Raw genomic sequence first — 72,089 nt, 5'->3', positions numbered from 1 at the left:
TACAATTGGTGAACAGTTCCAACAGTTGGGAGAATGAACCTGGCGTAACTTTGCAATTAATCAAAGAGAGATTATCTTCAACAGCATGTTTGATTTCCTCGCCCATGTCCAGAACTGGTATAGCCCCCTGATCTTTTGTACTGTTTTATTCCAGTTCAGGACCCTGGCATCCAATAACACACACCCCCTCTAAAATGCTAGCATCTGTCAGGTTCTCCGGGCTTTTCATTACACATGCATTTAATGGACGAGAGTGTCTTCATTACGTACTCGTACCTGCCTGGGGGAAAAGTCTGTTCTTTTCTGACCTGCTGCTGGAGTAATATTCTGCAACTGAAGTTTTTTAGTGCAGTAGCAAAATGTTTACTGATTCCACTGGATGTTTGTTTCTGTCTTTGCCCCTTCTGCGATCCTAGATCTGTACAAATAGTGCCCACCAACATGTCCTTTGCACTCTATTGCGGTTGCAGGTGGTTCAAAGACAGAGACGCTTGTATTTTTGAGACCACATCCTTCTCTATGCAGGACCTCAAAGACATCCGCTTATCATGTAGAGTGTGCGAGTCTATGGATAGGACTTTATTGACAATCAATTGTTGTTTATTTCTTGTCAAAGCAGGAGACATATTGCCAGTTTCTTAGGAATTTTGTGAGGTTTGAATGAGGTGAGTCAAGTCTTAAAGACTTTCTGAGAATAGTCCTCACTATATGTCAGATGTATCTTGTCTCACAGTCTAAAAAAGAAAGGCCGACTAGAGGACATTCAGGTATCCAAACACACAAGTTTCTTTACAACAAACAACCCAGTGAACCGATTTACACGTGTCACAGTCACCCTCTAAAGAAACCGTTGACAGAACAATAGGATGAAGAAAATAACCCAATGAGCACATTTGCATGCGACCCAATTATACTCTTAAAGAGAGTTCAAATACCTGAGGTCCGCAGTCACTCTCTCAGAAATCCGTTGACAAAGTGATAGGCTAAAGAAAGAGCTCAAAGGCACAGAGAGCCCGCAGTCACTCCATCCATAGATTTAGATTTTTGTTTTCCATAATTTGAGTGCAATGTCCACATTAACAAATGCGTATCTCAAAAAATGCTTAGAGCACTCAACTGTTACATTCAACAATATTGACTGGCAGTAATCAATTGTTGCAATTGTGACAACAACAGCTCAAAGATCTTGAGGTTCTCGGTCACTCTTTAATTTTCTCCAATTATGCATGAATGTAACTTATTATAGAGTGCAAAGGAGTTGTAACCACGTTCACTGTCCAGTTTAAACAATTATCTAACATCCTCTGATCATCAGTACCCAAAGAAATGGATTAATACCGCATTAAATATTCTCATTGATGCTGATATTCCCCTTGATACTCTGATCCATAATCCAAACCGGGCTAAAATAAAATTGTACCAAAGAGATTGGATATATACTCTGGACAAATGCTATCATCTTAAAGATTGGCATATAGCTCAGTTTGGCCAAAAGAGGTTCAGAGCCACTGAATTATATATTATTAAATATCCATCTCCTAAATTTAGAGACGATTATATGCGCTTTCGCCTTAATCTATGGCATACCAATGATATATTAGTCAGACGGAAATTATTAGACATCAATGAGAATGTTTGCCGATTTTGCAAAGACTGTACCTCTATTGAAACACTGAAGCATGTCATCGCTTTTTGTCCAGCATTGTCTACTATGCGCTGTAAATAATTCCTGCATTGTTTTAAAGAGCAGACCATTACTGATCCTGAGGAATTATGGCTAAACATTTTTGGTGCAAGACGAATGACAATCAGACTAGCAACAACTGGCTTTTTAAATGAATTGTTCTAAAAAGCAATGGACCAGATAGTTACTAATGCACAATTGCTCCTTTTATTATTGCCTGTGATGAATTTTTGAAATTTTGTAAAAAAGTGTAATTCAAATGTATTTTTATAAATGTATTATGTGTTTATTGAAAGCTTGCTTTAATACAGCCATACAATAAAATAAAAAAAAATGTTATTAAATCAACATGTGAGCATAATTATTCCTCCGTGACAAGATGCCCCAGTTGCTCCCAAATGAGAAAAGCAGAAGCACGTCCTCCTTTGTGATAGAGTCCCGCAATCCACTACTTCAGGATACAGCGCCCACAAACAGAAGTGTTTTTGTCACAAGGCACACTGGTCCAGGTTGAACAGTATATACTACTTTGTTAATGCAGGATACCCCTCAACCGATTACTTGTAACCCCTTAGTTTTGGGAGAAACACCCACGATTGTTTACACAGGAGATGTTTGATGTTGTTTCTCACCAGCTCAAAACAGGATGCCAGAGGGCAGTGTACCGGCTACCAGTAACCGAACACACCTTGCCCCACACTTTGCGCCCGCGCTTCAGGCGGGCTGGGGATTAAGTAGTGTGACTCCGCCTATGCCTCCTCCAAGCTTGCTAAAGGGCCAACAGCTACGACAACAGCAGCAGCAGTAGAGGGCTTTCAAAGTCCTTTAGTTTTAATTTGTCAGGATACACAGGAGCGCAAGAAAAACACCTCCAGACACCAAACACACTTTGTCCCACACTTTGCTTAATACTTTTGCTTCCTAATTGACCTCATGCCAAAGAAAATTATCTTTAGGGTTGGTGATCTAGCACTGCCGGAAAAAAAAAAATTTAATTCACATTGATAAAAAGCATTGGCAATGCCAACATTTTGGGCTTTTGTGTAGGTATGGGAAAGGCACTTGCCAGGCACTGCTGTGGTGTTATTAACCATTTTGCACCTGCAGGCACTTTGAGTGAAAAGTTTGATGGTAAGGCTTGTTTAAAGCGAGCTCACAGACTTCCAAGGAGGCAGTGTTTTGGGCACAGAGGGGCGGGAATTGGGTAGGAATGGCCATAGAGTTTATGACATGATATGGCATGTATAACACACCTATACACAAGTGTTTCACGGCACAAGTTTATTATGGCCATGTGCAGGCAATGGGTGGCAAATAGCCAACCAACACCTACAAGCTGTGTCCCTGCTCATATGCCATTTGTCCCTATCTGTACTCTAATGCAATAGTTTCAGCTTACATGTATCGCAGGTGTTCTGTTGCTTCCCGAAACTAGGTCTGCACTCAATAAATACCCTAATAATGATACAAATAATAATAATAAAAGCGACACCTAATAGCCCAAACTAAACATATTGTAGAATGAAATAGAAGTTCGCTGGTTAGCTCTGCTGTATAGTCAAATTCCAGTTGATCAGAGCACTGACATTGACGACTGGGAGGGCTAACTAGAAATCAGCATCCTGTTCAATCAAGGATATGATTCAGAATGTATAATAGTGCGTCTAGTTCTCTTCATTAACATTTTGGATCACCTTTAACCTTCCACCCCCACACCCCAGTCGTTTGAACGTAATTTAATTCAGAACTTCAGCATTCTGGCAAGATTTGTTTCAAGGTTTGTTTGCAAATGTGCCATATGCTGCACTAAGAAAAAGCCTGCTAATTGCTAAAAGAAGACTGCACCTGGAAGAAACATGAATCCGACAACCCGACTCAGCAGTCCAACTCACCATGTGCAATCATTGTGCCATGGGAATAAACTCTTGCTCAAGCTATGCACTGAAAATGCTTTCAGTGCCCAACATGACAATAAACAAAACTACCACGTAGCTTTTAATGATTATCAACATAAGCATAATCAGTAGTTATGACAGTGAACTTTATAGTGAGGAAGGGGCCTAAATGTCTGAAAAACAGAAGCAGCAAAAGGCAAGGAAATATGGAGAATATTGCCTTTGACTGTCGTCCTTCTGTTTTTTGGATTTTCCCTAGGCATGTCTGTTATCTATTTGCATGCATGTTTATGGAAACGATTATTTGAGTTTATAGAGGTTGGTGTTAATGTATTTGGCTCTTAGCGCTTTACGGGGCGGACATGTCCAGAATGCGTAGCACCCATTGCCAGCGCAAGTGATACAGTGCATCTCTGCATGAACAGGTCTGGTCCTGGCACAGCAAAAGGCTGGTGTGGTTAACTGGCACGCGCGTTATATTGCTACCGACAAGAAGTATGAAGAAAATAGGCTGCATCAAATGTACTTTGCGCATGCGCGAATTCCGTTTACACATTCACTCACAAAATTGCCACTGCTCCAGGCATAATGCCAAGGGGCTATGTATCCTGTAGTTAATGCACTAATGGTAATGCAATTGCGAATGTAGGCATGCTGTTTGCGCAGCACAAGAAAACTGCATTTGATGCCAGCAATTGTTTTGGCAATCTGCCCCTCCATGATGATGCAGGTTGGACCTGATCCGGCAGCTGTTAGTGGTGCTGGTTAGTTCAAGGTTAAACCGTGAGGGCGTCATGCATGTGCGGGGACGGTGGCATGCACGTGGGGAGGGTGGCATGCATGTGGCGAGGGTGGCACGCACGTGGGGATGGAGTCAGAACAGGAGAGTTTTGAGAGCAGCAAGCAAGAACACGAGGGGTTCAATAAAATTAGGAGGGGGCGGGGGGTCGGTGGTGGTAGGAGAGGATAGATCCAGTTTACCAATCTTTTTAAGTGTATCGCTAAAATCTGTTTCCTTTATTCTACATTCCCTGGACCAGATCTTAGAAGAGAACCGCGTTGCCCAGAAAGCGTTGTACTTGTAGTATTCGTTACACTAGTAAACTGCCACTCACTTTGCATACGACCCCTGTTCACATGTGGAAATGGCTGCCAGACGGTTTATGTTGGAGCTACTTGAGTAAGTAACGCCCACAAAAAGTTGTCTAAATCTTATTTTAGAATTATTATTTTTCCAACCAGAGACTCGGAGGATTATTCCCCTTCGAATGCTCAGACATATTATTTAGGTCACAGAAATGCGACTCTTGAAGAAAGTCTGCAGCAGCTCGGCTGATCTGTGTTTCCTGCTGAGCTGCCATCTGCTCCCCTTTGTGCGTGTCTTTACCTCTTCAGATGCTTTCAGAGTGCAGCTTTCCATATGCCAGCCCCGAGACATAATTCCAAATTACTATCTTACTATGGCAGCTTAGTCGTTAGTAATACAAACTGTGCACTGTTCAATAGCTGCAAATTCATCGGTGTTTGTTTTCCTGAATCGTGTTGTTCTTTCTGATAGTGGGGCTGCACCGACCTACCTGCATTCCTTCAGCCCTGCCGTGTGTGTGTGTGTGTGTGTTTGTGTGTGTGTGTTTTGTATAGAATACCGGGATGATGAATTAACCATGCCCAAATCGAGCACTTTACATATTGTGGGGCCTATCACTCCGCAAAGTGTGAAGCTTTGAAACTGCAACTCTTCCAAACTGCTTGCTTTTGCATGGAGGACATTTCCTCCACACACAAGCAGAAGCAGTTGTGATATTACCGCTTGCGGTAATTCCGCATGTGGACATTTGGTATTTCCAAAACTGAGTCCCGTGGGACTTCAACATGGGGAACAACTGAAGGGTGCAAATGACTCCCAATCATGCAGGCCCTTCATGTTACTGCAATCTCACCACATGAGGAAAAGGTATTTGAATTTGGCAGCTTTTCCAAAGGAGATACCGACACATTCATAAAGATGCCCTTAATATAGCAAAAGCCTGCGGTTGCTGCAGAAAATCTTTCGGATTGTGTTATTCTTCTCTACAGGGTGTCATGAGCCTCATTAGAATTTTGCCGGTCCGGAAACAAGGGTGCTGATCAGCTCACCGGCACCCTTGTTTCTGGATCGGCAAACTCTAAGTCCGTGCCCGACAGGTCTGACCCTGCTGGGCACGGCGGCCACAGTAGACAGACCGGTCACCGAATCACCTTTAGCAACAGTGCCAGTGCTTCCGTGTCCCCACTCCCATAGAGTCCTATGCAACTCTATGGGAATGGGGACCTACATTTTACTGGCCCCTGACTTCCCGGCCGCCAGGCTTGTAATCTCCCAGTGGTACCGGGAAGTCAGGTGCCAGTAAAATATTACGTGCCCGACAGCAACCTGCCAGTAGCGCCGGCAGGGTTACCGCCAGACCCGCAATGAGGCCCAGGATCGCTTGAACTCCATTCTTGGCAGGATTACCTTCCTTTTACTGGTATCTTCCAGCCGACTGCTGATTTTAGACCTTATAACAGCATCATACATTCACCATACATGCATTAGTTTCTTAAACACATTTAGGCATTGTGGTACATTTATTGGTTGACATAAAGGTCAGATTTCATGATTTCACCACAGATTAGGGCCTTAATGGGAAACAAAAATGCACATGTGTGTATGTTTATATCACTGGTAGAATAGCGCATTGGACTATTGTTATCAGACAAACATGTGTGTGTATCTATGTTATGAGTTTGATGTTTACAGATGACTCTTTGGGTGTGGTGTGCACAAACCAGTTCCCTTGTAGGTATTTAGGCATATAAAACAGAGATACAATGTGCAAAATGAATACTAATAGGTATGAAGATTATATGCAAGAGAAGAGTACAATCCATGGACTATGAAGTATGCTCTGCCGCAGAAACAGTGGATATCTCTCTGCCAAGCTCACAAAATGTACCCAGGCATATTTTTCTCAACCTTGGGTCGGATGACATTTCTTTTGCACATGCACAACATACTGCATTCCCAACCCTGGCACCAGTGTCAATACCAGCAACACGTACAGCTCACTCTATATTACGTACAACCACATGCACACCAACACAGTGGCATCAATATGCACAACCATGTGGGCTCCAAAATAGGGATTGCACACCCTTCGCATACCAGTGAAATAAAAACAGTGTGAGATTCACTGGCTCCACCACCCCACCAGGATCATATTCAAAACTGCATGTATCACCAAAAAGCAGTCTAGAACCCCATGTTGAATCAATAGACTGGGTAGATGTGGGGATGAGCTGTCACCGCCCATTATTCTATCCCAGAACAAACTAAATCAATAGACTGGGTAGATGTGGGGATGAGCTATCGCTGCCCACATTCACGCCAGAATCCAGGAGAACTGCGCAGTTTGCACACACCAAAATGGTCACCTAATCTGCCACCCACCAGTGCAAAGAAAGGTGGTTCTGTTCAAAATCCGTTTTTTTATGTCAAAAAGTTGCTAAAATCATGGGCACAAGACCACTCTAAAGATACAACCTTCTTGTGGGTGTTCCACATCACCACTCTACTGTAAGGATGCCATCAAAACAATGTTAAGCAAGGGTCCTATACTATCAAGCAAAAGACCACTCTATTGAAATGCATTAATTCAAGACAGATCCCAAAAATGGGTGCAGTACCAGCTTTGTCCACAAACCGGCGCTAGCGGTCTAAACTCTGACAGTAGGACTGTATCTCAGGAGTGCAAGAGGATCCAGCCTAACTGGGACTTCAAAGCCTGTTGGTTAATTAAAAATCTTAGCCACCTGCTGTTCCCAGAGGCCAAGAGGCTGAGAACTCTTAACACACCAGAGACTCACAACAGGAGGCAGGATATCACATGGCCCTTCTGAGTGAGAGGGAGGGGGTTTCCCCTTCAGCCTGGAGGAGAGAGACAATAGCCCCTTTCAGTTGAATGGGGTATGTTAATTTTGAATGTTGACTGTAAACAGAGCTCTGCCTGGGAGCAGAGACATGTGATCCCAGACCCACCCAGCTTCAAGGGGCGGGCCAGACTTGAGTGTGGATTCCTATTGCAGCAAATATATATTTTATAGAAACTTTGATAACTTATTGTAACCAAATGACAGGAATGTACAACTTTGAGATTCTTAGTATGAAAAATGCCCTTACGATTTGAGTCCAAACTCCAATTTCTACGGTGTTCTAGGACAAAACCCCGCTATTTACTGATATTATAGACACCGGGTTTATGCTAGAAACCTAGTAAATAGCTGGAATGTGTGTAGAAGGAGGGTGTACATTTGTGTAATTTTTTATGAAAATCCAATATTGCAAAACCAGTCAAAAAGCGCAAAATGTTGTCATTTTTGAATGCAAGCCCCCAGGAAGATCAGAGTCGGACAAGCATGGGCCATAAGGAATCTGTAATATGTACATGTAATTTCAACAAATTGTGTATCTAGGAAATATGTATTTGGATCAGAAATAGATTTGTGTGCACATTGACAAGGGGAGTGTCTTTCTGTAAGCCATAAAGATGACACACAACCCAGCTCCCCAATCAAGGGAGAGGGGAGAACTGGGCCAATGACAAGTGAGAGGGGCAGGCTTAGCTAGGCCCAGGCACACACCAATTTTCAAAACACATAAAAAGTGCCACTGGAACCCAGAAAGGGACATTCAATTTCCATTTATGCGGAGCACGCTGACGGACGAATTCACATCCAGAACTTCAGAGATCTAGACTGACTCCCGCTAGACAGAGACTACAGAACTTTGTACCTAGAAGGCCCACTGCAAGCAAAAGTATCTTCAGCAGGCCTCAAAATCTTTTGCAACTGAACTCTTCAACAGCCGGGCTGTGCTGTTTGATTCTGGCTAGAACCCTGGGCCAGAACCCAGAAAGCAGTGCTGCATCCAGAGAGGCCAGACCGCCGTGCAGTGCCAAGAACTTTTGCCAGAACCAATAGCCAACCCAGAAAGCAGTGCTGTATCCAGAGAAAGCAGAACCAGGCAGAGACCGTCTGTGGCAAGGGAACCGCAGTCCAAACCTGACCAGATCCGTGACAAAGTCGCATTCCTGTCCAAAAGATAGTGTGAGTACTCTAGGACTATGCCAGACTAATGTCTTAGTTTAAAATAATCTAATTAAAACTATATTAACCTATTTAGAACTACCTCATAGGAATCGTGTGTGTCATTCTGTCCTTTTTAAAGCTGAAAACTGTCACCTGTCATTTTGAACTTTTAAACTTCAAATCCGAAAAACTACCTTCACAAAATCGTCCATATCTCCAGGACCGTTTGTGCTAGGAGCTACTCCTTATAGGGCCTCTGTAATTACGCTCGATGCACGCTATTAAATTTGCCGCGATTTGACATTTTGCACAATTTCAGCCACGTGTAAAAATCAGCAGCTCCTTGCTTTCCTTTGCTAAACTTCGTTTTAACCTGCTAGTTACTCATAGAGCATTGCTAAAGTGAGCCTGAACTAATATAAACTAGATATCACCCACCCTGAACCTCTAGAGGGAATTAGAAGCATTTTTAGCACATTTCTCACTTCATTGTCATCACATTCAAAGCATTTTGGGCCTGTGTTTCAAACTTCTACCTGTTTTCCTCTAAGCTTGCTGGGCTAAGCTGCTGGGGGGAACTGAATTTCGTATTGTATTTGATTGCATTCCTGAGAACTGTGTGCTCTACTTTCCATCTCCTTATATTGCATAAGGGGGGGGGGTGAATTGCTACCAAGGGGAAAAGTGATTGCATTGTTTTGGTTGAAATCATATCAAGTTTATTTTCTGTACTGCATTTTCATTCATCATTGCATTGTCCTTGAAGCCATAAAAGCATTCTCAGCTACTTTATCCTCTCTATATCAACTTCTAAGCCATTAAAAAGAGTGTACCACTATAACATTATCCATTGTTGATCAACATCATATTCTCAAGTGTGATATCAAATATTAATTTACTATAAAAGTGTGATAGATATATATTGTTTAATTTTCAAATAAACCTTTTAAATTTGCAAAACAAACCTACTTCTTGGCTCAGCGGGGTCGGGGGGATTCTGAGAGAGGGGTGTTATATAAGGGTTGTCATCCAGAGTAAATGAACTGGACATAAAAATACATCAATAAGGGCTTGCATCAGCATCCCAGACTAGGCATTGACTTAGCTGTAGTGTTGAATTGAAGTCGCTTACAAAGTGGGGGCTCGTGCCGGGAAATTCTGGGTTAGTTTTACCACTTGTGCAGCTTAATACAGTGTGCTAACTGACGGGATACATACATCCAGTCGGATCACCACGCTGTGGTACACTGTAAAGCACACCGCAAAGAGACGCTCTAAGGAGAAGGTCTGTTTTGCAAAATAAAATACAAACTTCGGTAAGTCAGAAAGGAACTCAAATCTCCAGAATGACGACACTGGTAGACATCAAAATAGCCAGGGAGCACTTCTTACATAAGCTATTTGTGAGAGGTGCGTGGACTCATCAGGACCAAACGGTCTGGTTGCAGGCAATCGCGCAACAGGTCACTGAAACAGGGTCAGATATATGGAGAGATCAGGGTCCATTACATGTGGCCCTGAGTGAATTATATATGGCCCCTAAAGCCAAAGATGAACACAATAAGATTGTTAGGATAGCGGCATATTTGTATCTATATATGGGAGCCATGCAGGATAAATGTGCTGAAGGCCAAGATCTGGCAAATAGGCGACAGATTGCGTTAGACAAGGCCCAATCTGATCTGGACTCTTCTGAGCAGAGGCTGCTCAGGAGCCAGGAGTCAGAAAATGACAGCAGACAGCACATCACTAAAATAAAGGAGGACATGGATATGCTGCAACAGCAAAAGGCTGACCAGGATACCAGATTTCTGGCTTTGCAGAAGGAGTACCAAGAAGGTTTGGACTTCCTACTGCAGAGCCAGAAAAAGCTGGAGCAACAACTGGACTTCAACAGGGCATGCACAGAGCAGGTAGCCACCCTGCAAATTCGATTACACAGAGAAAGAGGAAAGCAATAAATTGATTCTGAAAGACCTGGATACCAGAGTTTGGTCTGCCAGAGTTTGATCAGGAGCGCCAGAAAGCTGGTGCCTTCCAAAGGCAAAGGGACGACCTGGCGGCACAGATGCAGACTCTTAGTCAGGAAAGGGACACCTTAGGCTAGGAAGTCTGCCATTTAAAAAGAAAAACTGCAGAAAATCACGTGGCCCTCCAGGGGCTGGGTGACCTCCAAAAAGAGCATCAGAACTTGTTAGAGCACGCCAGGAGGGTGAAAGAGGCTCTGGCAAGAAAGGAGCAGGCCAGTAGGGATGGGACTCAGGAGGTAACCCTCAAGCAGCAAAGACTGGCCCAGTACTCCAGGACCAATCAGGAGGCACAGAGAGAGAATGAGGCTCTAGGCCAGCACAATGATAGGCTCCAGCAACAGGTAGCGATGCAGGAGAGACTGATAGAGTCTAGTAAAGCCTTAACTGAGGAAGTGAAGGCGCAGGCTCTTGCATTGCAAAAGGGAGCAGGGGCTGACAGAGATGAAGTTCGTTGGGAAAGGGAAACGCCTGACCATAACCTCAGGAGCCCTAGTACCGGAGGCCTTCATCTCTCTCAGTCCCTGGACTCTGCCAACCCCATGTCCCCTGGCGCACATGAGCACAGGGCCACAGGAATGGCAGATTACTATCCAGCCAAAAGTATGGGGCTCATAGGCCAGTACCACCAAGGAATGGAGGGGCGGGCATCCGGGTATGGGCACCCAAGCACAGTGCAATTTAGTGGGGAACCCCAGGAGAGTAGGCCCATTAAGGGCATCCTGAAAACCTCTGCCCAGTTAGGTCAGTGGGGGGTTACCCATCAAATCCTGGCAGCAAGGAGGGATCTGAAGACTCCCCTGAGCGTTACAGGACACAGGAGACCAGGTCCCCACATTCTGCCAGCCATTCCCAGGCTCGCAGAATCCGGGAAAACCTGGAAGATCAGACGGGCACCTCTGGGAGCAGTGCTTCTGAGTCAGAGGATGAATGAACCAGGGTTACCCGAACCAAAAATTCCAATAAGGCAAAAAGGGCCTTGCTTAAGGACCCATTGAAACAAATAAAGGCAATAAGGAGTGTCATCACGCCTTATCATAAGAACGCCAAGTATTCTGTTTGGGAACACCTGGAGTTCTATGAGCAAATGATGGAGATTTTCATTTTGAAGGACAGCAGTAGCTGCATCCAGTACGTCAAATGGACATTCTCCCCAGAATACTCCAGTTTCTTTGCAGGGCTGGAGGACCAAAACCATTTAAGATGGTCAGCATATAGGGTGGCCATCTTGAAACATTTTTCTGTTCATAGAAATCCTCAAGAGGCTCGCAAGGCAGCCTACAGTTTGCAATGTGGGGAGGATCAGGCCCCAGAAGAATTTGTGCAAGAATTGAAGCGTGCCTTTGCGCAGACCACCAGAAGGGTGCGCACGGAAAGCAGAGAATTTGTCAATACTTTTTTCCATGCCTTGCCCAAATACATCATGACCCAGCTAGTGAGAGATTTTCACGAGAAGAGGTCACTAGACTGGGTCATTGAACAGGCTACCCGGATCTATGAGGTGCAGAAGCCCATAGAAAATAAAAGTAATGTGCAGAAAAACCCAAAAACCAACAGCACCCCTGCTGCTGCCAAGGTGGCGGAGGTAAAGGTTGCCCCCGTTTTAGATTTGGAGATGGGGGGGCCTAAAAACCTGCCTGTGCCAAATAATTCACAGCCCAGAAGGCCCTCGGGCCAGTCACAGACAGGGAGTCGAGGAGGTAGTCCCACAAATGGGGTCCCTTGCTCCCCTGATTATGTAAGTCCCCGCTACAAGGGAAACCGAGCCATCCTGGGTTATGTGTGGACTCCTCCAGCCCAAGGGGGAGAATCCAGCCAAGCGCCTAACCCGGGGAACTTCCCTCCTAACTTCCCCCAGGAGGGCAGAAATTCACCAAATCCAGGGCAGAACTTTTTCCCCAGGTATCCACCCAATTTCCAACCCCAAAGCCATCCATCCTTCTTTCCCCAATTCCCTGAGCCCAGACAACCTAATCCGGGAGAGGGGAGGCCAAGGGTGGAGGGGTACCCAAATCTTCCCAATCCGGGGTATTACCAGAGAAGGGATAGCTACCCTTCCCGGGATCAGCCCAGGGGAGAAAATAGACCCCGTATCAGCCTGAGCGGGTTTCAGAACTTGAGCGCCAGGTCCAAAATATGGCACGGGATCTGGGTCACATACTGAGGGCTCAACAGAACCCTCAGATGAGCATGCCACCGTGGAATGCCCCAAACTCTGGGCCTGGTGCTCCAGAACAATGACGGGGCAGCACCCGATAACCCACTGGTTCCCAGGAAGGAGGCACAAGGGGAAGTGGGAGTAAAGCCTTGGAGGAAGCTTCCTTCCCAACTTGTAAACAGCCCCTCGAAAACCAGGAACCAGAAACAAAATCTCCTGCCCCTGAAAGCCTGCCTCCCAAGGAGCAGAGGGGGGGTAGGAGAAACAAAGGACCCAAACAGACCCACTTTGTGGAGGAGGTACCGGTCTTCCAATTTGAGGGAGAGGGATCCTCAGAGGATCCTGGGAAAAGGATCTTCTCCTTCAGAGATGGGGGAACCCCTCCCAAGGAAAAATGGGTCCCAAGAGATTCCAATCCAGACTGGTAGATGTGGGGATTGAGCTGTCGCCGCCCATCATCCTATCCCAGAACCAACAAAACCAAAAACCCCTGGTTCAAACCCATCCTGGTGACTGCCTCCCAAAAGGCAGGGGCGGCCCAGAACCGGAACCAGGGGAACCTAAAACCAAATCAATAGACTGGGTAGATGTGGGGATTGAGCTGTCGCCGCCCATCATTCTATCCCAGAACCAACAATACCAAAATCCCATGGGTCAAACCCATCCTGAAGACTGCTTCCAAAAAGGGGGGGGCAGCCCAGAACCCGAAACCATTTCCAGTTGCCAACTTTTTCTTTCAGATTCCCCAGGCTCTCCACAGAATTCTGTCCAAATCTCTTCTCTCGCCATGTCCAAAACCAGAAAGTTAGCCCACCAGTTGTCCAAAAATGTGCATTATCTGTGCCCCCTTGAGGAGAAGGAGGGAAGATACTATGCCCCGGTACAAGTACAGGGGCAGGGTACAATTTTGGCACTGGTGGACACTGGATCCCAAGCTACCCTTCTGTCCAAAAGGGCCTTTGATGAACTAAATGCAGGAATTACCGAATTCCTCTCACCTCTCTTCCTGGACAACTGCAGAACTTTGACTGGAAGGAAATTCCCGTCGAGGGGACTGCAGACTTGGACATTAAAATTGGGCGACACAAGGTGAAACACCCGGTCATAGTAGTGACTCCAGAGGGCACCCCTTGTTTACTAGGGAATGACCTCCTGAGAAGGTTGTCACCCCTAATAGATTGTGTAAACAAGGTCCTCGAGACCCAGACCAGCCGACCAATAAAATTAAAACAGAGTGTCAACCATGTTAGTTTAAGCGGCACCTGCCACATGGTTGAACAAAAATCCGACCAAGTAGAATTTCACTTCCAGAACAACCAAATTCCAGACGTGACAGTAATAGCAGTAGGACAACAGACTGGTGATGGGGGGTCCTCTCTATTTCTGAAAATCAACCTTCCCTCCAGTTTAAGGTGGTATTCCACACTGGAAGGAAACACTCTGAAAATTTTTACTAATCCACAATCAGACATTCCCACTCTGATAGTCCAGAAAGATGTGAAATCAGCTCAGAGCCTGGCTGATATTCAGCAAATTGGAGAGCAGTTGTTCATCCCTGTTCAGTTAAATGATGGGAAGGACTCTGTTCTCGCCCGAGTGTGTGTGAACAACGGTAAGAGCTTCATCAGCGAAGCCATGTTCCGCCAACTACCAAAAGATCCAGCCATTCCCACATTCAAACTGATAGACAAATGGGAAATGGACCTGGAAGCATCCAATTCCAAACATCTCCTGCGAAGCAGATGTATGCTCAAAATCTCCATTGGCAACAAGAGCATAGTCCATAATTGTTGGGTCGCGCGAGACGTCACTGCCGCCTTTTACTTAGGCAGTGATATTCTCAATCGCTTTGCCATTAGCTTGGACCTAATAAACTCCAAAGCTTGGTCCCGATTAGCGGATAATCCCATGGGCTTTGATGATCCAGCAAAAGCATTTAGGTCAGCTCAATTGCTACCTTATGCAGTTGAAATTCAGGTTAAAGAGGAAGTCACCATCCCAGAAAGGACCCGACAATTCTCCCTGGAAGTGAAAGTTAAAAGAGGACAAAAATTGAAAAACCCTGATGCTTATATTCTTATAAATGCTTTCCTCCAACAGCAAGGGTTAGGGGTAAACCCAACACCATTAGTCAACATAGAACATGCCACCATTTCTCCAGTGATTTAGGAAATGAACTGTTAGGACCAATCCCCAAGGACTGTTTTGACAGTGACAGTGATGACAATGCAACACCAGACAGGATTTTCAACTGGCATGGGGGGAACTTCCTGGTGTACACTTCTTGCCCTTATGGTAAGGAAGATGTGACTTGTGGCTTCAGGAGGGATGAGGTGATTTTCCAGGTCCATGAGGGCTGCCTTTCCCACCTGAAGCCTCCAGTCCAAATCAGCACTCTGACCAGGGACTTCTCCACCCAGCTGGGGGAGGCCGCTGAGATAGCCAAACCAGAAGTCTTTCCAGGCTTCAGGCAGATGGTGGAAGAGAGAGTCAACCTAGCTGATGCCTGTGTGACTCTGGAACAGAAGCAAAAGTTGAAACAAGTTTTCTTGGATTTCCAAGATCTCTTTGCGGTAGACTCATATGACTGTGGTCGCACCGACATCCACACCACAACAATTCCCATGGACCCTGGAATGACTCCAGTGTTTGTGAAGCAATATCGTTTGCCTCTTGCATCCATGGAGTCCCTTACTGAAATAATTAAGAACCTTGAGTCCCGGGGAATAATCCATCCAGTACACAGCACCTTCAATAATCCGGTGCTGGGAATATTAAAGCCAAACGGTCAGTGGAGACTCTGCGCCGACCTTAGGGAGCTCAATAAACGGGTCCATATTCCCGATGGCCTCCCGATGGCCTCTGCCCTACATTGACCAAGGGCTGGCCCAGATTCAGGGGTCACAGGTATTCACAGCAATAGACCTGACCAATGGATACTGGACCGTGCCTCTCAGTAGGGAGGACCAATACAAACTGGCTTTTACCTTTGGGGGCCAGCAGTACACATGGACCCGGACTCCCTTCGGATACCTCAACTCCGGCAATGAATTCAACATTTTCCTACATAAGGCCATGCCGACCTGGGTGCGAGGGGTAACCTGGCTTATGTAGATGATGTCCTCATCAAAAGTTCATCTGTGGAGGAACACATAGCAGAGATTCGTTATGTTCTGACACAGTTGAGGGCCGCAGGAGCAAAACTTTCCTTTCAGAAAGCACAGTGGTGTGGTGTTTCTTGGGGCATGAGATTACTCCTCTGGGTCTCTGTCCGCAAGAAAAGAAAGTGGAAGCACTCCAGAAACTGAAGGATCCCACAACTCTGCGGGAACTAAGGAGCCTCCTTGGACTGACTAAGTACAGCAGAAAGTTCATTGAGGGCTACGCAGAGATCACTAGACCCCTCATTCATTTCCTGAAGGGGGGGGTCAAGTGGGAATGGGGTCCAGAACAATCCGAGGCAGTAAGACATCTAAAGAGAAGCCTCTCACAAGCGCCTTGCCTAGCTTACCCTGTCAGAAACAAGGAGTTCTTCCTGGAGACAGGGTTCTCTAATACGTGCTTGACGGCAGTATTATACCAAAAGCATGACAAGGTCAATAAAGTAATCTCCTATGCGAGCAAAACTTTATCCTCTGTGGAGGAAAAATTCAACGATTGTGAGAAGGCACTCCTGGCAACGGTGTGGGTTTTGAAGAATTACCGCCCGTTTATCCAGGGGGAACACATCATAGCGGAAACTCCACACCAGCCTCTGCAATATCTCCAAAGTGACAGAATCCGGGCCGGAAATGTGAGTAATTCCCGAATTACTTCCTGGATTCTGTCAATGCAAGGCTTTCCTGTGGAGAAAATATATGGCCAAAACAAGAAGAGTCCCCTCGCGCAAGGTCTGGCTGACTTGCATGATTGTGCCAGAGAAAACTGTCTCGAGGACGAAAGTCTAAAAATCAAGGACAACATGGAAGCATACCTTAATTCCCCACACAAAGTTTTTGAAGTAGACAAGTGTGAGGGAATGCCCACTGTCTATGTGGATGGATGCTCGTACCATGTTGACAACAACGGGGAGAAAGAACTGGTGGCCGGCGTAGGGAATTCATGGGTGAAGGAGTTTCCAGAACCCTCCGCTGGATACAAAATTGGTCCCCGAAGTAGTCAGGTGGCAGACTTGATGGCTGTGCATCAGGCCATCCTCACTGCTGTCCAACATCAACTCCATGAACTGGTCATAATCACAGATTCGGATTATGTACGGAACGGGTTCGTGGAGACCTGGTTAATTGGAAAACCAGAGGCATGTTATGTGCTAATAACAAACCCTTGAAACATGGGAAGTTAATCCAAAACATTGATGATCTGGTCACCTCGAATGGGATAACCATCTACTGGAAAAAGATCAAGGGTCGTTCCAAAGTAGAGGGACCAGACAAACTGGAAATGACTTAGCTGATCAGCTGGCCAAAACCGGGGCCATCCAAGTGGAACTAATAGAAATAGAGTCCCTGTTGGGGGAAATCCAGGTCACTGCTATCACTAGGTCCCAGACAAGCGCTCACAATGATCTTTCAACTGCACAATGGAGTAAGGAGACCCCGGAGGCTGATTTGATTACAGCTCAGAAAGGGGATCCAATAATTGGTAAATTTTACCAACACATTGAGGACCCTGAGAACTTTCCCCTGACGGATACCGATTACATTGGGAAAGAGGACCTAAGAGTGTTGATGAAATGTCCAAAAAGGTTCCGAATCCAAGACAGTTTGTCGGTAAGGAAATCCCAAGCTAGCCATGATCAGTAGTGGTTCCTACCTCATTCCGAAGCCTGATGTTAAGTCACGCCCATGATGCGGCCACCGCCGGTCATAGGGGGTTTCACACAACACTTGAGATCTTAAGAGAGATTGCATACTGGCCACACATGGGGCAGGACCTCGACTAATACTTGAAGGGGTGTCTTGTGTGTGCACAATTTCAGCCATCATCCCTCACGCACCGTGCACCTCTCCAAAAGAGGGGGATGACACTGACCTGGTCAGATTTGCAAATCAACTTCGTAGGCCCTGTAATTCGCTCGTATAGAGGAAACAAGTACATGTTAACCGTCACATGCTTGTTTACCAAGTGGGTGGAATGTCTCCCGGCCCCAAACTGCAAGGCAGAAACAGCAGCTGCCCTGATGATTAACCACATCTTTTCCCGATGTTAAGCCTGATGTTAAGTCACGCCCATGATGCGGCCACCGCCGGTCATAGGGGGTTTCACACAACACTTGAGATCTTAAGAGAGATTGCATACTGGCCACACATGGGGCAGGACCTCGACCAATACTTGAAGGGGTGTCTTGTGTGTGCACAATTTCAGCCATCATCCCTCACGCACCGTGCACCTCTCCAAAAGAGGGGGATGACACTGACCTGGTCAGATTTGCAAATCAACTTCGTAGGCCCTGTAATTAGCTCGTATAGAGGAAACAAATACATGTTAACCGTCACATGCTTGTTTACCAAGTGGGTGGAATGTCTCCCGGCCCCAAACTGCAAGGCAGAAACAGCAGCTGCCCTGATGATTAACCACATCTTTTCCCGTTTTGGTCTACCTCATAGGATTGAGTCAGACAGAGGTAGCCACTTCACCAGTGAAGTAATGACAAAGATGTGGGAGATACTGGGGGTTAAAAGGAAGCTACACATTGCTTACAGGCCAGCTTCTTCTGGAGCAGTAGAGAGATACAACCGAACCATTGTGAGCATATTAAAAAAGTTTTTGGCAGATTCTGGCCAAGTTGAGATATGCGACTACCTCTGGTCCTAATGGCCATCAGATATACCCCTTCATTTGCAACTAAAATGTCACCATTTGAGTTGATGACTGGACGCAAGATGGTGCTTCCCCAGCATTTGCTCTACAGAACCCAAGAGCAAACATTGATAAATGCCTAACCAACTCATGAGTATGTGGGGAATTTAAGGAAACACCTCCAACATGCTTTCGCCTATGCTCTGCGGAATCTAGAAAGAACAGCTGATAGCATGAAGACCCACTATGACCTGAAAACCACCAGGAAAGTATACGAGGTGGGGGACCGGGTCTATCTATACAATTTCCAAAGAAACCAGGCCAAACAGCAAAAATGTTTGCCTACGTGGAAGGGACTGTTTGAAATTATAGACAAAATCTCCCCTGTAGCCTATAAGATCCGCATCCCCAAAGGTAGTCTGGCGGAAGGGGAAGACAAGTGGGTCCATATTAATCAGCTAAAGTGTTGCCATCCCAGGCACACTCTGCAACAACTGGAGGAGTCCTCTGCAATACCAGAGGGGGCTGCTCCAGATTAATTCAGTTCCCATCCTAAAATATCCCACATATAGTCTCTAAAATATTATGATTGGAAAAAAAAAATGTTTCATGTTATATCTTGTTTTAAAATAAGACTGAAAAATGTATCCTGATGTATAAAATGTATATGCCGCCCTACTATATCAATAGTGGTGGAAAAATGTCTATGAATAGGTATTGCCGCTTTTGCTTTATCATCCTAGGAGAGGTGAAACCATGGAGACTGACCAAGGGGAACGATCCGGGGACCGGGAGCAAAGATCTGAGGGGCCTGGGGTACCGCCCAATCCTCCCATCAGGACTGGCAAGGAGAACTGATTGATCGACTGGAGGGAGGAAAAGATGCTGAACTGTGCCATCTACGGAATCGGAAGAAGATGATGCGGACATCCCAGCGTATGGATCAAAACATCCTTTGCACCCGACTCCCCTTGACTCGAAATCAAAGCGCAGTCGGGCAGGGGGTGCTTGTCAAGGGTTTTGACCCATGTTGAATCAATAGACTGGGTAGATGTGGGGATGAGCTGTCGCCGCCCATTATTCTATCCCAGAACAAACTAAATCAATAGACTGGGTAGATGTGGGGATGAGCTGTCGCTGCCCACATTCACGCCAGAATCCAGGAGAACTGCGCAGTTTGCGCACACCAAAATGGTCACCTAATCTGCCAACCACCAGTGCAAAGAAAGGTGGTTCTGTTCAAAATCCGTTTTTTTATGTCAAAAAGTTGCTAAAATCATGGGCACAAGACCACTCTAAAGATACAACCTTCATGTTGGGGGTTCCACATCACCACTCTACTGTAAGGATGCCATCAAAACAATGTTAAGCAAGGGTCCTATACTATCAAGCAAAAGACCACTCTATTGAAATGCATTAATTCAAGACAGATCCCAAAAATGGGTGCAGTACCAGCTTTTTCCACAAACCGGCGCTAGCGGTCTGAACTCTGACAGTAGGACTGTATCTCAGGAGTGCAAGAGGATCCAGCCTAACTGGGACTTCAAAGCCTGTTGGTTAATTAAAAATCTTAGCCACCTGCTGTTCCCAGAGGCCAAGAGGCTGAGAACTCTTAACACCCCAGAGACTCACAACAGGAGGCAGGATATCACATGACCCTTCTGAGTGAGAGGGAGGGGGTTTCCCCTTCAGCCTGGAGGAGAGAGACAATAGCCCCTTTCAGTTGAATGGGGTATGTTAATTTTGAATTTTGACTGTAAACAGAGCTCTGCCTGGGAGCAGAAACATGTGATCCCTGACCCACCCAGCTTCAAGGGGCGGGCCAGACTTGAGTGTGGATTCCTATTGCAGCAAATATATATTTTATAGAAACATTTATAACTTATTGTAACCAAATGACAGGAATGTACATCTTTGAGATTCTTAGTATGAAAAATGCCCTCACGATTTGAGTCCAAACTCCAATTTCTACGGTGTTCTAGGACCAAACCCTGCTATTTATTGATATTACAGATACCGGGTTTATGCTAGAAACCTAGTAAATAGCTGGAATGTGTGTAGAAGGAGGGTGTACATTTGTGTAATTTTTGATGAAAATCCAATATTGCAAACCAATCAAAAAGCGCAAAATGTTGTCATTTTTTAATGCAAGCCCCCAGGAAGATCAGAGTCGGACAAGCATGGACCATAAGGAATTTGTAATATGTACATGTAATTTCAACAAATTGTGTATCTAGGAAATATGTATTTGGATCAGAAATAGATTTGTGTGCACATTGACAAGGGGAGTGTCTTTCTGTAAGCCATAAAGATGACACACAACCCAGCTCCCCAATCAAGGGTGAGGGGAGAACTGGGCCATTGACAAGTGAGAGGCCCAGGCTTAGCTAGGCCCGGGCACACACCCATTTTCAAAACACATAAAAAGTGCCACTGGAACCCAGACAGGGACATTCAATTTCCATTTATGTGGAGCACGCTGACGGTTCGAATTCACATCCAGAACTCCAGAGATCTAGACTGACTCCCGCTAGACAGAGACTACAGAACTTTGAACCTAGAAGGCCCACTGCAAGCAAAAGTATCTTCAGCAGGCATCAAAATCTTTTGCAACTGAACTCTTCAACAGCCGGGCTGTGCTGTTTGATTCTGGCTAGAACCCTAGGCCAGAACCCAGAAAGCAGTGCTGCATCCAGAGAGACCAGACCGCCGTGCAGTGCCAAGAACGTTTGCCAGAACCAATAGCCGTCCCAGAAAGCAGTGCTGTATCCAGAGAAAGCAGAACCAGGCAGAGACCGTCCGTGGCAAGGGAACCGCAGTCCAAACCTAACCAGATCCGTGACGAAGTGGCATTCCTGTCCAAAAGATAGTGTGAGTACTCTAGGACTGTGCCAGACTAATCTCTTAGTTTAAAATAATCTAATTAAAACTATTTTAACCTATTTAGAACTACCTCATAGGAATCGTGTGTGTCATTCTGTCCTTTTTAAAGCTGAAAACTGTCACCTGTCATTTTGAACTTTTAAACTTCAAACCCAAAAAACTACCTTCACAAAATCGTCTGTATCTCCGGAACCGTTTGTGCTAGGAGCGTAATTTATCTTTTATCTTAAAGCTAAGATTCTAGGCTTTCCAACGAACCTAGAACCGACTTACTACTCCTTATACGGCCTCTGTAATTACGCTCGACGCACATGATTAAATTTGCTGCGATTTGACATTTTGCACAATTTCAGCCACGTGTAAGAATCAGCAGCTCCTTGCTTTCCTATGCTAAAATTCATTTTAACCTGCTAGTTACTCATAGAGCATTGCTAAAGTGAGCCTGAACTAATATAAACTAGATATCACCCACCCTGAACCTCTAGAGGGAATTAAAAGCATTTTTAGCACATTTCTCACTTCATTGTCATCACATTCAAAGCATTTTGGGCCTGTGTTTCAAACTTCTACCTGTTTTTCTCTAAGCTTGCTGGGGGGAACTCAATTTTGTATTCTATTTGATTGCATTCCTGAGAACTGTGTGCTCTTCTTTCCATCTCCTTATATTGCATAAAGGGGGGGGGTGTGAATTGCTACCAGGGGGAAAAGTGATTGCATTGTTTTGGTTGAAATCATATCAAGTTTATTTTCTGTACTGCATTTTCATTCATCATTGCATTGTCCTTGAAGCCATAAAAGCATTCTCAGCTACTTTATCCTCTCTATATCAACTTCTAAGCCATTAAAAAGAGTGTACCACTATAACATTATCCATTGTTGATCAACATCATATTCTCAAGTGTGATATCAAATATTAATTTACTATAAAAGTGTGATAGATATATATTGTTTAATTTTCAAATAAACCTTTTAAATTTGCAAAACAAACCTACTTCTTGGTTCAGCAGGGTGCGGGGGGGATTCTGGGAGAGGGGTGTTATATAAGGGTTGTCACCCAGAGTAAATGAACTGGACATAAAAATACATCAATAAGGGCTTCCATCAGCATCCCAGACCAGGCATTGAGTTAGCTGTAGTGTTGAATTGAAGTCGCTTACACACCAACATACTTGGTGGCTAAACTCCACACCTCTGGAGGCTCCGATGCCTCACATTGCAAACACATCAAAAGGTTGGCATATAAGATAGCCTGTAAAGAGCAGACTCCCAAACAAAAAAGCCCTTCTCATGCCATGCCCCGACTATCTGGATCCCAATCCCGGCAGAGGCTCGAAATGCCCCTACAATCCTCTAATTACATAAAACAATACAAGTGTTGCTCTTTCAACAATACCAGCTGGTTGAATAAAAATCCCACTCTCCCTCTGCCAACAGTACACTGCTAGTGTACAAAATGTCAAGCCCAATACTGGCACTCACCCTTGTAAAGAGCTGCTCTCACGCTAGGTTTGTTCACTGCATGCTAAGTCATCTAGGTTTCCCCACATGGCTTGTTACACCCAGTTGTGCAGAATACACATGAGATGATTTGCATTACGTCCTATGCACTGCAAATCAAAATAAAGAAGGTTTAGAGTTAAAAAGCACAGCAGTACCCTTTTCTCTATATTCAGTAAATGTTTCACTTAACTGCCAAGACTGGTTTACTGCCATGTAAAATTTCATCAGCAACATAAATTGGCCTATACTTTGGGGAGAAGACTACTTTTGGAGAAAAGAATGGCAATCTAGCAGATCACCACACATTTACATGCTTTTGTGTATACAAAATGCTCCGAAATTTGACCATGACAGTGATGAGACTGTCAACTGTCTTACAATTTAATTAAAAAAATACATTACCTGTAACATCCCTACAAAAGACATAAATAATGACCTACAAAGTCAAATCTTGAGTTTTTAACAACATAAGTGTGGCAATGTATGAAGGCAAACACTAAACCAAATGTTGTTTTGAATTTGTAGAGTAACCCGTCAATGCTCACACCAGAGAAACTATAACCCACTAGGTAAAAAGGCCCAGCACACCTATTGCAAGGAGAACAAAGTTTATTCTCATAAAAATACAAATGTGTGCCAGCAAAGAACTCTGATGCCACGAAGCGCTCTGCCAAAAACAGCATAAGCAATGGGTTATAAAGGTACACAGCGGCACAAGTGACGTGCATCTCATAGGTTATAAATCCAGGTAGCTGGGTTGGTGTGACCCTATACACAAATAGCCTGCTCCATATGGGATGCCAGGCGATTGGTCCCTGCATCTTCTGTCCATCTTCTTCCACGTGGGGATCTTTGTCGTCCGTCTTCGGGTACAAAGACATTTATTGGCAATTTAGTTACACAATCCATTATTTCATAGCTTCTACAGCGCACCTTGTACCAAGGACACGAGCAAGGCGGAAACTTTGGAGATCGCAGTAACTCCTCAGAACTCTGTGAACCCCCACTCCTTCCCCAAGCACGTCAGCGCCTCAACAACTTTCCCACCCGTAGCAGAAATTTGCTACCTTCTCCCCTGGCACCTCGCAGCACAAATCACATGAACCAATGGTGGGGGCAGCCTGTCCCTGCTCTCTGATCTTCAAGATCAATTGGTAATTTTACAGTTTTATGGCCAGGGGTCTTGGGATGGGCAGTGTAGCCAAATGTTCCTATCATGGGCTTGGGGTCCTCAGGCCACTATAACTTATAGATCTGGATGGTGAAGGACTAAAGCCCTCAGCCCCCTTTCTCGTGGGATAACTCTTCAAAGACCCATTACGGCTCTCTCTTGGCCTTGCAGTGCACATTCCTTCTGGTTTGCATGCACTACTGACAAGAAGACACAATAAAAAATGTGTGTAAAAGAAATTGACCTTCTGCAAAGCTTCCAGGGCTCTGAACAAAGGACACACGCATGCTCTTCTAACCCTTAGGACTGGATGCAAGTGTACTGGCATAGCTATGGCACTCGGCCTCAATTTCAAGATGGCGTTTTATTTCTAAAATGGAGTTTCCTTACACACAGGATACTACTGCTGAAATCCACTACATCTCCCCTTTAATTCAGCTTTTATGGTTGTGACCCCACCCCCTTCCATTCTCCTGGCTCCCCTACAGCGCCTCCTTCTACAATTGCCTCGTCCTAAAGTGCAGAGGGGCCTGGGACTTCCCCCCTGTTCCCCAACATTCCACCTTTCATTAATTCTGTTAATGAACTCCCTTACCACTATTTCAGCCTCTTCATATAACCATGTTCCTTTCTTGGGTACCCACACTCTGCATACAGAGCGCAAACTTTCTCTCGCTTGAGCGTATGGTTTCCGGGATACAAATAAGATATATACAGCCTCCATCTCCTTCTAAGTTAACCCAGTGCTCCTCATAGTTTTCAGGATCTGGTGGGACTGTAGTAACGGTTTCGGGGGGGGGGATAATTTGTTGCTCGATTCTCACCATGCAGGGTTTATTTGGATCTTCTCTTTGTATCTGCCCATTTTTTGTACCGCAAGGTGCACTGTTTACCCCAATTGAAACCATCATCATCACAGTATTAGGGACTACTTTAACACAACACTGAAGTCCCAGCTGGCACGTGCAGAAGATCACCACTGGCACTAGTATCTTCACAAATGCTCCCATCCATGACAGTGACCACGAGACAAGGTCATCGAACTAGTTGCTCTGATGAATCCGTTTCCATCTGCATATGCTCTCCAAGGGTGTGCACGGCCTCTATTATTTGTGTTTGAGGCCCATTCGCATCATCATTTGGGGGATCTGAGTGCAGCAAGACTCTCCTATTACAAACACCCACTTCCATTGCTGTAGGCAGACCAAGCAAATACCGTTTCGGCAGCGTCATTATCCGGATGGCTCTCAGTTCAACCTTCATCACGTACAATCCTTGTTCAGTGTCATTTGCCAGCTGTATCAGTTCCCATGTAACAATTTGCAGCCATTTTGCATTAGCCAATGCTTGTATTCCTGGCACTAGCAGAGAAGCAAAACATTTCCCTTCTTTATTTTTTATTATACAGTCTGTATTGATCAGGTATATCATGAGGCAATTGAGTTGAGTTTTTTGACTGATAGTTAGATCTCTTTTTCATTTTCAAAAGTATGTTCTCCTTTTTTCCCGGCATGATTCATAAGACAGGGGCTGTAATGGGGATACAGAGGTGGTAGGCCCTGGTGGTGTGTGTGGGGGTAACCATGCTCCCTGGTGTCATGTTTAGATGTGCTTCAGGGACCATGGTAAGCGGGCATACTGTAAAGACTGGAGGGGGGGTCTGTACTTCTGCTCTCTATATGGTAGAAGAGAGGCACAGAGAACCCCAGCCAAGATTCTCTATAAGGTAGCAATGGACGAGCAATCAAGGCCTAGCTTCTCAGGAGGTGATGCAGGCTGGTACTTAAGTACAGTGTAGTCCAGAAGCCCCCAGAAAGGAATGTCCACACACTGTATTATTTAAAACACGGTCTTTATATAATTAATATTCAAGGTTATGTACACTATCACAATAACTCACTTTGTGCTCAGAAAATCTACAATGGCAAATATATACAGTTCTAAAGTGGTACCACAATTATTATCAGATCTCATTAAAGTGCATCAACTATACTCTGGTCAAATGTCACACAGATCAAGGAATAAAAGTAACCAATAATAGATATAGGAGAAAAGCAGTTGGTTAGAACAATTGGCAGAATATTGACCTCTACCAACTAGGCACAATTCTCTGTGGAGGTCCCCTCACCTGGGCAACTTGTAAATAAAGATATATCGTACAAGCCCAGTCCATATATTGTTCAAAAGAGTCTTATTTCCTTCTAAAATAGTTCTACAACCCCAATGTACCTGGAATAGCAGAGTTTGTCATCGGGTCATCGACGGATCCTTCTTCAGCAGCTCCCTTCAAGGCAGGAGCCACGGATCATCGAGATCCCACGAGGAAAAAGGGGTGAACGATGACGGCGAGGCGGAAGCTTCATTCCTAGCGGTGCTCGGCAACGATGGTGCGTTGGCATCCTGCAAGGAAGAGGCGTGCGGGGCACTTCGATGACGATAGTTCAGGACCACAAAGAGATTGTGAAGAACTGTGGCCCAGCAAGGGCGTCGAGTCGTCCGGCGTCTGTGCAGTCGTCAGGTGGTGGGAAACCCACCGGCGGATGCTCCTCGGCGCATCGGCGGCCTTGACTTTCTCCGGCGGGAAAAAGCGGTCGATGGTGCAGGCGAGAGCGTCCTTGGATCAAATGTTACTTAGGCAAAGGGAGCACAGCGGCTCCGGTCGGCCACGGCAGTCATCGACGATGATGGACAACAGTGTCCGGGCGATTCTCCTTGTGATTCTGCGGCGGTCCCCGTCTCCGGTCGGCAGCCTGTCGTAGGTCAGTCTACTAGGGAGCTTTGGCAAAGATCAGCTGGCGCACAATGGTCTCTCGTAGCTCGGGACGAGGGCGCCTTACCAAGGTCCTCTCTGGGTCAGTCCTTGGAGACACAGCAGCTTTCAGATTGATGAAGTAGAGCAGCATCAAGACTTCCCTTCCAGCAGGCCTTCAAGGTTAAGCTTAAGTTTCAACTTCAGTTTCTCTTCATCTTCTAAACACGAATTCTAGCAGTGAGAGGCCCCCAGATATATTAGTTGATCTCCCATTCATTCTGCTGGGTCACACTCAGGCAACCAATCGGTCAGAAGGGCATTCATGCAGGCAGGCAGCCAATCAGGTGCATAGTGCATTCAGGCCATTCACTTCTCTCCAGACACTCACAACAAGTTATGTGTATTGGGACAAGTACCCAGCCATTCAACACTCCACACTGCATTCATACCAGTTTTGGGCAGGGCTGTCTCAGTCATTGTGTCAAACACCAGATACTAGAAACCCACATCACAGAATGCGTATTTGTCACACACTCCATTCACCCAGGTCCCACCCACAGGTTGTACCCACAAAATACAGTCACTGGGAAGGCTCCAGCCAGTCTGGCCTGCACTTCACAACAACACCATATATGGAACTTCCACCCAACAGCCGGTCAGGAGGAAGGGACATAGTCAGGGCTTCCCAGGACTTTGGGAAAACAAGGTAACAGGCAATAGAAAGCAAGAGGCCACAGGGGCCATCTTGTTTCCTATGAGGAATCAACTAATTCCAATGGCAGGGCCTGGGTATCCCAAAATGGAGGATACTCGGAGCACCTGTCAAATTCAGCATGGAGCTGCCACCAGCCCATACCCTGCTCTGTGGGCCACACACAGGTGCCCAAAAACATACACTAGGGGCACAGGGTAGTACCCCCCACCCATGGGTGCCACCAAACCAAAAGAGAGAGCTGCACCGCCAGGAGTCCCACATGAACTCCTGCGGCGAAAACACGACAGAACACACAATAAAAAGCAGTAAAGGACAAGGATACAGAGGTCTTGTCCTTCCGCTGCATTTCCAGCATCACACATACTCCCCTCCATGATGGTTGGAGGTGCAGAAATGCCTGCTGGCCACAGACCCAGTACATATACATCACTGCTGCTGTTACTTCCTTGAGGTTTGGAATGTTTATGGTTACATTGCATTTGTCATTAGTACCCACAGAGACATTGCCTCCATTATAGAAGCACAGCTGATATTCTTCTTGTTTCTGCGCCATCACAGGCTTCTCCTTTGCTTCAATCCATATTCGATTTGCCACGTGCTTCCCCCAGTACTCTTGACATAATTTGTTTACCCTCTGGATCACCTAATTTCTGTGTCCTATGAGTCCTCCTGCAATATGGAGTATCATAGTCTCTTCCCACTGATTGGCCACGAAGCTCACTCCTTCTAGCTGCATGGTCTTTGTAAGCACTGCAGGCTTCTGGCAATACGAGCACACTGTTGTTCATCTGGATCAATCATCACAAGGAGTATGCTGTCCACTTAGAACGTGCTTCAAAACCTACATAGTGCTAGAGGAACAAGACATTGAGCATCCAAGAATGAAACCTCTTGTGGTATTAGTACCTTGTGGGCTCCCAACACGTGTGGTATTTAGGAGACAATATAACAACTCCTGTTTACCCTCTGTTTCCCCACTGGGCTCATGTACGTGTACCAGCTATTACTGAACTCTAGGTGGTGCACATCCTCAATCATATCAATACCTAAATCTCTATATTCATCGTATTTGTTCCTAGTTTGTATTTTAAAACACTTTAATATGCTTGCATATGGCACACATGACTTTACATCTGATAATGCATTTATATTTATTTTCTGTGTCATTGCATTCCCATTCTTATTTGTTGGTGTATTAGTGTAGATTGGGTGTGCGCAGTGTGTTTTGGAAGGTGTAGGAGAGCAGTATTACTTCACTTTGGATCCCGCAATTTTGCCTGGAAGTCTTTCCTTGCGGTCTGCTACCTGATGCAGGAGGAGGGGCAGCACTTTAAAAGCCCATTTCCTCACAGAGACAGCAGTGGGCGCATTGTGTTTTGGAAGGTGCAGGAGAACAGTATTACTTCACTTTGGATCCCGCGATTTTGCCTGGAAGCCTTTCCTTGCAGTCTTCTACCTGCTGCAGGAGGAAGGGCAGGGTTTTAATAAGTCAATTTCCTCACAGTGTGTTCCTCCTCAACAGCAGAGTTTTTTTGCGAGAACTAGCTGTCATTGGGGGTGCTACATAGAGTGTTGTTTCCTGAAACCTTGCCCTGTCAGTGCAAGGCTGCGAGATTGCGGTAACTGTCTCTTTCCTCGTGGTTTACTGTTGGATGCATGCAGTGTCCTAAGGAAGCCCGGCCCATCTCTAAACAACTTTCTACTGCCCAACTGACTCCAGCCCACCCGCCCAGGAAATTCTACAAATCGCAGCACATATAGCGCTGTTTTCTGTTTGAGGTGAGGCAGTGATGATGGGTGATTTGTGAAATGTTTGACTATTTGTTGCCCTTTCCTGATTTATTGCAATGTCATATGCATATACTTTGAAGTCGTGAATGCCTAAAGGAGTGGGCCTTCAAAACCTGCTGACCCCTCAACCTGTTAAAAATAAGAATGCCTCGCCTTTATCTCTCCCACTGGGTTTGGCTCAACGATCTCAGCCGACGTATATACAAACCTATCTCTCAGTTCCTAAACGGACTGTGGGACCGGTGTCAGAGTCAGTTGTTAATGACTCTTCTCATGTGGCGGTACCTAGTCGGCAGACCGAGGACCCAGTTGATTTATTGATTGTATTTGATGACATCACAGACCTGGTGGAGGAAGTCATGGCAACTGAAGGATCCAGTCTAGTCCCTGGATCAACATTCCGAAGACCTCCACTCTTTGAGGAATTCCGAGATGAACCCAATGGTGTTGGAAGATGGGCTATCCACTCCCCCGAAGCCTTCTCTTTTTGTGCCCAGACATATATCTACGTTGGAAAATCACACAATTTTGGGGATAAAACATAATGCTATTAAAACGGGCAAGGTTACTAAAAGGTCCTTCTCCGGGCCCCAAGGATTGTGCTGAGGATATGACTTCTAATGAAGTTATTCTGGATACCATGCAGCCCCTTGATGATCCTTCATCGTTACCAATGGGGCCGGCTACATGTAGAGGTTTTGGTAGTGTAGGGGCACTTAGATCTGGTAACTTGAACCTCTCAGGTTCCCCAGATCTGTATGTGGACTCCCCAGGTTCTTCATCAAATTCCTCAGTTTCTTACGTGTGGTCGGCCCAGCACCAGTTGTGTGGGGTACTGTCTGTAGTTAGACCTACGACAGAGATATTGCTTGCAGCCAAGAACACAACTCTGCTTACATTAGTAAAATTGCATGAATCTTTGCATGGAGAATGTATACTGTACCACTGTTAACTAGCTTGACTGCTAAAGTAGCATTTGTAGAAGGATAACTTACATCTATAGATCATTCAGTAAGAACTGGTTTTGGGGCGGGGTGTCACAGGAGCTCTTTCCGGTACTACAGACGGCAGTAGTTAGTAGTTATAAATGAGCCATTGGCTCATCAGTATGCAAGTCCATTGGGGCAACCTTTGGACTCCGGGGAGCTTGTTTCCCCTCCAGTGAAAGAACTACTGCCAGAAATGGTGGATGACCTGACATCTCAGGTTTCTGATTTGGTGGTCGATCCTGAGCACCTAGTTTTCACGATATTTGGTAAAAGCAAGGGGGGGTTAAAGGTGGTCCCCAAGAGGAAAAAACAAAAAATCAGAGGTGGTGTGAAGGTGTCTCTTCATTTATTTGCACTCTTTCTACCCATCCCCCGTTCCAAGGAGGTTAAGATAAAGGGTTAAAGGGAAAAGCCTATTCTAAAGAAACCAGCAGTGAAATGAGTAGTGTCAGAAGTAAATTCTGCAATAGAAACTCTGGTGGTTGTACCGGCTGATTCAGTACTTGAAGTGTCTGACAATGAAGATCTTATGAACATCTCCACTTATTCAGTGGGCTACAAGGGTGACCACTTGGTGAAAGGGGGAGGGTCGGTGGATGATATGACCTACCCCAATGATGGAGACCTCCCTAGGGTAGGCCAACTAGCCCCTCAGGATTATGGTTTAAGGAAAACATTCATAATGGGTAACACGAATAATCAGCAGGCCCTGGAGTTCAGGACTTTGGAGCAGAAGAGACTACTGTGTAATACTATTAGGGCCCCAGTGTCTGCTTACACACCAGATACACAGTTTTTCCAATTTATGACAGAGGATAAGAACAACTTCCCATGTGGTGGTGCCCAGGACGTAAGGGCTGGGAAAAAATCTACTGTGGTAGCCGGACGAGGCCCTCTGGGAAATACTGGTCAAATTAATGTTACATTCAAACTGTCAGGTGTATCAAAGGAGCAGATTAGCAGGAAAGAGGGAACTACTCACATCTGTATACTGGAAAGGGATAGGGGCTGAGATTATTTGTTTGAGTTAAATACAACAAATGTATTAGGGATGTTTAATGCAATACAATCCTTAAGGGCCATTCAATCTAGGGAGATTGTTCAAGTTCATTTCCCGTCTTTATCCAATTTGGGTCGGGTAACATTATTTATCCCTTGTAGTTTAGTTGCAGAGGTTTTGCTAGGTGCAAGGGAGCAGCTAGAAGTCTGGGAGTATGCTCTAAGAGAATCTCCAACAAGTGGCCAGCCAGACAGGGTAGATTTCCAAGTGTCTCACTTTTGTTAAAAGAGAGGCAGCCTTCTCTTCGGCCCCTCAAAGTGACCCATTCTCAAGCTGCTGATTAAAAAACACATGTGAAGTCTATTACCTCGGTGATATCCTGGTTGGGTGCAGAGGATGATTGTTCTTGGCTCCCTGGCATGCTAATGACTAGGACTGTGTACCAATAGCCCAAGCTTATTCCTCCATCAAAGTTTTCGACTTTTGGTTCTTGGAACACACAGGGGTTCAAACATCTTTTGGACAAGCATAATAATCCTCTGATAAACTTGGATATAGTATTTCTCCAGGAGACCTGTCTGAGGGAAATCCCATGTTGGGATGGGTACTCAGTAATTCTCAGTTCAGCAGGTAAGGGTCTATTGGGTCGGCCTACTTTGGGTCTTTTGATGGCTTGTAGGATTGGCAGAGGGTTTTTCTTGACGGTCTGGAGAGCCCCAAATCCATTCATGCAGTTGTCAAAATTATCTTGTTTGAATTATCATGGAAAACTGGTGGAGTCCTACATATTGTTAAATGTATATTGGAACCCGTTTGGCATTAAAGATGATCCTTTTTTTTGAGGCAGTTGTAAAAATGTTGAATGTATGAACCACAGAGAGGGAAGTGATGGCATTGATTATTGCTGGGGATCTAAATGTTCGGTGTATCCCGGACAATTTCTCTAAGTTACATCTAAGAGCAGCTAGGTGGCTGGCTCCAATGGAGGAAATGGATTTTGCAGAATTAATGGGAATATCAAGGGAGATGTCCTGGCTCACCCTGCTTGGCACTCAATGGCAGGTTCATCGATAATTTTTTTGTCTCAAGGGAGCTTCTGTATAGGGTGGAGTCATTTGTTATAATTTGTCATACCAAAAGTGATCGTAATCTTTTAGGTCTAACTTTGGTTGATCTTTCCCCTAACCAAATAAGGGATTTCTCCTGGCAGCCATTGCAAGTCTTGCTGGGGAGAAATCACCTTAAGTGGACTCAACAGTCGCTATCAACCTTATATTTATTGATGATGTATACATTCGGAAGGGGGAGATCGAGAGCGGAATAGATTATACTTCCTACCTAAAACTTTTTGCAGTTAAGAAGATTCTGTTTCTGAGAAACCATTATTTTAATAAACATGCTTTCGATCCAGAAGTGAAACATAAAAAAAAGAAGTTGAGGTTGGGTATCACAGGGTTGTTGAGGGGAAATAGTGTTTTGATTTAATCGAAACTCAGAGTATTGAAGATGAGGTATGAGAATGGGTGTCAAGGGATTCAGGCTCTAGCTTAGTGCAAGACTTATGATATTTTTTTAAACTACCAGTGGCAAAATAAGGCATTAAATTCTGTGCCTAAGTATGTAATGAAATTTCCCAGTGCTAAATATCAGAACTGGTATCTAAGACTTAGTTTTAACTTTTGGCCAACACAAGACCTGTCGGGCTCTAGCGCGAAGTAGCCGGCTTCTTTTTTTTTAAAGGATTTGCAGTTTTTTCTCTACGGTTAGGCTTTAATGAAAATACACATTTTTTGGAAACATAGATTTTATGAAAATAATGATTTTAAAGTGATGAATTTAATGTGTTTTTTCTTTCTCTTTTTGTATATGAAAGTTGATTGTAAGGTTGTATATTGCAGCCAATAAACAATAATAAAACACAATTTTAAAAAATGTGTGTGGATTCCTAGTACTGTGTTATTGTCCCCACTCTGATATGCACACCCGCCCCATGCTCCAACCATATCAAATTACATACTAAATATAGGGCTAAATAAAACATAAAAATTTAAATTTTTTCAATGTGAAATACATCATGCACATATGCATAGAAAATAACATAGAATTATCAGACCTCTTTTTAGCTCCACATTGTACATTAGAAATAGGCAAATTGATGAGAGATTTTACTGGTATTATTAGATAAAAAAGCAGAAGAACAAAAACGGTTACCTAAAATAAGAAGAAGAAAAGGGAGAAGGAAAAACAATGTATCCAACCAGTGTGAATGCACCAAACCATGAATCACAACACCATTCCGTTAAAATAAGCAATTTGCAAACATGTGTGTGTAGTTCAGAGACATATATACATCGGGTGGATTGCTCTGCAAATATACATTCACTTCTAACGGACGCTACTCATGTCCTACTCTCATGTTCGTTCGTGGGGGGTGTGGCAACAGGAGCCATTCGAACATCAGAAAGGTGTACCCAATATCACAGCTCCCAGACCATCACCACAAACGAAGAAGCATAGACAACAGTGAAAGGCCCGTTGTATCTTGGTTCACTCCAACCGGCCAGTGACAATTGAAGAGACTGTGAAGGCATTGAAGTAGATGCAGCGCTGGTTGGTTCTTCAGAACCCTGTGGTGCTATCTGTTGAGAAATAAATGTAATTGATCTAGTCAAAACAGTTAGATAATCTTTAAATTCCTCACCCAGAACAGACGCTGCCTTGTGAGCATGAGAGTCCTTCCTTACAGGACATAGAGGAATATACATCCGCCTGCCTGTTACTGCCTCATGTGGTGATAAGTGATCATCTTTACAGGGCTGCTTGCGCAAACTGAATAAAGAAAAAGGGAGACAATGCACCCAGCTTCTCTGAAGGGTGGCACACAACTTTGAGAGATTTCCTTTTAGCAATCTGTTGATCCTCTCTGCAACCCCATTGGCCTGATGGTGGTAAATTGTGCACATCTGATGCTTGATGCCTAGCAATGTGGTCACTTCTTCAAAGAACTCATTAAAGAAATGGATGCCATTGTCTGACTGCAGCACATCAGAGACACACCACGGGTAGAAGGGACATACCACGATGATTAAATATCTACACCCATTGCACCGCTCTCCCATGTCAGCGTAATCAATGTGGAGCTCCCTAAATGTTCTGGTAGCACAGAGTAATGCACCTCATAATGTTCGCAGGGTATGACCAGTACTATAGGTTTGGCATGTGATGCAATTTATCACCAATTTAGTAAGAACCTCCTGAAGATTGGGAACAAACCAGGCCTCTTGTATATCTGCAGCAACATGTTGCTTTGACAAATGAGCTGGATGATGCAACCGTTCGAAGGCGACCAGCAACAGTTCATGTGGCATGACAACTTTACCCATGCTCTCCTGCCTCCATAATAAATCAGTAGGGGATTGTGTGCACCCTATTTTCAGCCAAACTTCCTTCTCCTCCTGAGGAGCTAGACCTCATCATTCAATCATTTGCACTATTGAAGTGCACAGTGCTGGCAACTGCTCTCATCCCTGTGCTGCTACTGGATACTCAGAGATGTTAGGCCCTGGGAGATAAGCGCCCTGTTTGACTGCCGTGTCTGCAGCGGCATTGCTGAGTGAAACTGTGTCTGTATCTTTAGTATGGTCGGTGCATTTAACCACGCCGCCATGGAGAGATGGGAAAGAGCTTTGATCAGTTTATCCAATAATGCTGCATGTTGAAGTGGAGACCCATCAACCCTACTAAGCCCTCTCCTTTTCCACCTTGCAAGCCCTGAGAACACCGTCGTGGTATATCTGCAGCAACATGTTGCTTTGACAAATGAGATGAATGATGCAACTGTTCGAAGGCGACCAGCAACAGTTCATGTGGCATGACAACTTTACCCGTGCTCTCCTGCCTCCATAAAAAATCAGTAGGGGATTGTGTGCACCCTATTTTCAGCCAAACCTCCTTCTCCTCCTGAGGAGCTGAACCTCATAATTCAATAATTTTCACTATTGGAAGTGAAGTGTACAGTGCTGGCAACTGCTCTCATCCGTGTGCTGTTACTGGATACTCAGAGATGTTAGGCCCTAGGAGATAAGCGCCCTGTTTGGCTGCCGTGTCTGCAGCGGCATTGCTGAGTGAAACTGTGTCTGTATCTTTAGTATGGTCAGTGCATTTAACCACGCCGCCATGGAGGGATGGGAAAGAGCTTTGATCAGTTCATCCAATAATGCTGCATGTTGAAGTGGAGACCCATCAACCCTACTAAGCCCTCTCCTTTTCCACCTTGCAAGCCCTGAGTACACCATCATGGTGGCATAGGCTGAATCAGAATAAATTGTCACCTGGCACCCATGGGACCCTAAAAGTGCTTCAATTAGTGCTATGAGCTCAGCTGCTTGAGCTGAATAATGCATGGGCAGCATTTTCTGTACCACCACCTCATATACTCTGTCAACTAGGCAGACAACTGCCACACCGGTATGTCTCAGCCCTGTCCCCTGGTCAATAGTTACTGACCCATCAACAAAAAGGATTTCCCCCGTGAAGCAGGCTGTCTTTTGCTTTCGGTATGTCCTCCTCCTCAAATGTCACACAATCATGCCTAGCCAGGTCTTCCCCTGTACACAGTTCTGTCTGAAACATAGCCAGGTTTACTGTCTTGCACCGTACTATGTGAATGTTTGGGCAGGATACATTGACCTCATAAGAAGATGCTTGCTGTGTAGTTAGCATTGATTTGGACCGCTCCAGGATAGCAAACACTGCATGCTTTGTTACGGAACACCACATGGTGATAGTGGAGCTTTTCTCAATTGTGAATGCAGCAGCAGCAGCAAGTGCCTGCTTGCCCTTGCCTGCACTGTCCCTGCATTACTGAGTCCAACACTCCGCTGTAATAGGCCAAAGGCTTGTGGCCCATAGTGCTCTTCTTAGTAAGGACTGCTGTCTTCATCTGACCATTTGAATGAGAGAATAAGTAAAACTCTTGAGTGCATTCAGGGGTCGCTAGCACTGGAGCTGTTGAAATGACCTCCTTCAGTTCATTAAAGCTTGTATATCCTCTGTCCATGTTATCTTATTATCTGTCTTTTGCACTTGTTTAAGACCTTGCAACAAGGGCCTAGTGTTACGCAGCATAATCTAGAACGCATGCTCTACAATAATTACACAGCCCGCAAAACATCTGCATTTCCTTAACAGTTTTTGGATCGGGAGCACTGCCCACTGATGCAGCGCGTTCTGGTATTATTTTCTAGCTGTGAACAGATAACAATTGTCCCAGGTAAAAAACTTCTTTGAGGCAGTATTGTAGCATGGCCTTATCTACTTTGTACCCCTTATATGCTAACAGCTGTAAGAGCGTAACAGAGTCCTTTTGGCACGGTTGTTCATTGTTTGAATGATAGTGCTGGGCACCTGGATGTTTCCTAAATCTGAATGTAGTATTCAGTTGAAGATACTAGGGGATTCACAATATCCTTGTGTTAATATCATGTGCTAGTATCACTTTCTGCCATTTGTAAACACAGTGAGATATTGAGAATCTGGGGGTAGGGCTATAGAAAAGAAGGCATTTTTCAAATCAAATCTACAACAGTGAAGTGTGTTGCATGTTTTGGGATGCTGCACAAAATGGTCACAGGGTTAGGAACTACTGGAAATTCCACCTATGCAATGTCATTTAAGGGGCAGAGATATTGGATTATTATCCAACTTGACCACTTAACCTTTTTTATCGAGTATATGGGCGTGTTGCATGGGGAACTGGAGGGCACGATGATTCCTTGGTTTAGGAGTACAGAAATGGTATCCCTTATGGCCTTCTCTGCTTCTTTGGACAGTGGGTATTGTTTCACCCGGGTTAACACAGTGCCTGGTTTAAGTGAGATTTAAATGGGTGCCACTCCCTGTAAAAGCTATAGCTTTTCATGAACCTGTTCTAGGTCATTTTCAGTAAAAGGGGGTCCCGTTACAAGGGCCACCATAGAATACTGTACCTTGTGGTATTGCACCATGATCTCACAGGGTATGCAAATAGCTAACACAATCTCTCCATCATTAACCCAAACTCAAACAATTGTGCATCAGTTACTTCTTTCAAGGGTATCATTGGTTCAATACACAATACGGTACACCACGGTCACCCGCCTGCATTGGTCCCATTCACCACAATCCTATTCTATGACAACACCAACCACTGCAAGCCCAGGAAAGTACTGTCCCTGCCACAAGCTCTGGTTTCACAACAGGTCTGAAGATAAAATCAGATGGTATCCGCCAACACGTTTCCCGATCTGGGGCACAGCATCAAGCAAAACTCTGATCCCATATACAAACATTTCGGGATGAACAGGGAATACCACGAGCCACCGACTACCCTCCTTTGGCATACATTATTGCCATTGCTCTCAGAACACACATTCCTGGGGTAGCACATATTATTCCTTGATTTGTAAAGGAGATGCACATCTTAAGTGTGCGCATATTAAGTTTGCTTAGGAGGTTGCGCCCGACCAAATATGCTGGTGAGGTTTCTGAATATAGTAAAGGTGCATGCACCACTTTGCCTCCTTTTTTGATTGCTACATCTTTTGTAAAAGGAACCGTTGCCACAGCCCAGAGGAGCCCTGCATGTCAAGAGTTTCACCTGATAATGGGAAGTTTCCTTTACTAACACACAATTTAGTAGCACCCGTGTCAACCATGAAGATGAATTGTTTATTTCCTATCTCAGAGCCCACCAATGGTTCCTCCTCTGGGTGGGTAGTCACGGACAGGATAGGGCATGCAAGAACTTTCTGTGGGCTGTCCCATTCAGGATATGTAATCGTACCTGGGAACAAGAAAGGGTTGCCTTCTAGGACACTTACTCCCTGATAATGTGTCACTGTCCCCATAGGAACTGCATTGTTTCTGGGCATCTGGGTGTTGTATGATTGGCTTGGCAGCGTGGTTTGTGCTGGGGTGCCAGGCGGGCAAATAATTGTGTCTGAGGAAGTCTTGGCGGTAGCTGTGTATAAGCTTGGTGTATTTCATATGGCATTGGCTTGGGCATTGGGGGTGCAGGGAAGTGTTGCTGCTGTGGTATTGGGCCCGTGAGAGTGTGTGGATTGTATCCCACACCCATTCTACTTCTGCACTCCGTTGCATAATGACCCCATTTTTTGCATCCCCAACACAGAACTGGTCCCAATCCCCTATTGCTACCATCCATCCAAATCCACCTCTGACCCCGTTTCCTCCTTTGGACCCTCCTCTCCCACACTGCTGACCTCCTTGGTACCACTCAGGTTACTGTGACTGAGCCCCACCATTCCATTGCCCTCTGCCCTGCCAGAACAATGCTATTCTTGTGTCAGTTTACACTCCTGCCTGCTCTGCTGAGTCTGTTTGCGTAACTGCCACTACTGCTCCTTCAACTGCTATTTTTGCAATTCTTTTAGAACCAGTTCCGCTTCCTCAGCCTGCAACCTCTATGCTGTTCCCTTTTCTCTTTCTTTGATCCGCTTACAGTGTTCTTTAATAATTGTGTCCAGCCTTTTGCCTCTATACCCACAATCTTATCAAGAGCCTTTTGCACTTCCTTGGACAATCCCCTTTTAATAATGAAATTTTCTGTCTATAGCATACGCTGTAATAATTCACAATAATTCACAATAATTCAGTCTAACAACCATCCACTTGCAGATATTGGCAATAAAGTCTTCAAAGAAGGTATGATTTATTTAGCACTCTCATATGTTTGTATAGTCATAGATCTATTTTTAATGAGATGTGATGCAAACAAAGTCTAAGCAGACATCCCTTGATTACTTGAATATAACAGAATATGTACATTGTACACTGAACACTTGGATATGTACTCTGCGCCTGAAAAAAGGAAACCGTCAAAAAAAGAAGTAGTACAATATGAAACTCCACCAGGCCACCCAGCAATCTCCATTACAAAAAACAATCACACTTTTATATTTCAGCATAACTCCTCATCTAACCTAATGAGGTTGCAAAGCCCACTCCACTGAGGTTAAATCCCTTCCTATATTCACATCAAACTCAAGTATTCATATATAAAAACGTTGAATTGATCAAATGATGTCATAGATCACAATTTAGCTAAATTCTCCGTAAATTCACAAGAGCATCCCCAAAAATGTCTCATGAAGTTAGTAAAGGTCTAGAGAGAGAATACATTCCTGCAAATGAAATCCTACAGATTATATACTCTTTGAAACATACATGCTGTCTCTGAAACCATGTTTCATAAAACCATGTTCCCAGTTAACAGTTTATGTATGTCTGTATCAAACTGTGATAGTATACCATTTCAACAACTTCTCTTTATAATGCATATCATGGCATGCTGTGCTCATTTTGCAATTCTGACATTGCTTCAACTATAAAAATGAATGCGCATGGCTAATATGTCACATTACTGCTTTTAAGATACAGAGCAGAAAAAAACAACTGTGAACTCACCAATGTCACACATGGACAAGTGTCTCTTGGTGGAAAAACATTCACCACAGTAGGCACAATATGCCACACTGGTGTCACAACAGCTTCAGGCCATGATACTGCACATGTAAAACACACAAGTGGTTTGTTTGAATGTGACAACAATTGTTTTAGTATAAAATGAAGATTACCTGAAAACCTACAGAATACCTTCTTAGTATTTCTTCAACCAAAATGAAACTATTAAATGATGCCTCAAATGTATCTTCTCTATAATGTTACAGTTAGAATATGCCAAAGTGTATCTAATTAATTTAAAACCTAAAGTATTCTACAAAACAAACAAGGTAACACAATTATACAATAAAAATGAAAATTTTAACATATACATGCAGAATGTATTTCTTTAAAAAAAATGGTTAGACTATGCTATCAGATATATCACAACTTTAACTTTACTACAAAACATGTAGCTAGCAGTCTCAAAAAATGTTTTGTGTCTCAAAATAAACAATGGTTTTCTTCAATACACCTTGGATTTTTCCCATGACCCAATGATCAGAAATATATTAGTGCAACAGCAATGTGCTACACATAAATGTTGTACAAAACATGTTAAATACATTGTGCTATGTATGAGTGATAAAAAAAGTTGTTTGTTATATGTTTGCTATATTTTCCACATTATGTTCTAAAACTAACTATGCTTTCTTTTCTTTTCAGGTGTACATAAAATTATGTTACCATTCCACAGTTGTCAGTGCAAGACAACACTAAGACTACGACAGCAATCGCAACATCATAGGTGTGCTAAAATAAGGTGTTTCTTAAATACTTACCCTTCCAACCAAGGACATCACACTTGCAATAAACCCATACAAACAACAAGGCCATGGAAAGGAGGGCACAGCACTTGCCCTGCTACTATATCCCAAACCCACCATTCTCAGGCCCTGATTATAATAAAGCACACATCACAAACAAGAGCACAAAAAGTAGGACCACTGCACTTTATACCTACAGAGGGCTCTGTAGAGGAGGAGCCAAGTACCTCTATCGGAAGTTCCACCCATATTTTGCCTATATGTTGGCAGCCGGAGATTGCGACATGTGCAATACCAGTGAGAGTGCCAATATCGCGAAAAGTCCTTGAAACAAGGTATCCATTGAGAAAAACCTATTTGTATCCATGAAGAAATTATGATCTTCTGAAGGAATATCCGGAAGAGGTATGAAAATGATTGAAAGAAAGAACTGGTGATGTCACATGAAGTTGAGGTGACGCACACAGAAGAGATATACATGAAGTAAGAATATAGACCCTATAGAATCTGATGGCGAAGTAATGAAGTATGTAACATTTGGCCCCTGAAATTAAGAGTGCATGTGCAGAGAGGCACCAAAGAAAATGCAAAACCATTTTACAATTGTACAGACACAGTAACGCAAGTAGACAAGGTAATACTAAGGCTGGCCATGTAGTGAATAGATTGCAGCGATGCGCCACTGTATATACATAGGAATATATGGAATCTGGATGTTCCACAAACGCACTTTAGCAAACCTGGACGCTGTGAATGGAAGAATTGGTAGTGTGGCACAGCAGAATAATAGCTGGCGGTGAAGAAAGATTCGAGAAAGGCTTGCCTGGCCCATAGTCCAGAGTCTGGCCGTTGAGAGCCTAGCCATGTACTCAAGAACATACAAAAATGTTAGAAGCGAGATCAGCTCCTGTTTGAGGTGTAATGAAAACCTTCGAGGTGCCAAGATTTCTTCATTTAATGTTATTAAAATACAACGAAGAGCTCGAAAATGTAGTCTCCAGTCACATGACCAAATGAGAATAGACTTTGGGTCGAGTTACACAGAGACCAGAAGATAAGACCATGCATCACTCCCTTTTATTCCCAGGCGCAGAGAGCCTCTGCAAGGCCACTTTCAAAGGTTTTACTTGAATGGCAGACTGCAGGAGTAATGATGGATGTTGGGCTAATTGGGTGGGGAGGCAGGACCAGGCCAAACCCCCAGCACCTGGAGTCCCAGTTGAATGCTGCTAGCATGTGGAATCTTACAGAAGGGTACACGTGTGCCAACCAATTATAGAAGGCCACATAACAAACAGCCCTATAGTTTGATAAGCCAATAGTATGTTGTATATGTTCATGTCCTGCTCTTGGTGTTGGCCTAGGTCCCACCTGATCTGAGGGATCCAATCACGTCCCTGTATCCCATAGAAAGTATATGTAGATGTTCCCTGTTACCCTATTACAGCCCCCCGCAGGTTTTTGCAGTTTGCCACATATCCTGGCGTCACTCATGACGAATTAAAGACTTGTTATTAAAACAGCTTTCCCTTTTGCCAACCTCTCGAGTCAGTCTGATTATTCATGTTTCAGTAAGATCTGCATCCCCATCCATCTCACATACCGTTACCTCGTCTTAAAGGACCCGTTGTCGGGGTTCACTTGGTAACAGAGAAAGGATGGTCCAGAACCATCGATCTTAGTAAGCCCTTAGAGATTGCAGGATATCGGGCAGCCTAAGCCATCTAGCTGGAAGAACACAAGGTTTCCTGTGGAGAGCGGCCGAACATAGACAAACTTGCAAGTAAAGAAGATGCAGGTGGGACGGGTCCCTCTTTTTCAAAATCCCTCCTGGTTTCCACAGGCGCTGAGCGGACCGAAGGCGAAAGTGGCCGATTGGAGTAGGATATGATCCCGATTGTCAAGAGCTGAAAGGCGAATGGTGAGTGGTTTGAAGGATGTGGCAAAACGAATATGAGAAAGGGGGACTGTGATAATAGTGAAGAGTAACGGGGGTTGATTGAGTTAATATATGTGACGAGGAGAGTCAGGGACGTGGAACGTCCAAGATAAGCCCTGTGTCCTACACTTGTCTAGAAGGAGTCGCCTCAAAACCCAAGTGGGTAAAACTAGGCTGCATATAGATAGATCTATAAGAGGAGGCGATTCACACTCCTATCAGAGTAATAAGGGGCAAGAAATAGCAGCGTAGAGTACCGAGGAAGTATATGTTAGAAAGTCGAATAATTTGTCTGTTTATGCGTTTTATGTATAGGAGAGGTGAAGTGTTGAAGAACGACAAGAAAAGGTTGTGTTAGGTAGAGATCAAAATGTTATAATTAATTTGTTTTAGTTATTATCGGCCCCAGTTGAAATAAGTAGATTGGAGTAAAATTGTGAACTAGAAGCTTTGGCCGGTGACTGTCGGTGTATGCTCATATGTATTGTTTTCCTGAAATGTATTATGTATAAAGTACCGGTAAGTATTGACAGTCAATTGAGACTTGTCACAATGGGGGATGTTACTCCATTAATGCATTTGTACAAGTAACTGCCAAAACACGCACCCAAGCTTAAACAGTATGGTGCGGAATGGGATAAGGGTACCGCAGACAAAATGTTCATGCCATGAGTACAAGGGGGGTCGCTGTTAAAAGCAGTTTTGCAACACATGACCACATACTAACACGCTGCGTACACAGGAAAGCAATTGGAGAAAGGTTAGTTAGCTTAGAGCTTTAGAAATGTACCAGGAAGAATGAGAAGATCCGCCTCCTGAGAATTTGATGCTTAACCAGGGCAAGGAGGAGGGTGCCGAGCCTTCGGCTCCCCCTACCACCACTGAAGTAAATGGCGATAGTATGAAAGATGACGGGTTGTACCCATTGAGGGAACTAAAAGCAGCGATAGGATATAGTAATCATATATCCAAACAACCTGCTTATAGCAGTGACGAGAGTGCAGAAAGAGAAAGGGCGAAAGAAAAGGAGGAGACCTTTAAGGTCCTGCAAGATAAAAAAGAGAAGAGTGAACTGCCAAGCGTATCCCTAGACATAGAATAAGAGATTAAGAGATGGAAAGGAGAAAGAGTTAGAACTGACAATGTTACACTCGTACAGAACGAATGGATGGGCGGACAGATATTGCTTAAAAATGACACCAAGAGCATCAAGGAAGTAAGGCAAGGGGAAGGTCAAGATGAGCAAGATAGAAAAGGCAGGTAATGAGAAAAACAATTGAAAGAAGATGAGCAGAAAAAGGAAGAGCAGACAAAGGCGAAAGAAAATGTATCAGGAGGAACAACTTAGAAAGGAAGAAAGAGCAGAAGAACAGAGAAAGCATGACAATAGGCAGAGAGCAATCGAAGAACGAGACAGACTAGAAAAGAAGAGAGAAGAGGAAGAACAGAAATAACAAGATAAAAGAATCCAAAGACAAAGAGACAAAGAAGTGTGTAGAGCAAAGGAAAGAAGGGAAGAGAAAAGACAGGAAGAGGATTGAATTAGATGGGAAGTGAGAAATTAAGGGAATCAGACAAAGAAATAGAAGGAAAAAGGAGATGGTAGGCATTGAGAAAGGGCTGATGGAACCAAGTCGAGTAAAATCATGGGGCGACATAGAGGAGTTTCTCGCATCACAAGGAGCAATGCCAGGACCATCTAGGGTAAAACCAGATGAGAATTTTGATAGGAGAAGTATTGAAGATAGAATTGAAAAAGCTTATCAAGAGATGAGGACAAAAAATTAGTCCAGAAGTAAGGGAAAGGAAGATTGACTCACAGGTGCCCAGTCATAAAGAAAGGAAGGAAGCCTGTTTAGTCTCGCGCATAGAGCCTTATCTTTGGACAGGCTGATGTTAAACAGAGATGAGAAAGATGAAAGCCACACTAGTTAGGAACTAAACATGTCCATTGAAGAAAGAGAAACCTCCTGTGGGGAAGAGGGAGACAGAGCATGCAGTCCTGAGGGATGTCTGCAGACAGATAAGGAAGTAATATGGTTGGATTTGGACCAACCTAAAGATAGGACGCCATACCCTATGGCGTACCCAGAGCGACCTAAAGGGTGATCACACAGCGAGAGAGATAAGAATCGCCACCATATGTGAGCAGGTTGAGAACATTACCAGGTAGAAGGAAATTGGGAACCCTTGTTCCCACTATGGCAGATGATGGGAGCAGATTGCAGATTTGGGTTTATGCAATTCCCCCTTCTAGAGAAAGGAGGGGCCAGACCACAGTATATCCGTTGGCCCCAAATGCACACGGATAATTTAAGACGCAAACTCCCTAGTTTAACGGCAGGTGTGGGGAAATGGATTTATGAGTTAGAAAAGATGACAGGAGGAAACACGTTAGCTATAGGGAACATTAAAGGTCTCCTAACAGCCATTTGTGGGGAAAGAGCTGATGATATATGGATGAGAGCAGGTTATTCGAGTGTCACAGCACAGAACACAGCTCATGATGGAGCACCATTTAATAATTGTAGGGTAGCTGCCTGGAAAGCGCTCAGAGTACAGTATCCTGATACGTCAGATGTGGGTGCAATTATGTCACATAAGATGCAAGAAAATTAAGATCTGCTTGCCTATATTCAAACTTTTCAGGAATGGTGGACCGTAGAAACTCGGGAGCCTTGGGAGAAATCTGTGCCAGTATTTTACCACATTTTATGTCAGGGGTTGCCAGAACAGGTACAGAGACAGTTCAAGAATCTAGTGGGAATGGAAGCGAAGCCATGGACAGAGATACAGTTGTCTATCACGCATCATTGCCGATTACTACAAGAGAAAAATAAGAAGAGGGAGGATGCTATAAAACTTGAGGAAGCTAAGCTGGTCCAGAAGAAATTATCAAAGTATGCTATAGAAGGAGCAGTATTGACAAGCAGAGAGGGGCTGGGAACACAGCAAATAGCAGATGCAACAGGCGAATAGTCAACGCCAGTTGGATCAAGGAGGAAATGGGTTTATGCTGAGAGGCAGAGGTACAGGATTTACAGGAAGATGTTGTTTTCAGAATAATCAGGGTGGTTTTCAAAATAACCAAGGGGGTTTCAGAATCTGCAGAATATAACCAAAATGTACAGGGAGGGCAATTGAGGAGATTCCCTCCTAAATGTTGGACATGTGGTATGACAGGGTATATTGCGCAAACATGTGGGAGCCAAGGGTTTGTAGAGAATGGGCAATTCTCAAGAGGGGGGACAGCTTATCCTCCAGCATACAGTCCACAATGTAGGGACAGGTTTGCCCAAGATCAAACAGTGTATCAAGCACAAGTGCTGCAGACGCAACATGCTTTACAACCACAGCAAGCACCATTGAATCGGCCGCCAGGGCAATCGCAGCATGCACCCATGCAGATACAGCAGAGTGGAAACATGGGACAGTTATTGACTCCTAGAGTAGGGGGTGTCACCATTGCGGGAAGAAGTCCTTTCACAGGTACTGGAATAAGCGTGTACCCAAAATAGGACAGCTTGCAGTGTGACTTGATGTGTTCAGTACTATCGATGACACCAAATCCTCAAGAGGAACCAAGGGTCCATGTTACCATAGGAGGCAAATCTTTTTCTTTTTTAGTAGACACTGGAGCAACTCACTCATGTATACAAGAGGGAAAGTTTTCATTATCAGGATTGCCATGAATTCTCAAGGCTTCTCTGGAGCTACAAGTAGAGTTCCTTTTACTGATGAATTACCAGCCTCTATTGGAGAGTGCAATATGTCTGTACCTTTATTGCATTTAAGACAGACACCAGTTAATATTCTGGGCAGAGATTTAATGACGAAATTAAATATGACAAGTTCCTTTACTGATGAGGGAATAGTGTGTTCCACTCTAGGGATACATTATTTAAACGTGGGTGAATTTATTATGGTGTTTACAGGGCAGATAGCTCTGTGAGGAGTGCCATTAGAGCTAGACGTTTTTCTTTATGGGGTACAGATTTTGCTAACATGGTTACCTGGCTTAGTGGGAAAGATTATTAGAATACCTGATTCATTTTTGTTCAGGCTACAGATACCAATGGACAAAGAGGGGGACAGATTTTTCCCTTACAGTTGCAGGCAGCTACAGTTGATGAGGACATGGAAAAAGTGCCAGCCTCTTAATGGACAACAAGCCCTTATGGCATAGGCTTACTGAGTGGGGTGGGAGAAGTTAAGATTAAGCTGAAAACAGGAGCAATTTTACCTTGAGCATGACAGTATCCAATATCTCGCGAGGCAGATGAGGGTATTGTTAAGACTATATCGGCTATGATGGATCAAGGCATTTTGGTGACGTCAGAGTCATCTTGTAATACCGCAGTGTATCCTGTGAAAAAGAAATCAAAGGAGAGGTTATGCCATTTAATTCAAGACATGAGGATGATTAACCAGATTGTAGAGGCAGAGTTTCCTTTAGTTCCAAATCCTGCGATGATTTTATGTAGTATTCCCACAGAGATACAATATTTCACGTTTTTTTACTTGAAAAATGTGTTTTCCTCAATCCCATTGCATAAGGACTCTCAAGACCTCACGTCATTTACGTTCCGCCAGACTAAGATGAAGAGCACTTGTTTGCCACAAGGGTACTGCAAGTCCCCATCAATCTTTAATAGGGTACTGCAGATGGACCTAAGCAATATTGATTTGCGAAGTGTTGTGCTGCAGTACATAGATTACATTTTAGTTTATAGCACAACAGAAGGTGAGTGCAGGCAAGATTCAATTCAATTAATGACCATTTTGGCAGACAAGGGATATAAGGTAGACAAGGAGAAGCTACCAAAGTGCCAGGAAGAGGTATTGTACATAGGGTAGTTGATTTCACATGAGAGAATAAAAAGCTACACCTGAAAGAGCTTTGGCGATTATGAAAACACCAAAGCATGATAAAGCAAATGTAGCAGTTTTTGGGATTATGTAACTATGTGAAAGCATGTGTATTTGATTATAGTTCATATACAAAACCTCTTTTGCAGGCTTTAAAGACAGCCCAAATGAAAAATGAGAAAATAGAATGGACAGAGGAAATGGGAGAAGGGTTTGAAAAGTTGAGGAAAGCAATTTGTACAGCTCCAGTTTTAGGAATTCCAAATTATTCTGAGGTGTTCTTTTTGTTCTCACAGATGAATGTAACAGTTATGACAGCAGTACTTACACAGAGAACAACGCTTGGGTATAAACCCTTAGCATATTATAGTGTGATTTTAGATCCAGTTATGAGAGGACACTTCCCTTGCAATCAATCACTGGCTGTAGCCATGTTCGCCGTTGAGACGTCTGCAAGCATCGTGATGAGGTGTTCCATGACGTTATTTGTTGAGCATGGTTTGTTTGCTGTTTTGGAAAAACCTAAGGGTACACTAACCTCTCAGAGGGCTTCTGCATAAGAGGTAGTTATATCAAACCAAGCAATCAAAATAGTCAGGTGTAAAATAGCGAACCCTGCCAGATTTGTAGCCGAACCTGTGACAGAGGACGAGCAGGTGCATGATTGTTCAAATTATAAGAAGTTTTATGAGGAAATCCCGAGGGTAAAGGAGAATGTTCTGGAAGGCAGCAATGTTCTCATTTTTGACGGGTCTTTGAAAATTGACCAAGCTGATGGAGAAAGGCATTCAGGTTCTGCTGTGGTTAGGCACAGAGCTAACAGGGAATGTGAGGTAGTAGCTAGTGCAAGAGTACCGTCTCATTTTTCAGCACAAGCTGCAGAATTGGTGGCGCTTATTGTCGAGCTTGAGAATCACACAGGGCAGGAAGTGATGGTGTGCAGTGACTTCGCCTATATGATGTCAACTGTACATGCAGGGCTAGCACGTTGGAAAAGGAGGGGCTACCTCTGAGCGGACGGCACTCCAGTGCAACACACAGCATTATTGCACAGACTTATTAAGGCACTACAACTCCCAGTAGCCATTGCAATAGTAAAGTGCGCAGCACATACTAAGAGAACTGACATGATTTCACTCAGAAACCAAGCTGGAGAAAAAGAGGTCAAAATGGTTGCATTTTCACCGGATATTTTTAGTTTTGATACTTCTAATGTGAAAGAAAAGGTGGTCACAATTATTATTGTAAATGAAGGATTTAATCGTCTGTCAAGAACGCAATTGATGGAAGTTCAAGGTAGTGCTCCACAGGAAGAAAAAGAGCTGTGGACACGGAGAGGGTGTTCTTTATCCCCCTGTGTGGCATTGTGGTGACAAGACAGCACTTGTAAAGTATTGATACCTGTAGCCTTGTTAAGGCTAGCGTTAGAACAGCTACACTACTGTGCGCATGTAACTAGGGAGAATCTCACTGCAGCTATTGCAGAAGACTGGTTCGTACCGAACCTGTTAGAACACATTGCATTTAATGTAGTAAATTGCACCGTATGTGAAAAGTTTACTGCTGGGCACACATTGCGAACAATCAGAGGAGTGATTCCTTGACCAAATGGTCCTTTTCAGCATTTACATATTGACTATGTTTGTATGCTGCAGGTATGTAGTGGATATAGGTATATGATAGTGGTAGTATGCCCCTTTTTGAGATGGATTGAAGCTGGTCCATGCACACATCGTGATGCCACTTGCGCTACAAAGTTTTTAGTCCGAGAAGTATTTCCTAGATGGGAACTATGTGAGGTGCTGAGATCCGACAATGGGTCCCATTTTGTTAATGATGTGTTTGAGCAAATAAGTCTATTGCTTAGTATTAAACACAGGTTTTCCTCTGCTTATCACCCACAAGCAAACAGGGTATGTGGGAGACTCAACGGCCTTCTCAAAGAGAGGATCGCCAAATTGAAATTGACATTGAAGAAGGGGTGGCTGTATTGTCTGCCCCTTGCATTATATGCTTTGAGAAATCAGCCCGGGTGGGACCACCATCTCACACTCCATGAATTAGTAACAGGGAGGCAAATGAGAATGCCTCTGACTCCTCCATCAAGGACTAGGATTGATACGCAGACAACTGCAGAATTGTTAGGAAATGAGTTACATACGTATTTATCAGGTTTGACTTCTAGTATCCCTCTCATTTCAGATCAACTCAGACGTAAGGGGTGTCGGGATCAGGACACAGACGAAGACCATTCAAAAACCAGATACCAAGAACTACCTGTTCCTAAACTATTTATTGGAGATCTCATATTGATCCGCAATTTCACAGCGAAATGGCATGAGCCCCGTTTTAGTGGTCCTTTTATAGTGGGAACCGTTACTCCATCTGCAGTATGAGTTCAAAGAAAGTGTGCCTGGACGCCTGTACACCTGAACAATGTGAAGCCATATGCTGGTGAAACCAGAACACCCCCAACCGATTTGGAAGCAAGTCTAGAAGAGCAGTTCAGCACGTGCAGACTCGATCGATGACGGGGAAGAAGGACGCAAAGCTTGTGGAATAAATAAATGCAAGTGTGCATTTGGACTGTCGCTCCCCTCGACACTCCTTATAGATATTTTAGCAGGAAGTGCAAAAGTTACTGTTCTTGAGCCACAGGAATTTGTTGACATTGGACCTAAGAAAGTGCTGAGATAAATGAAAAATGCCTGATCCGGAATTCCTTTTTGATGAGTGTAAAAGGGTGCAGTTCCCAGATTCTTTTCTCACTGAGTTTCTCTTTGGTTGCATAAATGGTCCTATCTGATGTTGATGTCCATAGACTCCTTCTTGCTGTCTTTGTTTTTATACTCAGCGCTTATCCTGCTCTTGTTGGGTGCAGTACTGATGTGCACACTTTGTGCAGGATCTGTTAATGACTCCAATCAAGCATTCCCACTAAGTCAGTGCCTGGTGTGGGATTGCTCAAGGGAAGCCCTTATTTATATATTTTTATGACAAGTTATACTCTGGATGATAAACCCTTATGTAACGCCCCTCTTTTAGAATCCCCCTGACTCAACTGAGCCAAGAAGTAGGTTTGTTTTGCAAATTACAAAAGGTTTATTTGAAAAATTAAACAATAGATATATATATCACACTTTTATAATAAATTAATATTTGATATCACACTTAGACATATGACAGTGAGTGATCAACAATGGATGATGTTATACTAGCACACTGGTTTAATTACTTAGGAGTAGTATAGAGGATAAGGTAGCTGAGAATGCTTTATATGGTACAAGGAAATGCAAGGTGGAAAGGAATCAACACAGGAATAAACTTGTTATGATTTCAGCAAAACATAACATAATCACTTTTCCCCTTTTGGCAATTCACCCCCCCCTCTATGCAATGTAAGGAGGTGGAAGTAACACACATAGTCTTCAGGAATACAATCACAGTACAATACGAATTCAGTTCCCCCCTAGCAAGCTTAGAGAAACAGGGATGATTTTAAACACAGGCAAAGTACTTTAAAGGTGGTTTGCAAAGAAGGGAAAAATATGCTAAAAATGATTAAAATCCCTCTAGAGGTTCAGGGTGAGTAAGAGATACTTTAAATCAGTTCAGGCCAGCCCTATCAATGATTCAGGGCTGGTTACCAGGTTGAAAACGGAATTCCGTAATGGAAGCAAAAGACAAATATTTTTACACGTGGCTGAAATTAAACAAAATGTCAAATCGCGGCAATTTAGTCGCGTGCGTCGAGCGCAATTACAAAGGAACTATAAGGAGTAGCAAGTCGGTTTAGAGCTTGTTGGAAAGCTTAGAATCTCAGCTTTAAAATAAAAGTTAAATCTCGCTTCTAGGTTCAAGAGATATGGACGATTTTGTAAAGGTAGATTCTCAAAATAAAAGTAAAGCTCAGAATGACAGATGACAGATTTGCAGCTTTGAATCAACAGGAGGGACTCGATTTCTATGATGCAGTTCTCAATAGGTTAAAATAGTTTGAATTAGATTATTTTAAACTAAGAGATTGTTTTTGCACAGTTCTGGCTGAGTACTCACACTATATTTTGGACAGGAATGCGACTTTGCCACGGATCGGGTCAGGATTGGCTGCGGTTCTCTCGCCACTTGGTACTGGTTCTGCGCACAGCGATCTGGGTCAGCTCTCAGCACTGCACAGCGATCTGGACTGGGTCTGGTCTCTCTGGATCTCTGGTTCTGCTCACAGCGATCTGGTCTGGGTCCGGTCTTCGGTTCTGGATACAGCTCTGCTTTCTGGGTGTTTCTGGCACAGGGTTCTAGGCCAGAATCCGACAGCTCAGCCCGGCTGTTTGAATAATTTGCAAATGATTTTGAGGCCTGCTGAAAAAGGATTCAGCTTGTGGATTCAGGCCTCTCTGCTATAAGTTCTGGAGTCTGGATTCAAAGTTCTGGTCTCTGGAGATTGATGGATTTGAAGTCTGGAGTCTCCCGGCAAAGCGTCCCGCAAGAAAGTGGAAAGTGAATGTCCCCACCTGGGTTCCAGTGGCTCTTTTTATGTCTTTTGAAAATGGGTGTGGATGCTAACTTTCTTTGCCCAACCCACTCACGATTTGATAGGTCAAGGATTTCTCTTTGACCTGATTTGAGAAGGGAACAGTGAGTCAGAGTGATGAGGTAGGTTTATGGTCAGAGGATCCTCCCCTTGTCAAATTGCACACAAATCTATTTCTGATACAAATACCCATTTATCTATGTACCATTTTTCTAATATTATATGTCCAGTTAACATATTTTCTGTAGCACCAAACCATCCGATCCCTGTCTTTGTACGATGTCGTGTCCACTTTTGACAGAATTCTGCCCTTTTCATCCAGATAACGACCTCTAAACTTTTCCAGATTTTACACAAATGTGCACAAGGGATATGGGTTTCAGATGATAAAGTGTCAGATTTTTAACATGCATACATTTGGAGTAACAACCTTATTTTCCGCTACTACTCCCCAGAACATACCACAGAGTCCTGACACCTCTTAAAATGTGCACATTAAAATCACAAGAATGATGATATTATTTATATAATTTTTACAAGTCCGCACTATGAATTATCCATCTTTTTAAACAAGATATAACAAGAAACATTTTCATACCAGAATCATGATATTTTAGAGACTATATGCGGGATATTTTAGGGTTGGAACTGAATTACTCTGGAGCAGCCCCCTCTGGGATTCCAGAGGATTCCTCCAGTTACTGCAGAGTGTGCCTGGGATGGCAACACTTTAGCTGATTTATATGTACCCACTTGTCTTGCCCTTCCGCCAGACTACCTTTGGGGATGCGGATCTTAAAAGCTACTGGGGAGATCTTGTCTATATTTCACGTTTTTTTACTTGAAAAATGTGTTTTCCTCAATCCCATTGCATAAGGACTCTCAAGACCTCACGTCATTTACGTTCCGCCAGACTAAGATGAAGAGCACTTGTTTGCCACAAGGGTACTGCGAGTCCCCATCAATCTTTAATAGGGTACTGCAGATGGACCTAAGCAATATTGATTTGCGAAGTGTTGTGCTGCAGTACATAGATTACATTTTAGTTTATAGCACAACAGAAGGTGAGTGCAGGCAAGATTCAATTCAATTAATGACCATTTTGGCAGACAAGGGATATAAGGTAGACAAGGAGAAGCTACCAAAGTGCCAGGAAGAGGTATTGTACATAGGGTAGTTGATTTCACATGAGAGAATAAAAAGCTACACCTGAAAGAGCTTTGGCGATTATGAAAACACCAAAGCATGATAAAGCAAATGTAGCAGTTTTTGGGATTATGTAACTATGTGAAAGCATGTGTATTTGATTATAGTTCATATACAAAACCTCTTTTGCAGGCTTTAAAGACAGCCCAAATGAAAAATGAGAAAATAGAATGGACAGAGGAAATGGGAGAAGAGTTTGAAAAGTTGAGGAAAGCAATTTGTACAGCTCCAGTTTTAGGAATTCCAAATTATTCTGAGGTGTTCTTTTTGTTCTCACAGATGAATGTAACAGTTATGACAGCAGTACTTACACAGAGAACCACGCTTGGGTATAAACCCTTAGCATATTATAGTGTGATTTTAGATCCAGTTATGAGAGGACACTTCCCTTGCAATCAATCACTGGCTGTAGCCATGTTCGCCGTTGAGACGTCTGCAAGCATCGTGATGAGGTGTTCCATGACGTTATTTGTTGAGCATGGTTTGTTTGCTGTTTTGGAAAAACCTAAGGGTACACTAACCTCTCAGAGGGCTTCTGCATAAGAGGTAGTTATATCAAACCAAGCAATCAAAATAGTCAGGTGTAAAATAGCGAACCCTGCCAGATTTGTAGCCGAACCTGTGACAGAGGACGAGCAGGTGCATGATTGTTCAAATTATAAGAAGTTTTATGAGGAAATCCCGAGGGTAAAGGAGAATGTTCTGGAAGGCAGCAATGTTCTCATTTTTGACGGGTCTTTGAAAATTGACCAAGCTGATGGAGAAAGGCATTCAGGTTCTGCTGTGGTTAGGCACAGAGCTAACAGGGAATGTGAGGTAGTAGCTAGTGCAAGAGTACCGTCTCATTTTTCAGCACAAGCTGCAGAATTGGTGGCGCTTATTGTCGAGCTTGAGAATCACACAGGGCAGGAAGTGATGGTGTGCAGTGAATTCGCCTATATGATGTCAACTGTACATGCAGGGCTAGCACGTTGGAAAAGGAGGGGCTACCTCTGAGCGGACGGCACTCCAGTGCAACACACAGCATTATTGCACAGACTTATTAAGGCACTACAACTCCCAGTAGCCATTGCAATAGTAAAGTGCGCAGCACATACTAAGAGAACTGACATGATTTCACTCAGAAACCAAGCTGGAGAAAAAGAGGCCAAAATGGTTGCATTTTCACCGGATATTTTTAGTTTTGATACTTCTAATGTGAAAGAAAAGGTGGTCACAATTATTATTGTAAATGAAGGATTTAATCGTCTGTCAAGAACGCAATTGATGGAAGTTCAAGGTAGTGCTCCACAGGAAGAAAAAGAGCTGTGGACACGGAGAGGGTGTTCTTTATCCCCCTGTGTGGCATTGTGGTGACAAGACAGCACTTGTAAAGTATTGATACCTGTAGCCTTGTTAAGGCTAGCGTTAGAACAGCTACACTACCGTGCGCATGTAACTAGGGAGAATCTCACTGCAGCTATTGCAGAAGACTGGTTCGTACCGAACCTGTTAGAACACATTGCATTTAATGTAGTAAATTGCACCGTATGTGAAAAGTTTACTGCTGGGCACACATTGCGAACAATCAGAGGAGTGATTCCTTGACCAAATGGTCCTTTTCAGCATTTACATATTGACTATGTTTGTATGCTGCAGGTATGTAGTGGATATAGGTATATGATAGTGGTAGTATGCCCCTTTTTGAGATGGATTGAAGCTGGTCCATGCACACATCGTGATGCCACTTGCGCTACAAAGTTTTTAGTCCGAGAAGTATTTCCTAGATGGGAACTATGTGAGGTGCTGAGATCCGACAATGGGTCCCATTTTGTTAATGATGTGTTTGAGCAAATAAGTCTATTGCTTAGTATTAAACACAGGTTTTCCTCTGCTTATCACCCACAAGCAAACAGGGTATGTGGGAGACTCAACGGCCTTCTCAAAGAGAGGATCGCCAAATTGAAATTGACATTGAGGAAGGGGTGGCTGTATTGTCTGCCCCTTGCATTATATGCTTTGAGAAATCAGCCCGGGTGGGACCACCATCTCACACTCCATGAATTAGTAACAGGGAGGCAAATGAGAATGCCTCTGACTCCTCCATCAAGGACTAGGATTGATACGCAGACAACTGCAGAATTGTTAGGAAATGAGTTACATACGTATTTATCAGGTTTGACTTCTAGCATCCCTCTCATTTCAGATCAACTCAGACGTAAGGGGTGTCGGGATCAGGACACAGACGAAGACCATTCAAAAACCAGATACCAAGAACTACCTGTTCCTAAACTATTTATTGGAGATCTCATATTGATCCGCAATTTCACAGCGAAATGGCATGAGCCCCGTTTTAGTGGTCCTTTTATAGTGGGAACCGTTACTCCATCTGCAGTATGAGTTCAAAGAAAGTGTGCCTGGACGCCTGTACACCTGAACAATGTGAAGCCATATGCTGGTGAAACCAGAACACCCCCAACCGATTTGGAAGCAAGTCTAGAAGAGCAGTTCAGCACGTGCAGACTCGATCGATGACGGGGAAGAAGGATGCAAAGCTTGTGGAATAAATAAATGCAAGTGTGCATTTGGACTGTCGCTCCCCTCGACACTCCTTATAGATATTTTAGCAGGAAGTGCAAAAGTTACTGTTCTTGAGCCACAGGAATTTGTTGACATTGGACCTAAGAAAGTGCTGAGATAAATGAAAAATGCCTGATCCGGAATTCCTTTTTGATGAGTGTAAAAGGGTGCAGTTCCCAGATTCTTTTCTCACTGAGTTTCTCTTTGGTTGCATAAATGGTCCTATCTGATGTTGATGTCCATAGACTCCTTCTTGCTGTCTTTGTTTTTATACTCAGCGCTTATCCTGCTCTTGTTGGGTGCAGTACTGATGTGCACACTTTGTGCAGGATCTGTTAATGACTCCAATCAAGCATTCCCACTAAGTCAGTGCCTGGTGTGGGATTGCTCAAGGGAAGCCCTTATTTATATATTTTTATGACAAGTTATACTCTGGATGATAAACCCTTATGTAACGCCCCTCTTTTAGAATCCCCCTGACTCCACTGAGCCAAGAAGTAGGTTTGTTTTGCAAATTACAAAAGGTTTATTTGAAAAATTAAACAATAGATATATATATCACACTTTTATAATAAATTAATATTTGATATCACACTTAGACATATGACAGTGAGTGATCAACAATGGATGATGTTATACTAGCACACTGGTTTAATTACTTAGGAGTAGTATAGAGGATAAGGTAGCTGAGAATGCTTTATATGGTACAAGGAAATGCAAGGTGGAAAAGAATCAACACAGGAATAAACTTGTTATGATTTCAGCAAAACATAGCATAATCACTTTTCCCCTTTTGGCAATTCACCCCCCCCTCTATGCAATGTAAGGAGGTGGAAGTAACACACATAGTCTTCAGGAATACAATCACAGTACAATACGAATTCAGTTCCCCCCTAGCAAGCTTAGAGAAACAGGGATGATTTTAAACACAGGCAAAGTACTTTAAAGGTGGTTTGCAAAGAAGGGAAAAATATGCTAAAAATGATTAAAATCCCTCTAGAGGTTCAGGGTGAGTAAGAGATACTTTAAATCAGTTCAGGCCAGCCCTATCAATGATTCAGGGCTGGTTACCAGGTTGAAAACGGAATTCCGTAATGGAAGCAAAAGACAAATATTTTTACACGTGGCTGAAATTAAACAAAATGTCAAATCGCGGCAATTTAGTCGCGTGCGTCGAGCGCAATTACAAAGGAACTATAAGGAGTAGCAAGTCGGTTTAGAGCTTGTTGGAAAGCTTAGAATCTCAGCTTTAAAATAAAAGTTAAATCTCGCTTCTAGGTTCAAGAGATATGGACGATTTTGTAAAGGTAGATTCTCAAAATAAAAGTAAAGCTCAGAATGACAGATGACAGATTTGCAGCTTTGAATCAACAGGAGGGACTCGATTTCTATGATGCAGTTCTCAATAGGTTAAAATAGTTTGAATTAGATTATTTTAAACTAAGAGATTGTTTTTGCACAGTTCTGGCTGAGTACTCACACTATATTTTGGACAGGAATGCGACTTTGCCACGGATCGGGTCAGGATTGGCTGCGGTTCTCTCGCCACTTGGTACTGGTTCTGCGCACAGCGATCTGGGTCAGCTCTCAGCACTGCACAGCGATCTGGACTGGGTCTGGTCTCTCTGGATCTCTGGTTCTGCTCACAGCGATCTGGTCTGGGTCCGGTCTTCGGTTCTGGATACAGCTCTGCTTTCTGGGTGTTTCTGGCACAGGGTTCTAGGCCAGAATCCGACAGCTCAGCCCGGCTGTTTGAATAATTTGCAAATGATTTTGAGGCCTGCTGAAAAAGGATTCAGCTTGTGGATTCAGGCCTCTCTGCTATAAGTTCTGGAGTCTGGATTCAAAGTTCTGGTCTCTGGAGATTGATGGATTTGAAGTCTGGAGTCTCCCGGCAAAGCGTCCCGCAAGAAAGTGGAAAGTGAATGTCCCCACCTGGGTTCCAGTGGCTCTTTTTATGTCTTTTGAAAATGGGTGTGGATGCTAACTTTCTTTGCCCAACCCACTCACGATTTGATAGGTCAAGGATTTCTCTTTGACCTGATTTGAGAAGGGAACAGTGAGTCAGAGTGATGAGGTAGGTTTATGGTCAGAGGATCCTCCCCTTGTCAAATTGCACACAAATCTATTTCTGATACAAATACCCATTTATCTATGTACCATTTTTCTAATATTATATGTCCAGTTAACATATTTTCTGTAGCACCAAACCATCCGATCCCTGTCTTTGTACGATGTCGTGTCCACTTTTGACAGAATTCTGCCCTTTTCATCGAGATAACGACCTCTAAACTTTTCCAGATTTTACACAAATGTGCACAAGGGATATGGGTTTCAGATGATAAAGTGTCAGATTTTTAACATGCATACATTTGGAGTAACAACCTTATTTTCCGCTACTACTCCCCAGAACATACCACAGAGTCCTGACACCTCTTAAAATGTGCACATTAAAATCACAAGAATGATGATATTATTTATATAATTTTTACAAGTCCGCACTATGAATTATCCATCTTTTTAAAATTATGCTCTGGCACCAAAGGGGTGTGGTTTTCCAAAGCACATGGTGGAATTTCTGGTTTGTCCACTTCCCCCAAGCACAGCTTGCTCACAGAGGCACTTCTCCTCCCACTTCTCCCAAGAGGAAGCTATTTTACGACCCCCCCAATATAACATTTGCCTGAGCCCAAGACAGTGCTTTGTTCAGTTTCCTGCAGTCCCCAGGTGCCACTCGCCTAATTCAATCAGAGAGGTGTCATCTCCTTTTGGCAGGGGCAGCAGACTGCAACCAGGCCTGGGAACACAGCTGCTGATCAAGTTTCAACTCCTGTCTGGGGTAGTTGTCAGGCAGAATTCAATCTCTTTAAGCCAGGCTTCAGCTAAACGTCACTTTGGTTCCCAGCTTTCTACATTCAAACGAAACTTACAATTTTTAGACATGCAGCTAGAACACTGATTCTAAGTTCAAAAGTATGACATTTAAACAATTGCAACCTATGTGACACTCAAAAGTAGGTCACTCATTTATTCTAAACATTTCGATTTTAGTGGCTTTAAACCCAAATACACTTCAGCTGCTGACATCCTCAGCTATTTTCATTACATACATTAGACAACTACTTCCTTCAAGTCATTTCAGAATATAGTTTTACATTGTATCCACCTCTTAGTAAGTCTTTCTTTGGCCTGATTTGGTGCATTTGTTCAGTTTTACACAAGTGTCTGGTGGTTTTAAAACGCCGGCTTTCTGGTAGTGGTGAGCACCATTTTTGACATTAATAACAACAGATTTTGAACAGCACCATATTCCTTAGCACTGATTTCGCTCATGGCGCTTCTGGCCCCTCACGCTCATACTGATAGGTGGCAGGTCAGGCAACCATTTTGTTGTGCACAAAGACTGCGCGGTTCTCCAGGATTCTGGTGCAAATGTGGGCTTTTCCGCCCTCTTGGATTTCCTAAGCCCACAGCACCAAGTGTTGCAGCATAATAGTCCAAACGTGGGTCAGGACACCCAACAAGCCCCCCGCCCAACTGCGCTTTGATTTCGAGTCGAGGGGGAGTCGGGTGCAAAGAATGTTTTGATCCACGCGCTGGTATGTCAGCATCATCTTCTTCCAATTCCGCAGATGGCACAGTTCAGCATCTTTTCCTCCATTCGATTGGATCGATCAGTTCTCCTCGCCTGTCGTGATGGGAATATTGGGCGGTACCCTGGACCCCTCGGATCTTTGCTCACGGTCTCCGGGTCGTTCTCCTTGGTCAGTCTCCATGGTTTCATCTCTCCTAGGATGATAAAACAAAGCAGCAATACACATTCCTAGACATTTTTCCACCACTATTAATGGTGTGGCGAACATATACATTTTATAGATCCGGATACATTTTGCAGTCTTATTTTAAAAAACAAGATATAACAAGAAACATTTTCATACCAGAATCATGATATTTTAGAGACTATATGCGGGATATTTTAGGGTTGGAACTGAATTACTCTGGAGCAGCCCCCTCTGGGATTCCAGAGGATTCCTCCAGTTACTGCAGAGTGTGCCTGGGATGGCAACACTTTAGCTGATTTATATGTACCCACTTGTCTTGCCCTTCCGCCAGACTACCTTTGGGGATGCGGATCTTATAAGCTACTGGGGAGATCTTGTCTATAATTTCAAACGGTCCCTTCCATGTAGGCAAACATTTTTGCTGTTTGGCCTGGTTTCTTTGGAAATTGTATAGATAGACCCGGCCTCCCACATTATATACTTTCCTGGAAGTTTTCAAATCGTAATGGGTCTTCATGCTATCAGCTGATCTTTCTAGATTCCGCTGAGCATAGGCAAAAGCATGTTGAAGGTGTTTCCTTAAATTCTCCACATACTCATGAGTTGTGGAGGCATTTATCAATGTCTGCTCTTGGGTCCTGTAGAGCAAATGCTGGGTAAGCACCATCTTGCGTCCAGTCATCAGCTCAAATGGTGACATTTTAGTTGCAGATGAAGGGGTAGATCTGATGGCTATTAGGACCAGAGGTAATCGGATATCCCAACTTGGCCCAGAATCTGCCACAAACTTTTTCAATATGCTCACAATGGTTCTGTTGTATCTCTCTACTGCACCAGAAGAGGCTGGCCGGTAAGCAATATGTAGCTTCCTTTTGACCCCCAGTATCTCCCACATCTTTGTCATTACCTCACTGGTGAAATGGCTACCTCTGTCTGACTCAATCCTTTGAGGAAGACCAAAACGGGAAAAGATGTGGTTAATCATTAGGGCAGCTGCTGTTTCTGCCTTGCAGTTTGGGGCCGGGAGACATTCCACCCACTTGGTAAACAAGCATGTGACCGTCAACATGTACATGTTTCCCCTAGACGAGCGAATCACAGGGCCTACGAAGTCGATTTGCAAATCTGACCATGGCAGTGTCATCCCCCTCTTTTGGAGAGGCACCCAGTGTGTAAGGGATGTTGGCTGAAATTGTGCACACACAAGACACCCCTTCAAGTATTGGTCAAGGTCCTGCCCCATGTGTGGCCAGTATGCAACCTCTCTTAAGATTTCCAGTGTTGTGTGAAACCCCCTATGACCGGTGGTGGCCGCATCATGGGCGTGACTTAACATCAGGCTTCGGAATGAGGAGGGAACCACCCACTGATCATGGCCAGCTTGGGATTTCCTTACCAACAAACCGTCTTGGATTCGGAACATTTTTGGACATTTCATCAACACTCTTAGGTACTCTTTCCCAACGCAGTCGGTATCCGTCAGGGGAAAGTTCTCAGGGTCCTCAATGTGTTGGTAAAACTTACCAATTATTGGATCCCCCTTCTGAGCCGTAATTAAATCAGCATCAGGGATCTCCTTACTCCATTGTGCAGTTGAAAGATCATTGTGAGCATTTGTCTGGGACCTAATGATAGCAGTGACCTGGAGTTCCCCCAACAGGGACTCAATCTCTATTAGATCCCCTTGGATGGCCCCGGTTTTGGCCAGCTGATCAGCTAAGTAATTTCCAGTTTTGTCTGGTCCCTCTACTTTGGAATGACCCTTGATATTCTTCCAATAAATGGTCATTCCACTCAAGGTGACCAGATCATCAATGTTTTGGATCAACTTCCCATGTTTCAAGGGTTTGTTGTTAGCACATAGCATGCCTCTGGTTTTCCAATTAACCAGGTGCTCCACGAACCCGTTCCGTACATAATCCGAATCCGTGATTATGACCAGTTCGTGGAGTTGATGTTGGACAGTAGTGAGGATGGCTTGAGGCACAGCCATCAACTCTGCTACCTGACTACTTCGGGGACCAATTTTGTACGCAGCGGAGGGTTCTGGGGACTCATTCACCCATGCATTCCCTATGCCGGCCACCAGTTCTTTTTCCCCGTTGTTATCAACATGGTAAGAGCATCCATCCACATAGACAGTGGGCCTTCCCTCACACTTGTCTTCTTCAAAGACTTTGTGTGGGGGAATTAAGGTGTGCCTCCATGTTGTCCTTGATTTTTAGACTTTCGTCCTCGAGGCAGTTTTCTCTGGCACAATCATGCAAGTCAGCCAGACCTTGCGCGAGGGGACTCTTCTTGTTTTGACCATATCTGACCTCCACAGGAAAGCCTTGCATTGACAGAATCCAGGAAGTAATTCGGGAATTACTCACATTTCCAGCCCGGATTCTGTCACTTTGGAGGTATTGCAGAGGCTGGTGTGGAGTATCCACTATGATGTGTTCCCCCTGGATGAATGAGCGGTAATTCTTCAATGCCCACACCGTTGCCAGGAGTGCCTTCTCACAATCGTTGAATTTTTCTTCCACAGAGGATAAAGTTTTGCTCGCATAGGAGATTACTTTATTGACCTTGTCATGCTTTTGGTATAATACTGCCGTCAAGCACGTATTAGAGAACCCGGTCTCCAGGAAAAACTCCTTGTTCCTGACAGGGTAAGCTAGGCAAGGCGCTTGTGAGAGGCTTCTTTTGAGTTCTCTTACTGCCTCGGATTGTTCTGGACCCCATTGCCACTTGACCCCCCCTTCAAAAGATGAATCAGGGGTCTGGTGATCTCTGCATAGCCTTCAATGAACTTTCTGCTGTAATTAGTCAGTCAAAGGAGGCTCCTTAGTTCCCGCAGAGTTGTGGGATCCTTTAGTTTCTGGAGTGCTTCCACTTTCTTTTCCTGGGGACAGAGACCTTGAGGAGTAATCGCATGCCCCAAGAAATTAACACGTGTTCTACACCACTGTCCTTTTTGGAAGGAAAGTTTTGCTCCGGCGGCCCTCAACTGGGTCAGGACATAACGGATCTCCACTATGTGTTCCTCAACAGTTGAGCTTTTAATGAGGACATCATCTGCATAAGCCAGGTTACCCCTCGCACCCAGGTCCGGCATGGCCTTGTGTAGGAAAATGTTGAATTCATTGCCGGAGTTAAGGTATCCGAAGGGAGTCCGGGTACAGGTGTACTGCTGGCCCCCAAAGTTAAAAGCCAGTTTGCGTTGGTCCACCCTACTGACAGGCACGGTCCAGTATCCATTGGTCAGGTCTATTGCAGTGAATACCTGTGACCCCTGAATCTGAGCCAGCCCTTGGTCAATGTAGGGCAGAGGCCATCGGGAAGTATGGACCTGTTTGTTGAGCTCCCTAAGGTCGGTGCAGAGTCTCCACTGGCCGTTTGGCTTCAATATTCCCAGCACCGGATTATTGAAGGTGCTGTGGACTGGACGGATTATTCCCCGGGACTCAATGTTCTCAATTATTTCAGTAAGGGACTCCATTGATGCGGGAGGCAAGCGATATTGCTTCACAAACACTGGAGTCATGCCAGGGTCCGTGGGAATTGTTGTGTGGATGTCGGTGCGACCACAGTCATATGAGTCTACCGCAAAGAGATCTTGGAAATCCAAGAAAACTTGTTTCAACTTTTGCTTCTGTTTCAGAGTCACAAAGGCATCAGCTAGGTTGACTCTCTCTTCCACCATCTGCCTGAAGCCTGGAAAGACTTCTGGTTTTGCTATCTCAGCGGCCTCCTCCAGCTGGGTGGAGAAGTCCCTGGTCAGAGTGCTGATTTAGATCGGAGGCTTCAGGTGGGAAAGGCAGCCCTCATGGACCTGGAAAATCACCCCCTCCCCTCTGAAGTCACAAGAGACATGTTCCTTACCATAAGGGCAAGAAGTGTACACCAGGAAGTTCCCCCATGCCGGGTAAAGAGCCTGTCTGGTGTTGTATTGTCATCACTGTCACTGTCAAAACAGTCCTTGGGGATTGGTCCTAACAGTTAATTTCCTAAATCAATGGAGAAATGTCGGTCATCAACTGCCATTCCAATAATGGTGCCTGCGGCTAGGGTAATACTCTTTAAGTCGCTGTTATCCACCTCTATTGGAATGGTGTCATGTTCTGTGTTGACTAATGGTGTTGGGTTTACCCCTAACCCTTGCTGTTGGAGGCAAGCATTTAGATGAATATAAGCATAAGCGTTTTTCAATTTTTGTCCTCTTTTAACTTTCACTTCCAGGGAGAATTGTCAGGTCCTTTCTGGGATGGTGACTTCCTCTTTAACCTGAATTTCAACTGCATAAGGTAGCAATTGAGCTGGCCTAAATGCTTTTTCTGGATCATCAAAGCCCATGGGATTATCCGCTAATCGGGACCAAGCTTTGAAGTTTATTAGGTCCAAACTAATTGCAAAGCGATTGAGAATATCACTGCCTAAGTAAAAGGTGGCAGTGACGTCTCGCACGACCCAACAATTATGGACTATGCTCTTGTTTCCAATGGAGATTTTGAGCATACACCTGCTTGGCAGGAGATGTTTGGAATTGGGTGCTTCCAGGTCCATTTCCCATTTGTCTATCAGTTTGAATGTGGGAATGGCTGGATCTTTTGGGAGTTGGCGGAACATGGCTTCGCTGATGTAGCACTTACCATTGTTCAGACACACTCGGGCGAGAACAGAGTCCTTCCCATCATTTAACTGAACAGGGATGAACAACCGCTCTCCAATTTGCTGAATATCAGCCAGGCTCTGAGCTGATTTCACATCTTTCTGGACTATCGGAGTGGGAATGTCTGATTGTGGATTAGTAAAGAATTTCAGAGTGTTTCCTTCCATTGTGGAATACCACCTTAAACTGGAGAGAAGGTTGAGAGGACCCCCCATCACCAGTCGGTTGTCCTACTGCTATTACTGTCACATCTGGAATTTGGTTGTTCTGGAAGTGAAATTCTACTTGGTCAGATTTTTGTTCAACCATGTGGCAGTTGTCATTTAAACTAACATGGTTGACACTCTGTTTTAATTTTATTGGTCGGCTAGTCTGGGTCCAGAGGACCTTGTTTACGCAATCTATTAGGGGTGACAACCTTCTCAGGAGGTCCTTCCCTAGTAAACAAGGGGTGCCCTCTGGAGTCACTACTATGACCGGGTGTTTCACCTTGTGTCGCCCAATTTTGATGTCCAAATCTGCAGTCCCCTCGATGGGAATTTCCTTCCCGTCAAAGTTCAGAAGTTGTCCAGGAAGAGAGGTGAGAGGAATACGGTACTTCTCCCCCCTTCCTGCATTTAGTTCATCAAAGGACCTTTTGGACAGAAGGGTAGCTTGAGATCCAGTGTCCACCAGCGCCAGAATTGTACCCTGCCCCTGTACTTGTACCGGGGCATAGTATCTTCCCTCCTTCTCCTCAAGGGGGCACAGATAATGCACATTTTTGGACAACTGGTGGGCTCATGTTTTAGTTTTGGACATTGAGAGAGAAGAAATTTGGGCAGAATTCTGTGGAGAGTCATGGGAATTTGAAATAAAAAGTTTGCAACTGGATATTGATGCAGTTTTTGGTTCCCCTGGTTCCGGTTCTGGGCTGCCCCCCCCCTTTTTGGAGGCAGTCATCAGGATGGGTTTGACCCATGGGATTTTGGTATTGTTGGTTCTGGGATAGAATGATGGGCGGCGACAGCTCAATCCCCACATCTACCCAGTCTGGGTTGGAATCCCTTGGGACCCATTTTTCCTTGGGAGGAGTTCCCCCATCTCTGAAGGAGAAGATCCTTTTCCCAGGATCCTCTGAGGATCCCTCTCTCTCAAATTGTAAGATCTGTACCTCCTCCACAAAGTGGGTCTGTTTGGATACTTTGTTTCTCCTACCCCCCTCTGCTCCTTGGGAGGCAGACTTTCAGGGGCAGGAGATTTTGTTTCCGGTTCCTGGGCTTCCAGGGGCTGTTTACAAGTGGGGAAGGCAGCTTCCTCCAAGGCTTGACACCCCCTTCCTCTTGTGCCTCCTCCCTGGGAACCGGTGGGTTATCGGGGTGCTGCCCCCGTCATTGTTCTGGATCACCAGGCCCAGAGTTTGGGGCATTCTGCGGTGGCATGCTCATCTGAGGGTTCCGTTGAGCCCTCAGTACGTGACCCAGATCCCGTGCCATATTTTGGACCTGGCGCTCAAGTTGGGAAACCCGCTCAGGTTGATACAGGGTTCTGTTTTCTCCCCTGGGCTGATCCCAGGAAGGGTAGCTATCCCTTCTCTGGTAGTACCCTGGGTTGGGAAGATTTGGTTACCCCTCCACCTTGGCCTCCCCTCTCCCGGATTAGGTGGTCTGGGCTCAGGGAAGTGGGGAAAGAAGGATGGATGATTTTGGGGCTGGAAATTGTGTGGATACCTGGGAAAAATGTTCTGCCCAGTGTTTGGGGAATTTTTGCCCTCCTGTGGGAAGTTAGGAGGGAAGTTCCCTGGGTCAGGTGTTTGGCTGGATCCCCCCCCTTGGGCTGGAGGAGTCCACACATAATCCAGGATTTTCTCTGTTTCCCTTGTAGCGGGGACTTACATAGTCAGGGGAGCGAGGGACCCCATTTGTGGGATTAGCTCCTTGAATCCCTGTCTGTGACTGGCCCGAGGGCCTTCTGGGCTGTGAATTGTTCGCTGCAGGCAGGTTTTTAGGCCCCCCCATCTCCAAATCTAAAACGGGGGCAACCTTTACCTCTGCCACCTTGGCAGCAGCAGGGGTGCTGTTGGTTTTGGGGTTTGTGGGCTGATTCTTATTTTCCACCGGTTTCTGCACCTCATAGATGCTTGCTCAATGACCCAGTCTAAAGATCTTTTCTCATGAAATTCTCTCACGAGCTGGGTCATTATGTATTTGGGGAGTGCATGGAAAAATGTGTTGATGAATTCTCTGCTGTCCGTGCGCACCCTTCTGGTGGTTTGTGCAAAGGCACGCTTCAATTCTTGCACGAATTCTTGTGGGGCCTGATCCTCCCCACATTGCAAATTGTAGGCTGCCTTGCGAGCCTCTTGGGGATTCCGGTGAACAGAAAAATGTTTCAAGATGGCCGCCCTATATGTGGCCCATCTTGAATGGTTTTGGTCCTCCAGCCCCGCAAAGAAACTGGAGTATTCTGGGGAGAATGTCCATTTGACATGCTGAATGCAGCTACTGCTGTCCTTCAAATGGAAAGTCTCCATCATTTGCTCAAAGAGCTCCAAATGTTCCCAAACAGAATACTTGGAGTTCTTGTGATAAGGGGTGATGACACTCCTTATTGCCTTGATCTGCTTTAAGGGGTCCTTAAGCAAGGCTCTTTTTGCCTTATTGGCCTTTTTGGTTCGGGTAACCCTGGTCCATTCCCCCTCTGACTCAGAAGCACTGCTCCCAGAGGTGCCCATCTGATCTTCCAGGCTCTCCCGGATTCTGCGAGCCTGGGAATGGCTGGCAGAATGTGGGGACCTTGTCTCCTGTGTCCTGGGCCGCTGAGAGGAGTCTTCAGATCCCTCCTTGCTGCCAGGATTTGATGGGTACCCCACCCACTGACCTAACTGGGCAGAGGTTTTTAGGATGCCCTTAGTAGGTCTACTTTCCTGGGGTTCTCCACTAAATTGGACTGTGCTTGAGTGCCCATACCCGGATGCCCACCCATCCATTCCTGGGAGGTACTGGCCTATGAACCCCATACTTTTGGCCGGATAATAATCTGCCCTCCCTGTGGCCCTGTGCTCATGTGCACCAGGGGACATGGGGGTGGCAGAGTCCAAGGACTGGGAGAGATGAAGTCCTCTGGTACTAGGGCTCCTGAGGTTATGCTCAGGTGTTTCCCTTTCCCAGCGAACTTCATCTCTATCAGCCCCTGCTCCCTGTTGCAATGCAAGAGCCTGCGCTTTCAGTTCCTCAGTTAAGGCCTTACTAGACTCTATCAGTCTCTCCTGCATGGCTACATGTTGCTGGAGCCTATCATTGTGCTGACAGAGAGCCTCATTCTCTCTCTGTGCCTCCTGATTGGTCCTGGAATACTGGGCCAGTCTTTGCTGCAGGAGGGTTACCTCCTGAGTCACATCCCTACTGGCCTGCTCCTTTCTTGCCAGAGCATCTTCCGCCCTCCTGGTGTGCTCTAACAAGTTCTGATGCTCTTTTTGGAGGTCACCCAGTCCCTGGAGGGCCAGGTGATTTCCTTCATTTTTTTTCTTTTAATTGGCAGACTTCCTGGCCTAAGCTTTTGTAAGCGATAGTCAATCAACACTACAGCTAAGTCAATGCCCAGTCTGGGATGCTGAGGAAAACCCTTATTGATGTATTTTTATATCCAGTTCAGTACTCTGGATGACAACCCTTGTATAACACCCCCCTCTTAGATTCCCCCTGACCCCACTGAGCCAAGAAGTAGGTTTGTTTTGCAAATTAAAAGGTTTATTTGAAAATTTAAACAATATATATATACATATCACACTTCTATAACTAAATTGATAATGGATATTACACTTGTGAATATGAGCAGTAGTCAGCAAGAGGTAACTCATGAATAGGAACAGAAGAATAAGGTGGGAAAGAATGCTTTATATGGTTCAAGGAAACGCAAGGTGGAATAAAATGCAGTACAGAAATAACTTGTTATGATTTTAGCAAAAGGTAATATGATCACTTTTTCTTTTGACAATTCACTCCCCCCCTATGCAATACAAGAAATGGAAGGAGAGCACACATTCTTCAAGAATCCCAACAAATCACACTTTATAATGCAATACACAGTTCCAGTTCCCCCAGCAAGCTTAGGGAAAACAGGGATGAGTTTTAAACACAGGCGAATTACTTTAATGTGGTTTGCAAGGAAATGAAAAGGTGCTCAAATTGCTTTTAATTCCCTCTAGAGGTTCAGGGTAAGTGATGGCTACTTTATATTAGTTCAGGCTCACTTTAACAATACTCTATGAATGATTAGCAGATTGCAAACGAATTTTAGCAAAGAGAAGCAAAAAGCTGCTGATTTCTACAGATGAAGAAATAGGGCCAAATCGCAAATCGCGGTAAATTTCGCGAGTGCGTGTCTCACGATTACAGAAAAAGTATAGGGAAGTCGGTTCTAGGTTCGTTGGAAAGCCTAGATTCTAAGCTAAATCTCGTCCCTAGCACAAACGGTTCCGGAGATACAGATGATTTAATAAAGGTACATTTTCGGATTTAAAGTAAAACTCAAAATGACAGGTGACAGCTTCCAGCTGCAGAATTGACAGGTGACAGTTGTGCAGCTTTAAAAATGACAGATGACACGATTTCTAGGAGGCTGTTCTAATTAGGTTAAAATAGCTTGAATTAGATTATTTTAACTAAGAGATTGGGTTCTGCGCAGTTCTGGCGGATACTCACTCCTAATTTTGAAATGAATGGGCCTCGTCACGGATCTGGTCAACTGGACTGGACTTCGGTTCTCTCTACTCGGCGGGTCAATCAGGCACTGGTTCTGCTCACAGCGGTCTGGGTCTCTCTGGATCTCTGGTCTGGTCTCTGGCAATTGTTCTTGGCAAAGAATTCAAACAGCTCACCCGGCTGTGGAATAGTTTGCAAATGATTTTAAGGATGCTGAGGCCTGCTTAGAAGAGTTCTCAGTTTGTGGGTTTAGGCCCTTGCTTTAAGTTCTGAAGTAAAGTTCTGGTCTTTGGAGATTGATGGATGTGAAGTCTGGAGTCTCCCGGCAGAGCGTCCCGCAGAAAATGGAATTGAATGTCTCTACCTGTCCCAGCAGTCTCTTTTTATGTGTTTTGGAAAGTGGGTGGAGAGGCCAGCATCCCTAAGCCTGCCCCTCTCACCTATCATTGGCCAAGCTTTCCTCTCTCCCTTGATTGGGGGGAAGAAATGGAGTGTCAGAGTGATGCTGTAGGTTTTATGGTCAGAGGAACCTCCCCTTGTCAAATTGCACACAAATCTATTTCTGATCCAAATACATATTTATCTATGTACCATTTTTCTCATATTATAGGTCCAGTTTACATATTTTCTGTAGCACCAAACCATCTGATCCCTGTCTTTGTACGATGTCGTGTCCACTGATGACAGAATTCTCCCCTTTTCATCCAGATAACGACCTCTACACCTTTCCAGATTTTACACAAATGTGCACCAGGGAGATGGGTTTCAGATGATAAAGTGTCAGATTTTTAACATGCATACATTTGGAGTGAGACCCTATTTTCCGCTAGCAACCCCCCAGAATACACCACAGGGTCCTAATGCCTCTTAAAACGTGCACAGAAAAATCACAAGAACAATGATATTAATTATATAGTTTTGACCAGTCCGCACTATGCGTTATCTATCTTTTTAAAATTATGCTCTGGTCAAAAAGGGGTGTGGCTTCCCACATCACATGGTGGAATAACTGGTTTATCCACTTCCCCCAAGCTCAGCTCCTAGCAGAGGCACTGTCCCTCCCAGTTTCCCCCAAGAGGAAGCCACTTTACGGCCTGTTAGGGAGAATTCTCTGTTTAGGCTGAATTTCCTAACCTAGTGAGTCCCCCAGCAGCTTTGCTGGATTTCTGGAGTTTGTTTTTTTCCATCCTGCCAAGAGTGAGACTCTTTTCCTCCCACTCTTGGACATGAATGTGTGTAATTCCTTTGAATGTCAATGTGTTCTATGGGCTATGAGGTCTTTTACTCCATAGGGTCTCATATGTTTTTCTATGTGTGTTACACTGCACCCTACGTGCCGTAGCACTGGGGCGGCCTAGCATTGCCTGAGCCAAAGAAGGCCCATTGTTCAGTTTCCTGCAGTCCCCAGCTGCCACTCCCCTTTCAATCAACAGGGCCATGTGACCTCCTTTTTGTGGGGCAGCAGAATGCAGCCAGGCCTGGGAACACAGCTGTTGATCCAGTTTCAACTCCTGTCGGGGGTAGTTGTCAGGCAGAATCCAGTTTCATTAAGCCAGGTTTCAGCTAAATGTCACTTTTTGTTCCCAGTTTTCTACATTCAAATCAAACTGACAATTTTTACACATGCAGCTAGAGTGCTGATTCTACGTTCAAAACTATGACATTTCGACAGTTACAAACTATGTGACACTCAACAGTAGGTCCCTCATTTAATTTAAACATTTCAATTTTAGTGGTTTTCAGTTCAGTTAAGCTTAAGCTGCTGATCTCCACAGCTCAGCCAGTTTTGTTATGAACATGATTTTGGGCTCTTTTTCTTTCCAGATTTTGTATGCACACAAAACTTCATTCTGCCAAATGTCTGCTGGTGTTCAGTGAGATTTTTGAACATCCTGATTTCAAAGGGCTTTTTAAGCTAACAGGCACTGCTGTTTTTCCTTTGGCACACATTCCACTCATGGCACCCCTGGCCCATCACGCTCGCACTGGTGGGTGCAAGGTTAGGCGACCATTTTGGTGTGCGCACAAACTGCGCGGTTCTCCTGGATTCTGGCACACATGTGGGCTTTTTGGCCCTCTTGGATTTTCTAAGCCCACAGCACCAAATGTTGCAGCTTAACCCTTTAAGTGCCATGGGTATTTCTCCCCAGTGCCAGGGCCTTTTTTGGTGATTTTGGTATGTGGCCATTCAATGGCTTGTAACTTTTTTGTTACATGAGATATCTCGGCCAAATTTGGCTCCTTTTTTCCCACATGTAGGCGGTCGTAACGCCACCCAGGAATCCCAGGTTGCTGTAGGGGGGTGAGAGAAAATAAGGAAAAAGTGCGAAAATTTTGGGTTTTTTCAAAAAATGCCAATAAAATGATGTACAAAGAAGCATGTGGTTTTTTCCTTGTAAGAGCTAGGAACAAATGGTTTGCTGTGCTGAGTTCCCCAATGTGTTGGCTTTCAGGAACAGGTTGAGTGGAAATGGAAAAAAATTATTTTGATGTGGTTATCAACCGTTTTGTGAGAGGTAGGCGATTTTTGCCATTTTTGCCAATTGGACATGCATGGACGGAATGGAAGAAAACGGCAGGAAAGCCAAATTGCAGGACGGAAAGGCATATGTTTCTGAAAAGTAGACAAAATTCCAAGTTTAGGAAGGGGTGATTTGCATAGGTCAGGCAACAACTAGGTAGGGGAAACTGCCATCGAATGGGGGAAAAGCGGGAAAATGACTGAAAAAAAAGGTATGTGTTGGACATGGTTGGCTTGGTACGGCAATGGCTTCTATGAATTTTGAGAAAAGCAATGCTCCGCTACATTCCCCCGACTCTTGCAGTTAGGAGAGCATACCATTTTTGTAGTGTTTTTACAAAACAAGCAATACCACAAGCCAAACACTGAGCCATGGTACACAGGAGTTTTACGCTCACGGCCTGACCAGACGCACTTAGCATGTGTAAATTGGGAAAACCAATGTGGTGAGGAACGGCAGCCATACATTTTTTGAAAGTGTACAGGCAGACCTTTTCAAGGGTAGGTGACTTGTGCAGGTTACAAAAGTGTATGGCGGCTAAAGCAGCGACTAAATGTAGGTCACATTTGGGAAAAGAAAGGGTTGTGAGACAAAGGGCACCAG

The sequence above is a fragment of the Ambystoma mexicanum genome, chromosome 9, assembly GCF_040938575.1.
Source record: "Ambystoma mexicanum isolate Mex_15411 chromosome 9, UKY_AmexF1_1, whole genome shotgun sequence".
Classification (NCBI taxonomy): domain Eukaryota; kingdom Metazoa; phylum Chordata; class Amphibia; order Caudata; family Ambystomatidae; genus Ambystoma; species Ambystoma mexicanum.
Note: the sequence above shows the minus strand (reverse complement) of the source record.